The sequence below is a fragment of the Helianthus annuus genome, chromosome 9 (genome assembly GCF_002127325.2).
Source record: "Helianthus annuus cultivar XRQ/B chromosome 9, HanXRQr2.0-SUNRISE, whole genome shotgun sequence".
NCBI lineage: Eukaryota > Viridiplantae > Streptophyta > Magnoliopsida > Asterales > Asteraceae > Helianthus > Helianthus annuus.
The window spans coordinates 185953420-186012445 of NC_035441.2; the positions used below are offsets into that span (position 1 = coordinate 185953420).

Here is a 59026-nt window from a genome sequence, read left to right on the forward strand (position 1 = left end):
CAAAATGACTTATTCTTCTTGCACGACTTACTTAGCAGCGGGAGGGCCAACTTGGCGTACAAGTTGGCCGCATATCTCGCCGACTACGCTTTTAAGCGACCCTCTTCCCACATCAGCTGTGGGGCCTTCGTCACCCGTCTGGCGAAGGGTTACTTTCGCCTCCTGTCCCCGTAGGTGGCAAGTGATATGACCCTGATACGCCAGCTTGACAGGGTTGGGAGGGACACAGCCCTATCGATGGGTTTGGCTCGCGAGCTCGAGGGAGGGCAGCTGGTTTGGGCTTATGGTGTGGGTGAGGGACCCCGTGGAGAGGGTGGTGATGAGGGTGGTGATGAGGAGGGAGACGATGGAGAGGGAGGCGAGGGGGAGGGAGATGGAGGCGACGGAGAGGGAGGAGATGGAGGCGACGGAGAGGGAGGCGACGGAGAGGGGGTCGGTCATGCTGGCGATCGATCACAGGTAGCTGCGGAGGAGTTACGGGGTAATCGCCCGTACGTTCGACGCAACGTGAGACAGTGTGTGATGCCTCCACCAGGGGTGGAGGAAAGACTCGTTCAGGTCGAGTCGGATGTAGCTGCAGTGAGAGGGGATTTAGCTGCAGTCAGGGGGGATTTAGCTGCAGTGAGAGAGGATGTACGGTGGATGGTCGAGGCGATTGTGGCTATGCATTCTGCCACGCCCCTACCTCAACGAGCTGGCGCAGCACCACCACCACCGCCGCCGCCGTAGCTGCTTTTTGTATTATTAGTTTTTTTTTTGTTATTTTACGTTTGAAATTTTGTAAAGTTTTATCTTTTTTTTGTTTTTGATGTAAAACATTATAAATATTAATCTTATGTTTAGATGTTAACTTGTTTGTTTAATAATTGTTGTCGTAGTTTATCATAATCATATCACATATTTATCGTTTTACATACTGGAAACTTACTAAACATTATAAATACGTTTAACTATAAACTCGACTCGTAACATAATCCGATATATACAATACTATTTTAAAATTTACAAAACTTATTAAACGATTTCCCGATTGCAACAAAAAATTAACTATTCTATACATATTTATCGTTTTACAAAGTGGAAACCTATGAAACATAATAAATACGTTTAACTACAAACTCGTAACATAATGCGATATATAGAACACTATTTTAAAATTTTCAAATTTATTAAACGGTTTCCCGATTGCAACAAAAAATTAACTTTTCTATACATATTTATCGTTTTACAAAGAGGAAACTTATTAAACATAATAAATACGTTTAACTACAAACTCCTAACAAAATCCGATATATACAACAAACGGTTTCGCGATTTCAAAAAAAATTAACCTTTCTTGCTATACGAGCCGTATAACATTATACGGCCCGTATACAGATTTCAAAACTAAAAACCCTTGTCCAACCTTCGAAACAATATGCAAGCATGTATACGACCCGTATATAATATCCGGCCCGTATACATATAAAAACAAAAAAACATTCCACTCATTAAATTCTGTGCATGAACATTCTATACGGCCCGTATAATTATATACGGCCCGTATACAAATTGGGATGTGAAAATAAGATTATAGGGGTGTGGAAATAGAACAGCCCTAAAAAAATAAACCATATGTAATGTTATAGATGTAACTTTTATAACCTCTTCTTGTCATTACCTATCTATATTAAAATTTGAAGACAATATCAAGGGATTAACAAATGGTATCGGGTACTGTATTAGTACCAAATTTACCAAATCGGGTATATTTTCGGTACCGAATTGGTACCGACTTTTGACATTTTCGGTATCGGTTTGGTACCGGTATTCACCGGTTTTTATCCTCAAATACCAATACCGTACCAGTACCGACCGGTACCGAACCGTACCGTACCGTACCGTGCCAGGTATATTCGGTACCGTACCCACTTTTAGGGATTTTTGGTAACGGTATTTTCTGTACCGGTTGGTACCGAGCTCATCAAATCCTGTAACAACTTATGAACGCAAGTAATTGCACCGTTTAGATTACTTTTCATACACAACCCAATGAATAGTAACATCGTGAAGGGGATGAGCAAATGGTATCGGGTACAGGTGCTGGTATCAAATTTACCAAACCGGGTATATTTTCAGTACCGAATGGTACCAAATTTTGACATTTTCGGTATCGGTTCGGCATCGGTATTCACCGGTTTTTACCTTCAAATACCATACCGTATGGTACCGAGCATTTTCGGTACCGGTACCTAATTTAGATGATTTTCCGGATTGGTACTTTTGGTGCCGTTATCTGTACCGAGCTCACCATATTTTAACGTGTTAGTACCGTAATAAATAAATTGAAAACAACCGAATTTTCAACGTGTAGGACGTGTGGGTCCTATTATTATATATTAGATTATTTAAAATCGCTTTTTTATTTGTGTTTTGATATTCGGTATCTAATTGCTATTGCCGACACACATTTGACATACATCAGGTCCCCACGGCGACGCACGGACGGAAAATCAACTAGTTAAACTAAACTAAACAAATAAAAAATCTTTAACGGTAACACAACACACACAAAACGAATATAATATTCCAATAATTTTTCATCCAAAAATTCAAAACCCTCGTAGTATGAATCAATTCTCCCACGACCCACCCACCATCACCATCTAGGGTTTTGTTTTCTTTTTCATTCCAACAACCAGAGGATCAAACTATCAACCAAACAAAATGAGCTCAACCATTCACAGAACCCCCAAATCAACCGGCCGTCAATCCTTATTCTTCAACGATTTAGCCACCCCTGTTTCCAACCGTCGATCCGGATCCGCTAAGTTCACCACCCCTGGTCAAGCCGCCGCCGTTTCCGCCCTATGGCGCGAAAACTTCGCCACCTCAGACCTCCCTCCACCCCCCATGTTCACCCTCGAAGACCGCTCCGATTTCTCACCCGAATCCGGTATCCAAGACTACCCCCTCGGATCCCCTGTTGATCATAATAATTCAAACCCTAGAACTCCCGCCAAAACCCCATCAAGCAAGCTGTTTTCCACAAGCCCTGGTAATAATAATAAGTCCCCACATTCTAATTCGAACCCTAGCTCAAGTTCCTATGTGGGTTTCGGAAACCAGCAGTTGCAGAGTGTGCAGAGTCCGGTTGTGAGTTCGAGTTGGTGGTCTGCGGGTGGGTGTGAGGATAAGGGGAAGGGGTTGAATTCGGGTGGTTCGGGTTCGCCGGTCGATGGGGTTGTGCAGCGTCAGCAAGGGGGTTTGCTGACACTGCCTCCGCCTCGGGAGGTTGCGCGACCGGATGTGAAGCGGAATTCGGTGCCGGTGGGTGTGGTTGATGAGGAAGAATGGGTTACTGTTTATGGGTATTTTTCTCAACTTGTTTGTGTTGTTGGTTTCTATATCTATTGTCATTCGTGTTTAGGTTTTGTTTGATGGTTATAGATTAGGTGGTGAAGTTAGTTCTATAGTTATATTTGCTATGAACATGGTTTTGGGATTGATCTATCTATACTTGCATTGACAATATTTCATTTCGGTTAACACATGGTTAAACACATGTGTCGCTTGATGAATGGACGCTGATAATTCGTCTTTTTTCTCCTTACATCTACAATCTTATATCGTTTTCTATTTACTATGCATTTGCAGGTTTTCACCTGCGGATACAAATTTAGTTCTTCGGGAGTTTGAAAAATGTGGTGTAATTCTGAAGCATGTCTTGGGTCCAAGAGATTCTAACTGGATGCACATTCTTTATCAGGTTATTCTGCATTCTTTAGTAGCAAAGTTCAGCTTGTTGCTAGGCATTCTTGTTTCTAGTTCCAGTTTATTCATATTTATAAGCATTCTACATTTCTACCTCTTCTATTTGGCTAGCAAATGTGGTACTCTTGGTGAATTACTATATTTGTTGTTTGTGGGGTACATTGTTGACCCTTTTGGTGAATAATGTTGGATTGTTGGGTAAAGCTAAGCAACTTTAAACATTTTAGCAGTTTAGTTCAGTAACTTAATTTGATGTTGTTACATCCTATGCAGTTAATATCGGTGATATATCGGTTATATCGGTCATATCGGTTCCTTAGTAAAATATCAGTGTCAAATATCGGTGTCAAATATCGGTACTGATATTATCGGCGATATTGACCGATATTTGACCGATATAACCGATATATCACCGATATTTAACCGATATATCACCGATATTTGACCGATATAACCGATATATCACTGAATTATTGGTGTTAAATTGCTATATATATAAATTCTGCATTATATTTAAATTACCGATATCTCACCGAGATAACCTATATTTCAAATATCGGTCCTTGACCGATATCCGATATTTTATCGCATTAACTGCATAGGTTACATCTCTTAACTTCTTTTACCTGTTGAAATTGACAATTTGGATGCGTATGTTGAACGAGTTTGTATATCGGCTAAAGTTGGATAGAACAAACCAACTGTCATGTTTCATCCATAGTAGCTTATAGGTCGAAGGTCGCTACAGGGTATGTAGCGATAAATAGCGGGATTTCAGTTTCTTTTAAATATAAATGGCAATTAAATATTGCTATAAACTAGCTGGATTTAGGTTTTTGTTAAATATACATGTAAAATAGCGTATATACCAGGGTATTTTGATATAATATACGTATGAAATTCAAAAAAAAAAAAAAATCTAGTGTATCGCTATTCATAAAATAGTGCCTGCTATATATCGCTATTCGCTATGTAGCATATAGGTACCTTATTACTATTTGTCACTATTCGCCATTAACGACTATGGTTTCATCATACAAACAGGTTAATGTTAGATAGGACTGCCTACTTTGAAGTTTCTACATTTTAGTGGTTTAGTCCCTTAACTTTATTGTAGTAGTTTTGTTCTTACTTCTTATATAAGGTTAATGGACTAAACCACTAAATTGTTGAAACTTGATTTTATCCAACATTAACCCTCCATTATATGCCTGTGGGGATAGGTTGGAGTTTGGACATTAGGCTAACAAAAGCACACAAGTAAAAGTGAAAGTAGTGTAAACTTAACCTGGTTTCTTTTATATATCTATTGTAGTGTTTGCTAGGTTTAACTACTAGTCAAATATCTAAATTACTTGTTCATAGTAACGACGTGAAATAATCTTTTAAGCCGATATCTATTGTATGAACATTTAGTAATGATCTCGGTAGTGAACAATTGGAAAATTTTAGATTAGGGTTTCGGTGAGAAGCATTCAGGGTCCGCTGGAAATTCGTTGTACAAGATAGTTTCAGGATATTAAATTATCTACGGGGATCATATTAATGAAGACGCTATAATCAGCAAATGCAAAAACACCAGTAGATTTGTTGTGATTTAAGATATTAAATTATCTATGGGAATCAAGTTAACACTTTCCGAAACATTGATTCGTTAATTGTTGTTATTATCCTCATTCTACAGAGTCGATTCGATGCTCAGAAGGCTCTCAGCAAGAACGGGATGCAACTAAACGGAGCCTTAATAATCGGAGTGAAACCCGTTGATCCAATGCAACGTCAATCTCTTAGTGACAGGCTCCATAATCAAGGATTCATGCCCATACCACCATCCTCCACCACCAGAAAACCCGACCCAATTGCTTTCAACGCATCTACTTGGGCCCCCAATCAAAGCCCACATTCCGGTGGAACCATGGCCTCCCCCGCAAAATCAATGGTCTCCAAAATTGTAGATTTGATGTTCGGCTTGTAACCAATTGTCAGAGGCTTAGTGAAGCCGACAAGGCGAAAATTATAATGTTGTCCAATTAAATTTTGATATTATATGTGACGCGTTCGATGTTGTTTTTAATGTTGGAATTTGTCAAAGAGATTATTATTATAAAATGTGTATTGGATGTGAGATTGAATATGTCCTCCTGGGCACATGACAATGTTTTTGGGTAGGCAAAAAAACATTAGGTGTTAGGCAAGCACTAAGTATTAGGCATATGTGCCAAACTCAGGTTTCCTATGCTTTTGACCATGTTACTTTCATTACACATTTAGTTGACTCCACCGACATGTCGATTTTGACTTTTGAATGACTATGCTTGTATAAACTTTTGACTCAAGAACCCGATTTTATAAATGGAAAGGTGGTTTAATCTCGGGAGTTCTCGCGTCATTGTGTTTTCTAATTGCTTTTATATGTTCTTGTAATCTTGCGCTTTGCTAGTTTTTTGTTTATCATGAAAGTTTGTTGCCGTTGAAAAATATAAATAAATAGTTTTTATAATTAATTACATGGTTAGTATTAGTGGTTTATCTATGTTGTAGAATTAATTACACATTGTTACTATCTATAATGTACTAATGGTGAAATCATTTTGTAAAAGTTAGTACTAATGGTGTAATTGTCAAAAAATATGTATGAAAATCGTAAAATAGATAAATCATAAATGCTAAATATGTAATTAATCCTATTTTTTAATGTAATTTTTGCGGCCGTTGAAAAAAATAAATAAATGAAATATCTAATATGTTGACACACCTACTCTATAAGTTTTTTCAATGTATAATATATTAACAAATAAAAAATAATATTAATGAAAACAAACTATTGAGCAAATCAAGTTGTTTGATATACGTTTAATTTTTTACATACTACATAGGGCAATAAATATTTTTATTATTTTGAAATGATCTATACAATTTATAAAATCTATGCAATAATCTCTCCCAACAACTTCAACAAGATCATCTTTTCTTTCTGTTCATGATGTTGCTCTTCATCTTTCATGTACCCATTTAATCATGAAGTGATAATTTATTTTAGAGTAAATTACTTTTTGAGTCTCTATTTTTTAGTAATTTTAACTATTTGAATTCAAAATCAAAAAAGTTTAATGCCCTGAGTCCCTAATCGCTCATCTTTTAACGTTTTGAGTCTAATTTTTTAACGCTTGTACTTTGATTTTGGACTCAAGTGGTTAAAACCATTAAAACACATGGACTCAAAACTTTATAAAATGAGCAGTTAGAGACTCGGAGCATTAAACTTTTTATTTTGGACGCAAGTGGTAAAAGATGAGCGTTTATGGGATTATTCTTGCATTTCTTTACATAAATGTTATGTATCAAACATCCCATTTTGATATTTTTGGAGTGGCTTGTGATGATTATAACGGTCAATGGAAAATAATGGCATTCAAACGGGAAAGTATGGAACTTCAAGTACCCATTGCTTGTTGTATTGTGTTGAGAGAATAATATCACTAGTAGTAACATGGAAGACAAATAGCTATGGTTGAATGAGTGGATCTAATTTTTCTTTTTTTCTTTTTTTTTTATTTCTCTATTCACGTACCTCAATTATTGTACCATGTGCTTGTTCACATGCACGTATGCCCCCCCACCCCCACCACTCTCACTCCCTTGTCATGTGTACATACACTTTGTACTTTCAAGTACTTTAATTTATTATTTCTTAACAATAACAATTCTATTCCTCTCATGCTCAAACAAATCAGGGATTGAAAGTTTAAAACCTTCCATAGACCACACTTGTTATAAACCATGGTCTCAAAAGTTGTTGAGCGCTCTCTTTGAAAGTACTCAGTCTAGGCGGAGAGTACCCTGGGAGTACTCGCCCTAGAAGAAAAGTACACGGGCCTCGGAAGCCTACCTGGTAGCGAGTATTCGGAGAGTACTCGGCCTCCGAGACCTTGTTTTACAACCAAGATTATAACCGGTTTCAAAATTGTCACTGTGTACTCTTCAAGTTGATGATTGAACGCGAGCATTTGATGTTGTGACGAACAACTGTGTTAAATCGGTCCTAATGAGGATATGATAAGAAGTCGGATCAAAGAATTAAAAGAAAAATGAAACCTTTAAGTAAGACTTGAATTTCATCATTACACATTCGCTTAAAATCAAAGTATTAATTCATTTATTAATTGAAATACTTGTAGAATACTTATATAGGAACCTAACCGACACTTATTTAACGTGTGAAATCATAATCATGGAACTATATATTTTAATTATTTATACATCACTATATATTTTAGACGCGATTGACTACCTAGGGTGGAAGAGATCTTCAAACACATGAAGAGTGGTAAACTATTTACATAGTCAATCACTTAATGCCGTGTCAACTCCCTATTTTGCACTCAATCACTAGGGGTGCTTCATCCAAACAATTTTTTCTTTTAAAAAAATAAATAAATGTTTGATTTGTTGAAATGGAGTGGGCCCCACCATTAACCCTCTTTCTCTCCTCTCACTCAATTTGGTAACTACGCACCGGTCTCTCTTTTTTTGAGTTTACCGCATACATTCGGTGTCGGCGACAGTGTGCCCGCACGGCAACCCAACACCCCGCAACATTCCCACAATTAGCCATTTTACATATATACTTTATGTTCGTGGATTACTATAAATATTTTAAAATCTAGAAACACAATCCACCTTTTTTAATTTATATTTGGTATGTTTTTCAGGAAACTACGTTTTTTTCATGTGGCTACTTTATTTTCTTAAAAAGCGAGTTACGTGTCTACATTTGAATATATTTTGATAACACCCGAATATAAAATGAATATATGTGAAATATATATAATAGCTAGTAACATTTTGGTTTAGTTTCATCAAAATGTTTATTCTCACTAAAGTGGTACGGATTCAAACCACATAAAATAAAATAAGTATGATGTGCATTTTACGAGTAGATGTTTAGGTTACGTCTTGTACAATCAAGATGGACTTCAGAGACGCCTACATGGCCATTTAGAGGTTGCGGGAAACACCACGCCTCTCCCCGTGAAGGTGATGACGGGGAGACCCACGAGTGTAACACACAACCTAAGTGGTATGTGCTGCCTTAAAAATATGGATATAATAAATTAAAAAATTATATTGAATGCAACATAAATGTGTGTTGGATGAAGGGTAGTAATGTAATTTAGGTAAATTGCAAGCAAAGTCTTGGAAAATGAAATGATAACAGACAAGACTTTGATATAAAAGTTTGAGCGGTTGCATGTGCTATTGAGTGCAAAGTATGGACCATAGCGCTTACGTTAGTGCACCCATTTGCATTTTTCAACGCCATATTTTATTACCATCATGTTTATTAAACAATCATCTAATCATTTAACTAACCATACCTAATAAAATCAACAATTATATTTAACCTTTGTAGCTATTATGACAACTTGAATAAGGTACTTTTTAACAATTTCTGAATCGGTAAGTGTGTTAAGAGTCTATATAATATTTAACTATTTAGATAAATGTCTGATCAATTCAGAAAAAAAGTTTTCACGATTCAAACTCAATATAATCCTTAACCATTCAGAGGTAAATTTCTGAACCATTCAGACATTTGGTGGAGAAATAAACAGTCTGAATCATTAAGTGATTAACTAGTAAAATGTCTGAACCATTAAAAGTCCTTAAAAGCTGAAACAAACAGCCATAAGGATACGGATTCAAGTTATGTATTAGTAAGAAAAGTGTAATTTAGAAGTAGAGATGAAAAGTCTATGAATTAACGTTGAGAAACACAACAAAAAATAGATAAAACCGAACCAACAATTAGTGAATTTGATTACAAAGGTTACAAAATTCTACAATGAATTGATCATGTTATATGTTTTTTTTTTCTCTTTTGCGTTCTAAATGAAACAAATTTAATCCTCAGTAAAAACTAGTTTTATACCCGTCTGGACCAGAACGAGAGAATAAAGAAAAAGCTACTGAATTGACTCTTCTTGGAAGATTGATCAATGATCAACTAATCTCAAAGCTAAAATCATGACCCGATTAGATCATGTGAATGTAGTTCGGCCCGATTTGGCGATGGATCAAGTAATCATCGGTTCCATTACAACCGTCAAAACTCGAGCCATGATTAATTAACTGTTGCTGTTGGGTTCGGAGCTCCATTTGCCGTCGGAGTTCCATGACCTTCCGGTGCGAGTTAGAGTGTTTCGCGGGTACAAATGTCGGGCTAGCAGCGGGTCGGTACTCGGGCACTAACCGACCCGACTTGTAACGAACCCCACACGCGTTACATAACGTTTTCGGGCCCATTGGGCCTCTTCGCCACTGTGGAGTCTTATCCGACCCGCAATGCAAACATCTCCTAACCGAATTCTCTAACCCGTCTGACTTTCTACACGGCGTCGTTTTGGGATCGGTTGTTGAGGATGATGATTTGAGAAGGAGAAGACGTGACGACCAATCGCAGGGAGCAGCGCGTGAACGTTTGCTACGAACTTTTCCAGGGACTAACACGTCATTTTGAAAAATTGGTGAGCTAATTCTGTTACAACCTGCGTTTTTCTGTTGGAATACCGGTGTGGTGCCGGAAGATGACGTGTCGGTGGCCGGAACTTTATTTCCGGCGGAGATTAGCTGCAGATTATGTAAGTCATCGCTCGAGAATGATTCTTCAGTGATTCCCGATAGCCATTCTAGCTCAGCCAAATCATCATACTGCGTAATTCGACATCAAAACGATGATTAGCGATACTATAGGGATTAAAAGTGTAATATGATAGTGTATATTATGCGTTAAAAGAGGACAAAAATGTAATTTTACATAATTTTAATATAACGCTTAAAATATATGTTACAATATTTAATATATATTGTTGACTTTTAAACTGTTATAATTTTTTCACACGTTAATATTTTTTAAAGAAATTACACTAAAAACGAGAATTTTACTATTTTAAATTTAATTATGGTATTGCTACACTTATTTTTAATTTAAAAAAAAATGTTATGTGATTACACGTGTATATGTTTCCCGTCGTATCTGGCGGACACCCTTCTAGTATGTTAATATGTACATACCGGAACGCAAAGTTCACCGCCGGCAAGGCTGTAGGAGTTGATATTGCTGGATAACTGAACATCGCTGCCGGAAACTGAAGAGTTGGAACTGGAAAAATCATTAGAATTGGAATTGGAAGTGAACGTGTCGTAAAAAGCTTCATTCATGACGACATCTTCTTCGTTAGGGAAGTCAAGGAGCAAGTCGTCAACGGTGAACTGATTACCTCCGGTGATAAAATCGTTTTGTTGCTGTTCAAAGTAGCATTCTCCGGCGCCGAAGTAGCTTCCCATTGGTTTTTGTTTTGGTTTCTGATATTATTGTATTTGTTTGAGAGATGAAAAGTGGTGTAGGTGTGGGGAGGTATTTGAGGAGTGAGGGAGGAGGGGGTAAAGTGTAACATTTGAAAACCAAAAATAAAAAAATAATAATAAAAAAATAAAAAATAAATAAAACTAGATTCTAATGTCTCTAACTCACTTCCTACTTCTGTAAAGTTGCTTCCTATTCCTGTAATTTCTTCTTCCTTCACTTTGAAATACTATTAATGCTTTTTTCCTTTTCCTTTTTCTTTTTCTCTTTTTCTTTTATATTTCACATGGTTTTCCTTTCTTATTTTGTATTTTTATTTGTGTTTTACTTTAACTAACACCGCCATTTCCATTTGTTTATTATATTACCTAAATGCACAGAAATGGGCTGGTTAGTAGTTTCATATTTTAAGCAAAGTTGTCAAATTGGTGAAAATGGGTTAATTAGTAATAATAATAATAATAAAATAATAATATTTTTAAAATATGTTTAAGAATGAAAATAGGATGGGTGGTATAGGATAAAGAAAATGCCAAAAGCATCTCTCCACCAATGGTTCTGGTCCACCGGGTTAGCTGTAATTGCGCTAATTTTCTTCTCGTAACACCAATTTACATTCTCTATTGTCAACATTCTAACGCGTTACAACTTATAAATATCTTCATAAATAAATAAATAGAATTAATATTCTTTAGGTGTGTGATGAAAAACCGTCGGTAAGTATACCCCACATGAACATAGTCATGTACGTATAAAATGTCTAATCTGCACCAATTTGTTTGCTTTTACCTTTTTGAAGTGAGTGATTTTGAAAACTATAAGAAAGATTGATTAACAACTTGTAGAATGACAATATGGTTAACATTAAAACACTTATGTAGATATCATTGGCGTATATATACACTTCCAACTTCGAAGGGATGATCGATTAAACATACATGAGTAGGGATGTAAACAATGCACAGAGATTTGAGAACTACTCAGGATCAGATTGATAAAAAGCTCAAACGAGTTGAACTTAAGCAAGCCTGAGCCTGAGCTCAATCCTAAACTATGACCATTTTAGCATCAAGCTCGAGTTTTACATACAAAGATCGTTTAGGCTCTTTATGCTCGCGAGCCTAAGCGAGCCCAAACATAATTTTAAATTATTTATATATAAAAAATATAACTATTCTAACATTGGCGAGTTGAGCTCGAACCGAGCTTTGGCTCATTTAAGCTATATTGAATCGAACTTGATCCGAGCTCATAACTCATTTGAGATTGTTTTCAAATTTCCTCGAGCCAAGATAATCTTTGGGTTTTACTCGCGAGCTGAGACCGATCTCAAAATAATACATTTGAACCGAGCCGAATTCAAGCTTGAGCTTCAGAAAAACATGACCAGCGGAGCTCCAGTACTGGAAGGCTTGGGCTCGACGAGTCGGCTCGGCTCGGCTCATTTACACCCTAACATGAGTACATAGATTTATTAATACGTGACTAATATTCGCATAACATATGTTTATAAATTATATGTACTATCATCATATGCAAACGATAATACATCAGTAAAAGTTGATACGTAACTAATTGTTGTTAAATACAAAGTTATTCTAACACAATAATGTGTATAACGCCGTAAGTAATTATTTACCAATTTAACCTAAAGATAAAAGAAAAAGAATTTAAGGAAAAAAAATTAATAATTGGATCACTAGAAGTTTGTGTCTTGGGAATCGTGTGTTTGTTTAATGTGGGAAATGTCGACTCATTAAAAAAATAATTGTATTGTAATCGTGACCGTTTGGTTGAGTTGAGCTGTACGCGTCGTGGTGTAACGTGAACATGCATATTATAAATTATAAAAATCCGATGTTATTGAATACATATATATGGCGTATGTTGGAAGGATTCAAGTGACTTTGACCGTCTTGAACGTCAAAGCATTGTGATTAATTTGCTCTTTAACAAATTGGGTTAGCAAAAAAATGTTATTTCAATTTCCGTAAGCTACACGATCTCAAATGCAATCATACTTAGGTCAAATGTCTAGAATTTGTGAAGTGGATTATCAGTTATATTACTATAATTTATAGCACTTGAAGAAACACCAAACTATTCTGGTGATTAGTTTGTGATTTGTGCCTTGACAAATAAGGTTAATCTTCTTTGTCTTGTATAAGTTGTGGTGATGATCCTGCTAAACACTAAACACAATGTTAAGGTCGTAACGAGGAGGGGAATATGAGGTTTTCCTCGTAACCACCATTGGGCGTGAGAATAGGTATATGTTTTGAGGATAATAGTGTGTGATTAAAGTGAGAGAGCAAGAGAGCGATCCTTAAACTTGGAAGTGAAGTTCACTATTTATAGCCGAGGTTGTTTGATGAGGAGATGGGCTGATGGGCGGGCCTTGGGTCTGTATTCGACAACAAGGAATATCCATTCTATCTTCTCTGCCACGACCGTTGGTGCTTCTAGGCGAGATGATAGTTGGCGCACGCTGAATGGATCCATGTGTCCTGTCCGTTGTCCTTGTTGTCTGGTCTGTCATCAGCGGCTAAGTGGAGATCATGGAGCAGTTGTCGGCGCACGCTGATTGGTGTCACGTGTGCGTCCTTATGTACGTTTTTGTCTCCTGTACGATTGTTTATCGTGCAGCATGATTGGATACAGCATGTTGGACACTCATTGGTCCACTGATCTGCCACTTGTACCTTTGGTACTCGTCTTAGGTTATCCTGCGCTTCCTTCCTCTGCCCGACCCCCGGGAATATCCCGTGTAGCCGGCGCAAGGTCCAGGAAATGAGGGTTTCCATTCAAGGAGCTAAGTGTCAAATCTTGTCTTGTGTTAACCCTGACCTCGCGCGCGACCTAGGTTACACCTGATTATCCGGAGCGAGGTTGGGAAGGCTCCTAGATTACTAAATTAGTATAGTAAGAGTATGGTCTCGCGCGCGACTTGAATAGTCAGCGCAGAATTGGAGACCATACCCTTCAGCACTATATGGTAAAGCTATCTTAAAAAGTCTCTTACATCTAAGGGGGACACAAAAATACAATGGGCTAGGCGTTAGGTCGATGCCCAAGTGGTTAATGAGGACGATTGTAAATTCCGCAAAATATAACACATTGCCGAGGAAAAAATACACTACGAAGAAAAAAAAAACACACAATACCAAATAAAAAAACACAATGATCTAAACAAAAATTCTAAAATCCGCAAGCTAAAAATTTAAAAGCGAAAACCTAAAATCTAAGATCATAGAGTTTAACTAGAGGGTTCCAATATCGCTAAAAGGAGTTCAATTAGAGTTCATTTGATACTCTTTCAATAACTTCCTATTTTTAGGAGATTATGTATTTTAACTTTTTTCCAAACACTATATGTTATTAAGTTAGATTGTATTGCATGTAACTCTATTGAGGCTTTATATGAAAAAAAAGGTGTTGCCACGTGGGCGTCATGTAGACACATTTTTTTTAACTTTTCACACCCTTAACGTGTTTTGTGTAGGGCTTTATTGATGTTCAATATGAAATGTGAAATTGGGTTGAGATGACTCCAAATGATTAGTTTATATATTAATCAATACTATGAGAAGTTAAAAATACTTGCCCCATGCCCACGACTCTAGCTAAGCTCCCACCCTGTATCCTCTCTAGCTCCCCTTCATTGAGGTTTTCGCGCCCCACACTCTGCTGAGGTGGCATGATTGGCATCCCAACGACACCCACAACACAGAGCTTTACATGGGAAATCACACACTCTTTATTCAATAATGGTGCATGCCATTGTAAATATTATAAACCTAGTAAAAACCCGAACTAATGTCTCCATCTGATATTATCTCGTATCTAAAGTATAAACATAGTTTCATTTGAATGTAAATTTGTACAATAGTAATCAAGTTTCTTTACTGTTTTATTAAAGTCACTTGAGTATTTTAATCACTCTAAAGTCACTCACCTTATAGTATGTGTTCTAATCACATCTTTTTTTATAATTTTTGAAAAATAATAAAAATTAAGTGAAACAAGTACAAAAATATATGAATCTTGGCTACTATTAGTAATTTTTTTAGTTTTACTTAATTTTAACAATTATGAAACTTGATTATTATTAAATGTATTTATTTTTTCGTTATTACCTCTAACTTGATTATTATTTAGGTTGAGTTTATACTTTCGGTATGGTGTAATGGCAGAATGATCATGTGAAAATTGGCATTGGGTGTGGAGGGGAACATCACACCGCCCCCTCATCTAGCAAGATTGCTTGGTGAGTGGTGTCCTCGTTCGTCCCGTGCATCATGTATACTTTGCAAGGATGGAGGGCTAAAGGATGAATATGATACATAGCCTTACTAATCAAGATTCACATGTTTCATTTGCATAACTTAATTTAAAATTAATTAAACATTTATGAAAAAAAAGATAGGTAGAATTGGAACACCCATAGAATTGTCAGTAAATTTCGAAACCAAACAAGAGTAAGAAGAAAATGAGGAAGTAGTACGTCATGACTATGGGTGGAGGATAATGGAGGCCCTGGGAGCCCCGACCCCGCTAATTTTTCGCGCGTAGTTTTAGTTTTGCCGAAAAATTTTGAAAATTTGTATTTTGTAGTTTAAATATTAGATTTTTAAGAGTCTGATCGTCATCCATTTGAATTTTTAGAGTCCGACCCCTACTGAATTACTGTTCAAGCTTCGTCACTACTCACGACCGACCATGGTATGATTGGTGCGGTGAGGGAGGAGGTGGCAACGGCTACCACTCAAGAACATCATGTCAAAGAAACATTAATTAGCTTTGGTACAACGTAAAGTAACAAAATCTTAGAAAATTAGTATTTTATTATTAAAGTGCCATCAATGGAGTAAATATAATGACTTTATAAACCCCATAGGCCCAATTTGTCGACGCAACAAAGGAGCCCAACCCGTATATGTAGTTAACCTAATATAATGACTAACAATAATCTTAACTAATATCTCCATCTAGCATTTTCAAGATGTATGTTTTGTACCGATATAGAATTCTTCAAAGATCAAGTGTTGACTAAACTAAGTTATTAAAAATAAAAACATAAAGTTGACTTTATTTTATTTTCTTTTCTTTTAGTTGCATCTAGTGTATCAAGTTGCACCTACTACGAAGTAGTACGTACATATAATCCACCCTTTGACAGTGGTGTTTATTGTTTTCAATATTATATCTACTAATTACTTGAAAATAGTGATCATAACTTACTTGAAAATAGTGATCATAACTACTATATTATAGTATTAATTAATTTATTAATTTCCTTTGATCATCAAGTTATAAAAACTTAAAGCATCAATGCATTAGCGTTATTCATCCGATGATATGTTATGTCATCTGATACGCTTGGTATCAGACGGCAATCACGATTTTTCCTTAAAATTTACACTAAATTTCCTTTTTTTTTTTTCCGTCCTCACAAACAAGTGTAGGTCCTCAATGACAGTCTTATTCTGGCCCAATTTTAGCTAGACGCTGGCCAAATTTCGGCCAAACCTTATAAATTCCTTCCAAACTTAAAAAAACATTGATCAATGAGAGGTTAAAACATGTCTACTTAAAAAAAACTATATATAAAAATGTGTATGTATATATGTAACTAAAAAATTGCATATAAAAATCTCATTTCGATTAATTCAGATTAATCCATATTAATCCCGATTAATCACTGGTCGGTAATCCACCGCCCGACTAGCGCTAGCGATTCTTAGAACACTGGGTCCACTCCTAAATACACCAAAGGTTTTCTGTATTTTCTTATTACTTGAAATAAAATAAATAGTTTTTATCCAAACACTGAGGATGGGGAACAAGTTCAAAGTACGAGTGTATGACCATATCCATTGCATCTAAAGCTATTCTTGGAAGGACTTCATATGATTTTTTGGAAGGACTTCATATGATTTTATTATTGTTTTTATTTCATATTTTATATTTAATAAAGCTAAGAAATGTAACTACGGTAACTTTTTGTAATAATTGTATGTTACTTTCGATCGACTGGAGTATTATACTTAAACGGAATATTAATGTAACGATTAAGATGGCATATTAGAGATTATAATAAGATTAAGGCTATATCTTTTTTCTTTAAGATATAATAAACTAGTAAAAATAATGTAAATGATAATGGGATCCGACTAACCACGTGACAGGGGGTGAGGGGCTGTTGTCAGCCGTCATGTGAGATTGTTTGTTTGTATAATGTATTTTTTTCTCTCCATTATTGGACATTACTTAATATTGTATGTTTCTAGCCCTTTTATCCTTGTTAATAAATTCATGATGATTCGATTTATAAAATAATGCACACATATGGTTTCAGTTGAGCGTTTGTATCATAAATGCAAAATATCGTAAACCCTTGTAATATTAGATTTTTTTTAATTATAAACCCTTAGACTAGTGGGTATGGGGAGGCTCATCCCCATGAAGATGGGCCGTCACGTCAGCGTCACGTAGGAGGGGCTTGTAGAGGATGGACAGGGCCGTCTCCGAAAATCACAAAAAAATTTTGGCCCTGTTCGAGATAAAAAATTTGGCCCTATTCGCAAATCTTCATAACATAAACTCATCAATCATTCAATGATATATATATATAAATACTAAAAATTCATAATACTACGATAATTGTTATGAAATATATAAAACAAATTAACAAAAATAGTGTAGCAAAAATGATCAAAGTATCGAACTTACTTGCTAACCAAACAGTGTGGTTCTCCTAGCGTTTTTTGAAGCAAAGCTCTCGATCAACTCCTTGTAATCCATAGTATCTAACATTTCACTTTCAATAGATATTGTCGCCAACCCGTTTAGCCTTTCTTGTGACATTGTAGAACGTAAATAAGTCTTCAACAACTTCAACTTTGAGAAACTTCTTTCTGCCAATGGCCGGATAGGTGTTTGTATTTAGGAACGGGAGGCATAGTTTCTGCATATTAACGAATAACATCCATTGAATCATAATTCACACGAAGTCTAATACATTTAATAAAACATAAATAAATCAGTCTAAAATCTAAATAAACAACAGTAAGATACCTCGACTCGATCACTCGACGTTTGATTTCCTGCAGTCTATATCAGTCTAAACTGTAAAATCTAAAAAAAAAACCAATTCACAAATCACATCATTCATTCAATCATTCATAACACTATAACAGTCTAAATCGTTAAACTCGAAATACGACTCGAAATCAGGATATAACAACAATTCAACAATTCAACAAACAAAATACCTCGAGTCTCGACGATTGATTTCCTGAAATCCTGCACCTCAGCACCTGCAGGCTGCAGCGATTGATTTCCTGCACCTCTGCGACTCTGCGAGATTGCGAGAATGATTAATTGATTATGATGCTGACTATTATAGTATTATCAGATGCTGACATGCGATTCCGTGTTAATGCAATCTGGATTCTGGGCCTCTGGCTGGCTGGTTGTTCGATCAGATATCTGAAATCCCTAGTGCAGAACTAAAGATCAAGAACCGCGACGTTTGATTTCTCCAGCGGCAATTAGATATTTGACAAAGGTTGGGCCTGAAATCAGTTAAGGGATTGGGCCTTGTAATCAGTAAGAAATTTGGGCTATGTATATATAAAGAAAACTTAAAAATTTTTGGGCCCCTTAAATATTTGGGCCCTGTTCTCAAGACCCTCCTGCACTTGGCTATAACTAGGGGTGTAAACAAGCCTAGACGCTCGAGAGCTACTCGTGATCGGCTCGGTTAAAAGCTCGAACGAGCCGAGCCTTAACGAGCCTGAGCCCGAGCTCGAGCCTGAAATAGAGCTCGTTTTGTTATCGAGCCTGAGCTCGAGACTGAAATACAAAGCTTGTTTAGGCTCGCGAGCCTAAACGAGCCCATACAAAATTTTAATTTTTTTTATATATAATATATTAATAATGATGATAACATTGATGAGCCGAGCTAGAGCCGAGCTTTGGCTCGATTAAGCGATGTTGAAGTGAGCTCGAGCCGAGCTTTTAGCTCGTTTAAGGTTGTTCTAAAAATAGTTCGAGCCGAGCTTGAGCTTTCGGTTTTACTCGCGAGCAGAGCTCGAGCTCAAAAAAGTAGGCTCGAACCGAGCCGAGCTCGAGCTCAAGCTTCATAAAAACCTAACGAGCCGAGCTCGAGCCTGGTCGAGCTCGGGCTCGGCCCGGCTCGTTTACACCCCTAGCTATAACCGGGCCTGAGGATGGACCTAGGGGGGTGGAGGATGGGGCCCTACACTATTACAAAAACAGTTAAAAAATATAAATTATTTGTTATTTTAGAGAGAGAAAGAGAGAGACAGGACAGAGAAAGGAAAGAGAGAGAGAGAGATGGAGGCCCGTCTTCCCCGTCTTGCCCACACCAGTTTTAACATCACAAGCCAAGGGGGCGGTGTGGGGGACCGGCGCCGGCCTTCGCCGGGCCTAAACCGGCCCCCATACCCCTTGGTCTTATATAAAAAAAGTTCAAATAGTACAAAAACAAACTAAAGACTCGGTACAAATAGTACAAAAACAGATTAAAGACTCGGTACAAAATAAGTAAAATCGTACCATTCAACAAATAATTTATTAAGACGTACTTACGTTTATTATTAAATGTATGTTCTTACAATCGTCTAATCTTCGTCTTTAACGTCTGTTGTTCCATGTAGAAAACTATATATGATATTCATGAATATTGTGATGAGTAGAAAATGAATACCTATTAACATTTTTGAATCAAATGCATTGGCTATAAAGATACAAAGACAATACACTTAAAAGCGTAAATTTAGTTTAGTTGTAGCGAGACGTATTTAGTATTTTTTTGATTTTATAAAAGTATGTTAAATTTGTACCCATTTTAGCTCTATTACGAAAAAGAAATTAATAATGTGGTTTTAAACATGACCACTTTATGTGTATGTAAGTGAGATAACCACATAAGTTCTTGTATGTTATATTTAGAGACAATTATGCAATTATAATTTATATAACCGTCTTATTTATCACAACTAAAAGAGTAAACTTTCGTTTTGCTCCCTGTGGTTTGGTCACTTTAACGGTTTTGCTCCAAACCTTTAAAAATAGCCATTTTGCTCCCTGATGTTTTGGTTTTTTTGCCAGTTTGCTCCCCGCCTCTAACTCCATCCAAATTGTTTGTGTTTCCATTTTGCTCCCCGCAGGGAGCAAACTGGCAACAAAACCAAAACATCAGGGAGTAAAATGGCTATTTTTAAAGGTTTGGGGCAAAACCGTTAAAGTGACCAAACCACAGGGAGCAAAACGGAAGTTTACTCCAACTAAAATAACATAGTATGCATCAAGTTATACAAAGAAGAATTCACCTGGTGTTTGAACATTTTATTTTCTAGAGTTTATCATTGGGCCATGTGAATTTTGAAATATCAGGCTCGTATAACATAGATGGGCTGGATTGTTATGACTTATTGAGTAATTTTCAAATGGGTTTTAGCAATCAGGCCTGGTGTTATTAGTTGCTTGTGGATCCGTTTACTCTATTGACCGTTCGTACTAGAAGTAGAGGGGCACAAATCGGTTGTTTAGCGAAACTGGTTCGAACCGAACCGACAATTAATTTTCAAAAAAAAAAAAAAAAAAAAAAACAAACAAACAAACAAACCGGTTCGTTCTTTTTGAACAAATTTCTTTTAATTCCTGTCGTCTGTGGACTTGAATCAAAGACTCCCCTCCAAAACCCAGGTGTTTAAAAGTTTTGCTTTTGCCAATATAGCACCACCCCATTGGTTTTAACCGGTTCGGTTAATAATTGGTTTTTGATGGATAAAAACCCTAATGATATTAACCTATAAGTTAGAAAAAAACTGGTTAATTGTAGCATCAATGGTTTGCCAATATGTTTGAACCATTATGTCATTGGTTTAGAGAGTGGCATTGGCACAAGCTATATCTCACTTGAACAAGGGTCTGCTTGACTGCTTCAATTGGTGGACGATTCATTTTCCCGCTCGATTGATCTCGATAGAACCAACCCAGTGTTTTGTTTATTCGTTGTTATTTGTTACATTTGTAGGTCCCGAAATCGGATCTCGAACAAGGTGATTTCTTGTTTCGGATGGTGTAAACGAGTGTGGAATCCAAGTTACATCATAATCGAGTGAGAGAATGTAATCAATAACAAGATATCAACGTTTAACAGGTTTGTGTATTGATTTCGATAGATTTTCGTGTATTGATTTCGATAGTCCACTCTCACTTGAATTTCACTGTCACTTGAAATTCCAAGTGACAGTCCAAAATAGTTCCAAACGACAGTCATTCTTTTAACTTCCAAATGATGATTAAAGCCTAACTCGCATGGCCCATATTGTTTGGGCTTTCAACTTAATTGATAGCCCATGACAAAATGAACAATCTATATTGTTTGCTCTATGCTTGGACTATGTTTTCATCTTGGACATGCTCTTCGAGTCGAACGATGGAGGAACGTCATTCGACTTCAGTCGCGAACTGAACATCACTAGCGACATACACAAAAGTGTATCAACAACATTTATATTTGTTTCAGTCGCGAACTGAACATCACTAGCGACATACACAAAAGTGTATCAACAACATTTATATTTGTTATGTGTTAAATTTATACATGTGTTCTAATTGGGCGAAACATCAGGGATGAAAACTGCACTTTACTCTAAAAATAACACCCTCATCGTCACTTTCCTTTTTTGTTCTGCGACGCTCAATACTCGATCGACGTTTGCTCCATTGGCGCAGCTTTGAAGGGGCCGGAAGGGGCGCCCGACCCCCCGAACTTTTCGTTCAGTAGTGTTATATATGTAATTTTCGTACAGAAATTTTTGGGTATATATGTTTTCGCCCCCCGGTTCTATAGAATTTTTTTGGTATATACGTTTTCGACCCCCCCCCCCCGGTCGAAAACGTCAAGCTTCGCCACTGGTTTGCTCGAAAAATGCTCGGATCGAAAGACGCTCGTTCGACTTTGGCTCAGTTGAAAAAAAATGTTCGGTTCGGTTCCGCTCGTGAACAACCTTAGTTTCAACACATACTTTGATGGTAATTATGAATCAATAGATTAAAACACACAATACAAGAATTCATTAAATTTGAAACTTACAAGTTACAACACAACGACCAAAACTTATAGTAAAATAACCAACACCAGAAAAAACCCTACAACCAGGTCAAGTTACATATGTTGGTTAGATCTGTGGTCTCATACAAGCTTATAACTATATATAAAAACCCTTCAAGGGAGGGAGGAATGCAGCTATATTATGAAGGTTAATTATGGCTAATAATAGTTATATTAATTTGGTAGTTAGCTTAGTGAGTGTTGACATCATTGACTTCTTTAGTAATGGCAGGAATGCAGCTAGAACTCCTAGCAATGCCACCCTTCTTGGCGAGCCCATGGTCTCTAGGACTCAAAGAAGTAGCTCTTAGTCTAGTCTTCTTCAACATGTTTCTCATCGCCTCGGCTTGACACAAAACCGGGAAGGCTCGATCACGCTTGTTGAACCGAACACATGTGTTCATGTGACTACTAACCGCCTCTTCTTTATTCCCACCATTTTTCTCCATTTCTTCATTCACAGCTTCCGAACACAAACCACATATCCACTTGCCTAAAAACCGGTTGTGCACTTTTTCCATGTACTCGGGTGTGCACTCTTCGACCATACCACAACACTCGCACTTAGCGTCCACCACCTCGGCTATTGTAGTCAGTGAGTTGATATCAATCTTGTCTTTGGTAAACTCGAATGGCATTTCTGACACCGTGCGTTTGAGCCCATCCGACGATAGTCTTGGCGGCCTACTAAATGTGTAGGAGCTGACGATAGCGTCGCCATGGGGTGCCATGTTAACTTATGGTAAAAAAAAATTTGTGTAATGGGAATTATATGTGAAGATTTTGATATGATTGATAATAGTGTTGGCTTAGTGTAGAAGGGAAGCAAGGGGGTATTTATAATGGGGGTGGAGAGATGTAAAGTAGCATGGTGTGAACCATAGTGATTCATATGTCGTTGTTAAATAATTAAAGGTGGACATGAGTAATAATTGATGTTTCAAATGTCTACTTCTAGTTTGGTGTGGGAAAGCTTAATATTATTTAATGAAAAGAATGCATGGGCACTATAAATTAGTTAAGAGATTTTACCAACTGTTTTTTTCTTTATAGATGTATATTGGCATGTGTATGTAGCTTAAATTAGTAATAGCATGCAATGTTTAGGCATACTTAATCTCCAAGCAAATATCTACTCATAACAACAAAAAATAATATGGTTTTGTTAGACAACAAAACATTATATTATATTATATTTGCTACTTTTTTTAAAGATTATTTTTGTTTAAGGTAATATCTAAAGTACGTTTTCGTTAGCAGTCAACTGCGAAAATTTAATAGTCTGTTAAGGGTACAAGGGGCGTAAGTCCAATAGGGGTGGGCGGGTACTACGGGTATATGGCTACACTGCCGCATGGGTCTTGGGTAGGGGTGGAGGGCAGTACTCATCGATTCGAGTAAGATGAATATGTGTGTGTTTTATCTAGGGGAATTGGCCTGTAATAATCACACCTAGACCTTATTGGCCATTAATAATCTCACCTCAGAATATTCCCCCCACCAGTCCCACCTTTCACCTATTTTTCCTACAATGGTCCCTAGTTAAAAAACTTAACGGAGTTAAGCTTTTTTCCAAATTACAAACAGATTTTTTAGGGCTTTTGATCAGAACGAGGATACGAGTCCATTGATGTAAAACTTACTTCGAAATGTTGCTCCAAGTGACTTGATTTTGGTTAATTGGAAATTTAAACACCCGAATTGAAGCGCCGTTTTCATCGTTTGGAGCACCGTTTCGAGGCAAGTTTTACATCAATGGACTCGTATCGTCGTTCTAATCAAAAGCCCTAAAAAATCTGTTTGTAATTTAGAAAAAAGCTTAACTCCGTTAAGTTTTTTTAACGGGGGACCATTGTAGGAAAAATAGGTGAAAGATGGGACTGGTGGGGGGAATATTCCGAGGTGGGATTATTAATGGCCAATAAGGTCTAAGTGAGATTATTACAGGCCAATTTCCCTTTTAACTATTGAATGTTAATAGTGATTAGGGTAGTTAGGGTGTGATGTCACAAGTGATTAGGATAGTTTTAATAAACAGAGGTGGATGTGTGTAATTAGTTGAAACAATTAATGAGGATACTTGAGACAATGAGAAGAGTGTCCCTTCTATCCTAAGCAGGGGTTCATGTTATATTTGGTTCTATTACTCAGTCTAAAACCGTGATTTATGACTTCGAAGCCACATCTTGCTTATTATATATGCTTTACTTCGAAGCCAAAACCGTTATTATTGCTTTTTCAACTAATATGTCTGGTGTATTCCCTAATAAAAATTATAAATTTCAAAATATAAATCGTTAAAACCAACTTATTATATATGCTTTAGTTCGATGTGTTGGACCACAAAGAATTCAGGCTGTTCCTTTGTTCATCAAGCATGTTCATTCAAAGTTAATGTTATTCATGTTTTTAATGGAATTTGCTCGTAGGTTGCTTGATTTGTTTTGAAAAAAAAAAACATTATTTGCTTGAAATGCTAGTAGGGAAGTACGCGGGGGGGGGGGGGGGGGGGGGGGGGGATGCCGAAATGGCCCAGTTTAGGGTGTAAGGAGTAGTTAAACACTTTGAAGTGGCAAACAAAAAAACCGACCAATCAGAGCGCGCCATGTCAATCAGTCAAAAGTGTTTAAACTTTGCTGAAAATTGTTGGCAATGGTTTAAACACTTGCTGAGTGGCAAACTTTTTTTTTATTTTCTGTTTTTTTATATTTAAGATAAAATGAAAAAAACATAAACTTTTTAAAAATAAAAATAAAGCATTACATTTTAATTAAAAATAAAGCATTACATCTTAAATAAAAATAAAACATTACATTTTAAATAAAATCTAACTTAAAAAAAAACTAAAAATCACAAGGCCATCCATATTTTTTTGCGATCTCACGTTTTCTAGCGATTGTCATTTCCAACATCGCAGGGTGAACATTGTCGGTGCAAGGACTGGTTGGTCTGATCGGTGCAGGAAATGTCTGAGTTCTTGGTTAGGGGGCTTTGAGAAAGATTTGATGACTTCATGCTTCCAAGTGGATCGAGGAAATCTAATTGGTTCTCATGGCTTGCCATAGAAAATAAATATTTGTAGATGGAGAGTCTTAAATCGTCTTCCAACACGGATACATCAGGTTGCTAAAGGTATTAATCTCCGTCTTTAATTTGTGAAACTGTCAGTTCAGTTCGGAGATTCCCATCTGACCTAATAGATTGTCTTGAGAATTTGTCCTTTAATTGGCCAAGAAAGAGATCTTATGGGGGCAGTTTATATATGTAGCATAGTGGGCTTTTGGAAGCTTCGGAATAATGCAGTCTTCACGAAGAGTCGTCCAAAAAATGTAACGCTTTTTGATGTTAATTAATTTTCTTTTTACTGGTATTCATGTTGCAAAATAACTCGGTTAGAGTGGTTACAAAACCGCGTATTAATCATGTAGCTTTTTATGTTTTCGCCTGTCTAGCATCTTGCTAGTTGTTGCATAATATATACCGTCGTTTAAAAAAGCGAACGGTTATTTTAGAAATGAGAATTGACCTGTAATAATCTCACCTAGACCTTATTGGCCATTAATAATCCCACCTTAGAATATTCCCCCCACTAGTCCCACCTTTCATTTATTTTTCCTACAATGGTCCCCCGTTAAAAAAAACTTAATGGAGTTAAGCTTTTTTCCAAATTACAAATAGTTTTTTAGGGCTTTTGATCAGAACGACAATACGAGTCCATTGATGTAAAACTTGCCTCGAAATGATGCTTCAAGTGACTTGATTTTGGTTAATTGGAAATTTAAACACCCGAATTGAAGCGTCGTTTTCATCGTTTGGAGCACCGTTTCGAGGCAAGTTTTACATCAATGGACTCGTATTGTCGTTCTAATTAAAAGCCCTAAAAAATCTGTTTTTAATTTGGAAAAAAAGCTTAACTCCGTTAAGTTTTTTTAACGGGGACCATTGTAGGAAAAATATGTGAAAGGTGGGACTGGTGGGGGGAATATTTTGAGGTGGGATTATTAATGGCCAATAAGGTCTAGGTGGTATTATCACATGCCAATTTCCCTTTTAGAAAAATCAGGCTCTATTTTTTGAACAGATTGGTGTCCGGTTTCTGATTAGCAACCAAACCATATTAGTTCTTGACCCGCAAGAATAATCGGCCTTTATTGCTTATTAGTTGCGTTCTCATCGTTAATCTTTGGCCTAAATCAAGTATGGCTTGAATGCATGAACCTTTTTCCAATTTTCATTTGTTACACCTTAGAAAAATATTATATATCAAACCTTTTCATTATGGATAAAAGGATCCATCAAACGGCAACGAAAAGGTTCACGTGTTGATATACTCGAACCATATAAAACATTTCTTAACCAATCGAAAGGAAGCCTCTATAACTTTAGCTTCACGTGAGTCACAGAGATCATGGAACAAAAAGTTGATGGAACCATTCATGCGGATGGTTAGCTAGGGTTTATTCATGTAATCAATTAACCAAAGTTTAAGTGGTCCATCCATGCATGTGACTTAAAAATATCTATGAGCTGCACTCACCAATGTGATTGTGATTTGTGAATGTCCAACTGGGTTCACGAATACCGCGTCACAGCCTCTCAAACGATTCTGCCTATCTCATATACGAAAATAAAATCATCACCATTAATGAAAAAAAAAAAGATAGGAGAACTAGTTACAGATAGGCTATCTGTAACTAATTCTCCTATCTTTTTTTTTTCATTAATGGTGATGATTTTATTTTCGTATATGATCACTTTATTTTTATCCCAAGAAATACAATATGATTGTTTTGGTAAATATTTAAATGAAACTTTTAATTGCAAACTTATAAACTGTTACTGTTTTTTTTTTCTTAAAAATATTATTAATAACATAATGATATAAAATCAATAATAGCATGTATTAGTTGTTAAAATAGTTAAAGTCGAAAATCAAGAGTTAGAAATTATTTAAAGAAAATAACATTTAAGCCAAGTTCTTATCCTTATTAAAACTTCCCGATAAATGTCATATATTGCCGCTCATTTCTATATACAAGTTTATAAATTGTTCAAGTATTCATTTTTGTATCATCTCCCGAAAGATTTTTGTTGGAAACATATAATATAATAAAAATGACCTTGATTTTACCAAATTCATTTCAGGAAGATACCCAATAAATCTGGAAAAAAAAACCTTCTTGTAAGAATCGAACCCAATACTTAATGGACTCTAAACCTTATCTCACCTCTAAAATATCACTGAACTATAATGTCATGTGCTTAACCAAATTAAAATAATACGTATAATAGTTAGAATATAAAATGTGAATTTTACCCTTTTAAATCAAATATTAAGAGGGTGTTTGGGATTACGTTTTGAAGTGATTATTTGATTATTCCGTTTGTAAAACATAAATAATCTAAAAAAGTGTTTGGATGAAAAAGTGATTATCTGCGTTTTGGAGAAGTATGTACCTACATGTTTTTTAAAAACGCAGTTTTAAAAACGCAAAATCTATTTTGGAAACGCAACACTAAACACCCTTAAGTAAGTAGAAAGTAATTTGATTTTAGAGTAGTTGTGGTTTTAGATTAGGACTCACCAGTCATCATATTTTGCCATTTAACAATATCATAATCAAATAATGCCACTGATCTAAACTAACAATATACCCATGGGCCCAAGGATTCGGTTGGCCCATTTCAGAAAACATGGGTTGCTTGAATTTCGAAGCCCATCGTATGTAATTGGCCTATTTAATGTCGTTTCATAGTTTTTTGCTACTTTTGAAATTTGAATGATTTAGAGATGGGCATAAAAACCGGTTCCTACCCGCTTTCAGTGGACCTGATCCGGATCCGGTTCCGGTTCCTATCCGATGCTCAGAGGAACCGGTCCTAGGTTTAAAAAACCCGACGGGTATTACCCGGTTGTCATATTCTGTAAAAAAAACCAACCGTACCCGGTTCCTACCCGTACCCGGTTCCTGTCTGTACCTGGTGCTTATCTGAACCCGGTATATTACCGTTGTAACCGATTCCTTATGACCGTTGGAACCGAATCTAGAGTATCTCAACACATTAAATGCAAAATATGACCGTTGGAACCGGATCCTTCGCCCTTTTCTTCCTTTTTTGTCTTTGTCACCGGGCAATGTTTGTCGATATGCTTCTTGAGGGTGGAGTTGGCTGCCGCCTTCATGAACTTCCCACAATTCTTGCACTTAGCCATCTCATGGTTATCCGATATCAAACACAAATCAAAATATTTCCAAATTGCGGGGTTACGTTTGGTTTCTAAAACCAAAACAACTCCTTCTCCCGATGCCATATGTTCTTGTTCTTTGAATTTTGAATGTGTTTACAGAAGAAAGAAGATGGATGGAATGGATGCAATTTGAAATGAATGGACCGAAATAGATTTTTATATTTAAAAACCTATTCCTAACGGTACAAAAATTAAAAAAAAAACAGCTTTATCAGGGGAAACCGGTTCTGAACAGTGTGCAGCAGCTTTATTGAAAAACTCAGTGTAACCGGTTACAAATAGTACCCGTACCCGGTTCCACACAGTGCCCCTATCCGGTTCCATTGTACCCGAAACCGGTTACACCGGTTCTAAATATATTGACATGTACCAGGGTTGTATCCGGAACCGCTTCCACTGAGAACCCGGATCCACTCACTTGTATCCATACCCGGTTTCGGGTTGGAACCGGTTCCGGATTTTAAGAATACCCGATTATGCCCATCTCTAGAATGATTTCAAAACCATTGAATAAAGTTCTAGTTCATCTCCACATTAATTAAACAATGTATGTTTACAGCAACTCGAAGGGTATATAAACCGATTTTAAAGGGCTTGTCCAATGTTATTAAAGTGCTGCATTGTGGTAATGAATGTTCTGGTTTTATTAGAAACAAGTGTAAATTTTAGGAGAGTTTCCGTTCTATAAATAAAATATAAAATGGTATATAATGTTTTATTTTTATCTATAAAATTGATTTAGATTTATTTAATATTGACAAATTTTCTAAAGAAATGAAAAATCACAACACACATATTCAAAACTCATCGGAGCATACTAGTCGGATAGGAAACCGCTTACAAGACGTGTTTGATTGATTATTCTTAAAACGTCTTCATATGGGTTGGCAGGTTTGGATTGGACGGGTGAATCATATTTTTGGTTGTTTTTTTTTTCAAATAACAAAATTTATTTTGATTTTTTTTTCATTTTTAAAATTGATTGTTGATTCATCTACTACCACATTCTTCATATGTTGTTTATTTTAGATCCTATATTTTTGTTAACATTGCACATACACATAACATTTGTTGTTCGTGTAACATTCACAAAGCTATTACAGCATTCACATCCACTTCTCATTTTTACCCTATATTACACGAAAAAGCGCTATCTCTTCTCTCTCATTTTCAATTAAATAATATTTTAATATTTTTATCATTACATTTTCTCTCTCTTCCACTCACAACCACTTTCAAAATATATTAAAAAATTATAAGTTGTGAACAGTATCCCCTCAAATTTACAGATGAACAATAATACTATTTTCCAATCCAACTATCGTTTTTTATTAGGTTTATTGATGACTTTAGTCGTTTCACATAGATGTATCATTTATCACGCCGATAACAGATTGATGATTGCTTTCATCATTTTAAATTGTTATTTGAAACCTCTTTTTATAGCACCATAAAAAATCTATAGTGCAATGGTGCTCTTAAGCTTGTTGATGGCCAAATGGACAAATACCGATCTGCTTCTAGTATTCCCTACCGTATAACTTGTCCCTACATACCCCAACAAAATAAGGTTGTTGAGTGCTAAAGCCACCACCTCTATGAGATTGCACGAGCCTTACTCTTTCATGTCTATCTTCTACAATATTTCTAGCATGATGCTTATGCTACTGTTGCCTTCCTCATTAACCAATCACCTACACATGTTCTATATATCCTTCACCCCATGAGATTCTTTTTGGTTCTCAACCAAGTTATTCTCTCTTCTGTACCATTGGGTGTTTGTGTAATTAGTACCATGGTGAAATTCGTACGAATAAACTTTAACCCAATCTGTTCAATGCTTGTTTCTTGGTTATGCTTTAATCCATTGTTTCTTACCATGCCATTTTTACATGATAGTTTTTTATATTCCTACTACTATTACCACATCTTCTTCCTATGTTCCCTCTTCCTCATCTTCCTTTACCGTTATCCATCTGCCACCTCTTTTGCCACCCTTTCTCTCATCATCTCCTTCATCACCTCCTACCTAGTAATACCATCTACATCCTTTCTTTCCTCGCCACAACCTCTTCCACCTCATCCTTTCCATCTCATGATCACTCGCTCAAGTGAAATACTCGCCAGACTCGCTAGTAACCTGATCATGTTCTTTTCCATACTTTCCCTTTTCCAAATACTTAGTCTGTCATCTTTTCTTAGGATCATAAATGGGCCAATATGGTGGGATGTGATGCACATAGAGGTGCTGCTTTGCATCCCAAATGGTGTAGGTTTTGGGTTTCTTGACTAGTTGATGCCAACATTGTTGGCTGCAAGTGGGTTTACAAGATTAAGTGTAATTTTGATAATATTATTAGTCGATAAAATGCCGGCTTTTTGCCAATGGATTTCATAAGAGATACAAGATTGACTATAATTAGACATTTAGACACACGGTTAAACAGATTACTATTCGAATTGTTTCATCTATTAATTTCTCTAAATGATGGAATATCCAACAAGTGGATGCCAACAATGTCTTTCTTCATGGTGATTAAATGAGATTGTCTATGTGTCCTCCAAAGTTAGTTGACTCCTCCTGACCGCATCATGTATGTTTACTATGGAAGGCTCGTTATTACCTCAAACAGGCTCCTCACACCTCGCGCTTGGTTTTCTAAGCTGTCTGCTACACTTATTTCTTCTAGATTTTTCAGTGTATATCAAACACTTATTTATTGGCTTATAGCAGTGATTTAGCTGTAAATTATGTATTATTGCTTGTTGAGGATATCATCATCACTAGGAGTCCCTTACGGTTTATTAGAGTTTTGATTGGGAGCTTACACTCATAATTTTCACTCAAGGATTTGGCCCCCTTATCTTACTTGCTAGGAGTACATGCTACCCTATTAGATAATGTATTACATTTATCCCACAACGCCGTTAATGAAAATTATTACATCATACCAGACTTACTAACTATCTGCCTTTATTAACACCAATACCCTCTAGACATTTGTGTTCATAGTATTCGTGCATTCCTCTAGAGGATCCATTGGTATATCAGAATACAGTCGACGCTTTGAAGTACCTTGTCTTAACTCACCTTCAGATTGCTTACGCGGTTATTAAGATTCTTAGTTTCTATAGTATCTTACTAATCTTCACTGGGATGTAGTCAAGGGTACTATCTCCCAAGGTTTTAATATTCGATCCTCTGTTGGTCTTGAATTACATGCGTGTTCTGATGCTGACGAACTGGTTGATCCTACAGATTATGGTATTTTTTTAGACCCAACCTTACCAGTTAGAATTCCAAGAAACAACACACAGATGGTCGATCCAGCACAAAGGGCGAGTATCAAGCATTGGCACATAGTGTTGCTGAGATTCGTTGGATTATGTCCGTTCCACATGAGCTTCAGATTCTTATCTTGTGTCCACCTACTCTTTGATATGACAATCTTTGTGCCATAAATTAGAATTTAACCCGGGTTTCAACATCTTGTGATTTATCTGCCTTTTTTAGGTATGATTTGGCACATAATCAAGCTGTTAGATATGTTTCCAGCTCCACTACTTCACATCTGGCTCATGTATTGACCAAAGAGTTGTCATCCTCTCGTTTTAACACTCTTAGGTCCAGGTTTCACATTGCCCTGTCCCTTTTGCTTAAGGGGGCATATTAGACATGTATGCACCAGTATTATTATCATTACAGGGGTAGTTTTGTGATTATACAAAGTGGTTGTTACATTAAATTGTTATATAGGGTACCCTTCCTTTCTGTGGATTTTACATTACATCTTTCACAAATGTCTAATCCTAATATATATACATAAAATTTAAGAAGCCGATTAGGCTAATTGTTAAAGGATATAGATACTTTTAACAATTTAATACTTCATTTTTATGTAATTTAATTGTCTCGTGTTCTTTTTTGTTTACATGTGAGAGCTGCTTGCTATTGGGCCAAAGAAAGGCTGGATGGGCTGGTTAGAGATAGTTGGGCTTGTTAGAGAAAGCTGGGCCAGTGACTACTAGAAGACCGAAGACTGCAGACCAATATAAAAAAGATCATTATCTCAGTTAAAAGTTTAGTTGAGATATTGTTTTCAGTTGTTCATTCTCTTGTTTCTCTCAAAAGGTCACTTAGGGTTTCTGTACATTTAATCACTGATTCGTCTTGTATCAGTGATTTTAGTGTGAGATCTTGTGAGTATTGATGATTATCGTGTTGATAATCGTCTATTGTTGAGAGTTGAGAGTTAGTGTCGATCATATTCAGATCGGTTCTGTGTATTCGTGTAATCATCAAGTTGTTGAGTAATAAAGTTTTTGGTTGGATTCTTGTTGATTACAGTAAGATACCTGTATTTTTTACATGGTATCAGAGCCAGGTTGCTCTTGGGGTTTTTAATCGGTGATTGTTCTGTCTCCGATTCGTGTTCCGCTGCAGATTTGTGATTATTTCTGTTGAGTTCTTGGTGGATCTGGGTAGTGTTCTTGCTGCCGATTCCTTTTTTGAAGATCAGGTTGTCTCGGTGTTTGTGTCGTTCAAGATATAGAAACCCTAGATCTAGGGTTTGTTTTTTTTTCCTTCTTCTCTTGTCTGATCTGGAAGTTTCTTGGTAGACTGTTGGTTTACCGGCTTCCGATCTTGGGCTTCTTGATATTTGTTCTTGGCGTATACCGTTGGTGAAACCCTAATCTAGGGTTTGAGTTTGCTCGGAGCAGATTTGCGATTGAAGAACTGAGTTGGTCTTTGTAACCCTAGAAGGTTACAAGGCAAACCAACCGGTTTTTTTTTTTGTTGCTGTGTCTTCTTGTCAGTGTGGGTAGCCCTAAGTGAAGGCTATACCCTGACGTGCTTGGAGTTATACGCTTCCGGTGACTTCTTTCCTTGCTTTGTTTTTTTAATTTTCATTGCATTGTGCATTTGTGAGTCTAGGCATTATTGTTGCCGGGGTAGTTTGGACCGGTTTGATTGATTGGGACACAGGAAGGGTACATCCTGTTGCATTGTTTTTGTTGTCTATTTGATTTCTGGTTGTTGATTGCTTCTTGATTGGTTCTGTAGTTTTATCTTGTGTTACTTGTTGATATTCTATCTGTTTTGTGTAGTTGTTATCTTCATTAATTGTGTTGGCTCCCTTGACAAGGTTTGCAGTGGCACCTTGAGTGACGAACCACTGATCTGACCCTCTGTCTTGGCTTCGCCTTGTGTGTTTTTTCCTTTACTTGTGTGGTTTTGGGATTCTTGTGTTTACCTGCTTTAGGATTGTTTCAAAATGGTAGATGGTCCTGTTGTCACAAGTGGTGGTTCAGGTCCTAATGATCCACCACCTGAGACACTCGTGAGTAAACTCGATGCAAGTGACCCTTTATACTTGCATCCCTCTGATTCAAGTAACTTGACAATTGTGTCTATAAAGCTAAAAGGGTCTGAGAATTATACTGTTTGGGCTAACGCAATGCAACTTGCTTTACAAGTTAAAAACAAATGGGGTTTTATAGATAAAAGTTGTATCAAATCTGAAAATAATGACGTTCTTTCTAGACAATGGGACAGATGCAATTCGATAGTGTTAACTTGGATCTTGAATTCCATTAGTGAAGACTTGTATATGGGACAGGTTTTCTCTAAGCTTGCTTGTGATGTTTGGACAGATTTGAAAGAAACTTACAATAAAATTGACGGTTCTGTCGTGTTTGATCTATATCAGAAGATCAATTCTTTTAGTCAAAATGGGTCTAGTGTTTCTGAATATTATCATAAGTTGAATATAATGTGGAGACAATTAGATCAGATCTTGCAATTGCCTGCTTGTTCATGTGATGCTGCCAAGGAGTTTAATAACTTTAATCATATGATAAAATTGATGCAATTTTTAATGGGCTTGGACAGTATGTATCAAGGGGTTAGGACTAATCTTTTAATGAAAGAAACTTTACCTACAATTAAGGAAGCGTTTGCTATAGTTTCTAGAGAAGAATCTCATAGAAATTATAGCAGTGGTAATAAAAGGAATCAAAGTTTGGCTTTTGTAAGTAAAGTTAATCAACCTGTTGAATTCAAGAGAACTAACAAGGTTTCAAATCAGAATCTTAAATGTACTCATTGTAACAAGATAGGGCATTCAGTTGATAAGTGTTTTGAAATCATTGGATATCCTTCTTGGTTGAAACCAAGAGGCAGTCAAGGAAAACGGGCAATTGCAAGTAGCGATAACACTGTTAATAGTTGTGAGGCTACTGTGAATACCTTAACTAGTGATCAAATTTCCAGGTTATTAAGTTTGCTAAATGATAAGTCTAGTGAAGGTCGTCAAAGCTGCAATGTATCAGGTTATTGTCATACCGTGTTTTGTTTTGCTAATTGTTTGGATAACTGGGATAAGGTTGGTTGGATAGTGGACTCAGGAGCAAATCAACACATGGTTAAAGATGAATCTGGCTTAGTTGATAGTGTTAATGTTTCTGAATTTAACATTAAAATTAAACATCCTAATGGGACAAGTGCTTTAGTCACTAAAATTGGAAACTTAAAACTAGCTAATAATGTGTTTTTAAAAGACGTGTTTGTTGTTCCTGAGTACAACATTAACCTAATCTCGGTTCATAAGTTAGCTAAAGATAACAAGGTTCGTGTAGTTTTTGATGAGAATACTTGTTTTGTTCAGGATTTACTAACCAGGAAAGTCCTGGTGACTGGTAGACAAGTTGACGGGTTATATTTTTGTGGAAATCTATGTGTTTCTAACAAGGTGTGCTATAATAGTAATAGTGTGTCTAATCTTTGGCATGCAAGGTTTGGTCATCCTTCTGATAACGCTTTAAATGTTTTAAAAAACAAGTTAAATGTTAAAATTGATGGTACCAAACCTTGTGAAGTGTGTCAAAGGGCCAAGCAACACCGTGAGCCATTTCCTTTGAGTAATCATTCTACTACTGAACTGGGGGAACTTGTACATCTTGATGTATGGGGTCCTTACAAAGTTCGTAGTAAAGAAGGTTTTAGATACTTCTTGACTATAGTAGATGATTATTCACGGGCTGTGTGGGTAAGTCTCATGAAGTCTAAACAGGAAGTGTATGAAAATGTTTTTGAGTTTGTTAATATAATTAAAACTCAGTTCAAAAAAGATGTCAAGTGTTTAAGGAGTGATAATGGAACTGAGTTTGTAAATAATCAAATGAATAGTTTTTGCAAAGGCAAAGGTATCGTGCATCAGACTTCATGTACTTATACTCCACAGCAAAATGGGGTTGTTGAACGGAAACATAGGCATTTGTTAAATGTTGCTAGAGCCTTGTTATTTCAAAGTGGTTTACCTGTCAGTTTTTGGTCTGATTGTATATTAACTGCTGCTTATTTGATCAATAGGACTCCTTCTTCAGTGATAGGTGGTAGGACTCCGTATGAGCTTGTGTATAGGTTTGAACCTGTCTTAGATCATTTGAGAGTGTTTGGTTGTCTGGGTTTTTGTACTGTTTTAAATGAACATGATAAACTCAGTAGTAGGGCTGAGAAATCGGTTTTCATTGGATATTCAATTGAGAAAAAAGGTTATAAAATGTTTAGCCTAGACAGTAAAACTGAGTTTTTTTCAAGAGATGTAAAGTTTTTTGAATCAGTGATTCCATTCAAAGATAAAAATATTTTGAATTCTGTGAATAAAAACAGTAATTTTGATGTCACAAACTTAAATTTTTTTGACATGTATGATATCCCAGAAAATCAAACCGTAGAAGCTCCCTGTGATGAAATAAAAGATCAAAACTACAAAGTATCGGGGACACATGGGTCTCAGGAGTCTATGTTAGGAAGTACTAGTACTACCGGCGAGGTTCAACATGAGCAGCCGGGTACAAGTAGTACCAACATTGATCAGACTGAGCATGTGATGACTGATGATGCCGAGGGTCATAATTCTGAGGGATTGTATAGTGATCAATTAGAGGTTCAACCTACACCTAGGCGTTCTACTAGGAGTTCTACTTTGCCTAGAAACTTGAGTGACTATGTGGTAGAAGGAAAAGTTAAATATGGGTTAGAAAAAGTAGTTAACTATTCTAATCTTTCTGTTGAACATAAATGTTTCACATCTCTGTTAGACAAAAGTTGTGAACCAAGGAACTTTTACGAGGCATCCAAGGATCCGAATTGGGTATCGGCTATGAACGAAGAGATAGAGGCTCTTCATAGAAACGATACCTGGGATCTTGTTGAATTGCCTCCTGGTAGAAGTGTCATAGGATGTAAGTGGGTTTATAAGATAAAATATAAATCCACCGGGGAAATTGAAAGGTTTAAAGCCCGGCTGGTTGCCAAGGGTTTTAGTCAAAAACAAGGTATTGATTTTGACGAAACCTTTTCTCCGGTAGTAAAACTTGTGACTGTTAGGTGTATTATATCTATAGCAGTTGATAAGGGTTGGAGTTTGTATCAACTTGATGTTAATAACGCTTTCCTGTACGGTGAGTTGAATGAAGATGTCTATATGAGTCTTCCTGATGGTTATTTTCCACATGAAGAGCATAGGGTTTGTAAGTTAAAAAGATCTCTTTATGGACTTAAACAAGCCCCTAGAATGTGGAATGAGAGATTGGTAAATGTGTTGTTTGAACTGGGGTTTAAACAAAGCAAATGTGATTACTCTTTGTTCTATAAAATTAACAAAGATGTTATAATATATTTGCTTGTATACGTGGATGATATAGTTGTAACTGGTAATTGTCTAAGTGAAATAAATAAGGTTAAGAACAGTCTTAAGACTAAGTTCTTAATTAAAGATTTAGGTGAACTGAAGTATTTTCTTGGCATAGAAGTAATTAAAGAAAAAGATAACATTTGCTTATCACAAAGAAAATACTGCTTAGAGCTGCTTATCGAGTATGGCATGAGTGGGTGCAAACCGGTAAGTACTCCGATTGAGCAGAATTATTTAGTCAATGCTTTGTGTAAAGGAAATGGTGAATTACTTGATGATATTACTGGCTACCAACGGCTGGTAGGCAAGCTAATTTATCTTGCACATACCAGACCAGATATATCATACACTGTTCATTTTTTGAGTCAATATATGCATTCTCCGACGAATGGTCATCTGAAAGTGGCATTCAGGTTACTTAGATATCTGAAACAATCACCAGGAAGGGGTGTGTTATTTAGTAAAGGATCTCATTTTGATTTAATTGCTTATGCTGATTCAGATTGGGCCAAGTGCCTTGAGACCAGGAAATCAATAACTGGGTATTGTGTGTTTCTTGGAAATTCTATGGTTTCGTGGAGAAGTAAAAAACAGACGACTGTATCTCGGTCTTCTGCTGAGGCTGAGTACAGGTCGATGTGTGCAGTTGCATGCGAAGTTGTGTGGATTAAAAACATTCTGTCTGAGTTGGATATTAATGTTAATCTACCAGTAAAGTTGTTTTGTGATAATACTGCTGCATTGTCGATAGCAGCAAATCCTGTTTTTCATGACAGGACTAAACATTTCGAGATCGACTTGTTTTTCTTAAGAGATTTAATTTCCAAAGGTATTATAAAGACTCTTGGAATTGGTTCCAAACAACAGTTGGCGGATTTAATGACAAAAGGGTTGTTGGTTGGTCAACATGATGAGCTGTGTAAGAACATAAATATGCATGATTCGTTTAAGTATTAAATTGAGGGGGGGTGTTAAAGGATATAGATACTTTTAACAATTTAATACTTCATTTTTATGTAATTTAATTGTCTCGTGTTCTTTTTTGTTTACATGTGAGAGCTGCTTGCTATTGGGCCAAAGAAAGGCTGGATGGGCTGGTTAGAGATAGTTGGGCTTGTTAGAGAAAGCTGGGCCAGTGACTACTAGAAGACCGAAGACTGCAGACCAATATAAAAAAGATCATTATCTCAGTTAAAAGTTTAGTTGAGATATTGTTTTCAGTTGTTCATTCTCTTGTTTCTCTCAAAAGGTCACTTAGGGTTTCTGTACATTTAATCACTGATTCGTCTTGTATCAGTGATTTTAGTGTGAGATCTTGTGAGTATTGATGATTATCGTGTTGATAATCGTCTATTGTTGAGAGTTGAGAGTTAGTGTCGATCATATTCAGATCGGTTCTGTGTATTCGTGTAATCATCAAGTTGTTGAGTAATAAAGTTTTTGGTTGGATTCTTGTTGATTACAGTAAGATACCTGTATTTTTTACACTAATAGATTAAAAAAAGGATTAAATCACTGAACACGGTTCGATTATAAAACTTCCCTGCTATATCTTTTCTTATGGATAGACATTCTAGTGTTTTGCTTTTTAGTATGATTAAATATTAAGGTGATTGAGTGCATATTATATGTATAATATGGTGACTTTAACTTTCCCCTTTTTCAGAAAACTAATATTTATAAAACAATTATTTGGTTGTTTGTTTTCCTAGTGTAGGACGACCCCTTTATATGTGTGTGTATAAAGTACTAGCAACCATGCATACCCAAAATATAATAAATTTCCATCTAATATTATAACCGAACTTTATCCGAGTTGCTTCTCAAGTGGGTTATATTTATGTTGTTTTTCGTAATTTTTTTATATTAATCAAAATAGATCCTTAATTGATGACTACTCAGTATTCACTTTCAGTTAACATCTACATATATAGGGCAAGAAAGAGTGAGTCATTCAATCTTTCTAAGGTGTATAACCAATGAACATTAATCGATCCTTAACCATCTTAATAATTCTAGAAACTTTAATCCGCTGTGATTGAAACCCACACGTAAAACATACACGTATACATTTAATCATGTGTATATATATATAGTTGTGATTATTTTGTTCAAGGTCTTGTTAAGAAAACAGAAAAGCAAACATTGGAGACTCGTTTTCTTTTAAATAAAGTGAAAAAAGGTCCATCCAACTATACCCAAAGTGGTAACGAGGTACACGTGGCCATTTACTATTTAATAACTTAGTTAGAACATAATGGCTTTATATTATAATAAACATGTTAATTATTGGTTGTCACTTGTCAATAGCTAGCGAATCCAGTTAAGTTACATCAAAGGATATTCTATGACTCACTCATTCTTGCCCTATATATATCACCCTTCACCATTGTCATTTGCTCTCACAAATCTCACTCCATATTTCATACATATTACATCAACCTCTTTAAGAGACAAAACATAGTTACAAAAATGGAACAAAACATTCCAGTTTTTGCAAAGAAAGTATGGAGGTTGGTACGTGTGTTGTACTTCATGTTACGCAAAAACATATCCAAGAGTAAGTTGTTGTTGGACCTCAACAGGATGATGAAGCGTCGCAAGATCGCAGATAAATCCTCGCCTACCCTCTCCCCGCCGCAAGGTGAATACGAGTTCAGTTGCACCGACAGCCCTACAACTAATAACCATGCGTTTTCTCTATTTTCATTCCGTAAGAAACACACATCCGCCAACCAACACACGGAAGATCTAGACATGATGGCTGTTAATGCCGCCGTGTTGAGAGCCATGGAGATGATCAACAGCGAGGCAGCATCGCCCGCGCTCCCTGGGTTTGGGAGGAGTCCGGTGGTTAGGCAACTGAGGGTATCGGACTCTCCGTTTCCGTTGAGTAACGTGGACGAGGACAGCCACGTGGATGAGGCGGCAGAGCAGTTCATAAACCGGTTTTACAGCGACTTGCGAAGGCAGAATTGTACCAACGTGACATCCCTTGGTTCATCGTCGTGAGAGATATATAGCGAAATTAACTGTATATATGTAATTGAACATATATATGATCGTTGAATATAGCAAGAGAATCAAGTGTTGGAGTTAATTAACAGTCGATGTAACTAGTATTCTGGACGTTGATCGGTCTGATTCATGTGTATAGAGATTTTAGTTTTAATAAAAGGTTTCAATACATCACTTTAAACAAGTTATGCTGCCTTAATTTACAAATAAAGAAATAAATTAAACTATACCATGTAAAGAAACTGGACCTAATATCTCCATTAACTTGGGATGACTGATCACTTGTAGGAAAAATATTAACGTAAATACCTTTAAATATCGACGTAGATTAGTTAAAATTCTAAAGAATGAGTTTATAGTCAATGCCAAACAGACGTGGATTTCTTTTTGATAGTATAAACAAACTTTAGAAAGTGGTATCATTAGATATATAACATTTTCCTTTTGATGGATAGTATTTTTCTTTTAATTTATTTCAAGGAATATTGGATTTTAATAATCTCAACTATTCGTCGCTGGTCGCCAATAGTCCCAACTTTAAAAATAATCACCAGCATTCATAATTTTTAACATGTTGGCCTCTAATAGACCCTGACTAATAGAATCCTAACGTCATTAGTCTTCGATCGTCGGAAAAACGGTTTTTGGCCGGAAAACTCAACATTTTTGTCCTGAACCTCTTTGTAACCATATTATTGACCTTTGAGAACCTTTTTCTAGTAAAAACCTCCAATTATTAAAGTCGCTGGACAACTCATTTTTCGCCGGAAAACTTCTTTTCCGTCGAAAAACTCAACTTTTTGGCCGTAACACTCAACATTTTCGTCCAGACCTCTTTATAACCTTAGATCGGACCTTTAGAAACCTCGTCTGGACAGAAAACGGTTTTTTGGCAACTGGAGACTAACGACGTTAGGGTTCTGTTAGTCAGGGTCCAATGGTGGCCAATATGTCAATAGTTAGGACTGCTAGTGGTTATTTTTGAGGTTGGGACTGTTGGCGGCCAATGACGAATAGTTGGGATTATTAAAATCAAATATTCCTTATTTTATATACTATAAGAAACTAGTAATTAAGACCCGCGCGTTGCAGCAAGCCTTTATATCAATTAAAAAATTATGCGTAAAATGTTGAGTCATAAAATTTATATCAAAATGTAACATGAAAAAAAATTCCACGCGTTATAACAAAGACGTTGATGATACTTGAAATATTATTTAAAAAAGTTCAGTGCTTTGCGAGTGTTAACTCGCAAGTCTATCGAATTTGAATTTATAAAATACTACTACTAATAATAATTGTTAAATAAATTTATAAAGTATAGGGTTTATTAATTAAAACTAAAAGTAAACGCTAAGGGTTATATAGTACTTATATTAATACTCTAAAGGAAGGTTTTTAATTTTAGAAATAGTATAAGGGAAGAAAACATAAATGTTTATGTATAGATTAAAAAAAATGGAATTTTACAAAAATGGTCATTTACTAAATCACTTTCAAATTTCAAATTTGGCCACCTCACACGTCCTTGGAGTGGCGCATCAAGCACGTGATGTGTCTTGAAGTGTCTGGAAGGGCTTGCAGAAGCTGAAGTATCTCCGGAAAGTTTCAGACGTCTCCAGCGAGATTTCAGTTGTCTTCGACGAGATGAGGTTGTCTCCGGCGAGTTGCATACGCATCCCGCAAGTGGCAGACGTAACATGGGCAAAACAAGAAGATTTGACCGTAACAGGTTGTAGCCAAATCAGAAGAACAAGCCGGGTCCCCGTCTCCGACGATTCATGCGGCCTCAAGTTGCGTCCTTAACAATCGAAACAATCTGGTGATGTTTGAATGTTGTGAGTTCTGAAACATTGCCGACACATAGATAACGTCCCCGACGAGATTTCAGTTGTCTCCGGCATTCAAAGCATTATCTCCGGCTGTAACATCGGTCGTAACGGGAAACGAAGATGAAAGAGGAAAGAGAGATAAATGTTGTTTGGGATCACAATGCTAACTTCACCGGAAAGAGAGATTAATGGTTATTTGGGATGTGCGCATCTCTGATAAAGTGAAAAGTAGAACACCTGCACATCTCGATGCACCACATACAACTACCACCATGCGTCTGGGCCCACATTCCAATGCGTTTAGGCCTGCTTGGACCACCACGTGTCCATTTTTTATTGGGTGCTTCAGAAGTCTGCATATGGACGTATCCCGCGCGTGATGCGATGCTTCAAAGACGCGTGAGGTGGCCAAATTTGAAAGTGGTTTCGGTTAATGGTCATTTTTGTAATTTTCCCTAAAAAGTAAAATAGTGGATGCCAAATGGCATCCACCCATTGACCTACAAATTCCACCAAACTAATCAAAACGCTAAAAAATGAATAGTGAAACCTCCTCGTTTCGGTACCGGGTATTTTCGGTACCGGTACTCTTTTTGGGGATTTTCAGTATCGGTTGGAACCGAGCTCATCTCTAGTTGTAATCGCAACCATTTAAAGATGTGTTTTAAATGAAGTTAATCAAGACAGATTTAAAGTTACAAATAAAAACGATGTAATGACACATTTCAAGCTTTTAATTTTCAAGTGCCAAGAAGGATAAATGTATTAGGTAGTGCTTTTTTTTTCATTTACTTTGTATGAATATACAATAAAATTTTTTTTTTTTGATATTCACCCATAAACTTTTGTTCTAAATATGCCATTGTTAGTACGTATCTTCACCCACCAGTAGCCAACGAGAAAACAATGCCCTTCGTAGTTACATATACTACCACAAGTACAATTTTTTTTATAGAATTAAATGTTTGGTTGGTTCTTGTGGTTTGTGAAAATTGTAGAATTGGTTCTAATGGTTTACTAATTACAGTCTTGGTCCCAGTGGTTGCAATTTTTAAACTCGGGTGGTCCTTAACACTAACCTTTGTTAAATTTTTCAGTTAAGTGTCTATGAAATGACCAAAGTACCCTTAATTATTAAAAACACAAAAATAAAAATAGTTTATAACTAAAACAATATTTAAATCTTTATCGATTCATCCTATTTCTTCTTCACCCAAAGCTACCACTAGGGGTGTTCAAAAAAATCCGGATCCAAAATCGAATCCGAAATATCCGAAAATCCGTATCCGAAATATCCGAAATTTTGGATATCCGAAAATTTAGATATCCGAAAACCGGATAATCCGAATTTTCGGATTCGGATTCGGATTCGGATATAAAGTTTCAAAAATTTCGGATAATCCGATTATCCGATATCCGAAAACTAATTATTTTTTTTATAAATACATATAGTATATGAGCATTATATTTAGTTTGCAGTATTGTAAAAATTAGTAAAAAAGTAGTAAATAATTGTATTCGTGTGAATTTATGATTGTTTTTAATTTTAAATGTTGGAAATTTGGAAAATCGAATATAAGTTTAGTGTTAATCTATATACGAAACAAATTTTTTGATTTCTTTTTATAAATTTGGATATCCGTTTGTATATCCGAATCTGTATCCGAAATTTCGGATATCCGAAATTTCGGATACGGATTCGGATATCAATATTCACTATCCGAAATTTTCGGATATCCGGTTTTCGGATATCCGAAAACCGGATAATCCGATCTTGAACACCCCTAGCTACCACCATTATTACCACCTACAACCACTCAAACCTGATAATCAAAGACTTCAACCATTATTCCGGCAATGACGTCACAGATCAAAAATATCCGTAGTGTTGTATGATACAGAGTCATCGTCATCAACGACGACATCACCGTCACCGACAAGTAGAGGAATATCATCCTCGCCGGAGTAGAACACGCCGGAGGAAACTGACGAACCGGAATGAATCTTCGATTGACGGTCTTCTAGAGCATTATTGTTATTATTAGTCTCGAAACCACTGCGATTACAGTTATTATCTGCATCGACGTTAAGATCTATCATCTTAGATCCTTGAAGCATGAAAACAAGCTCGAGGTGTATGATTATTCAACCCGAACAAGCTCTGTAGCTCATTCCGATGAATCTAGAACCGGTTTTTAGGTTTCCAATCAAATCATGTGATTCTCGTGAAAGGATTAGCTCTGTGTGTGTGCGAGTGTATAAGAGAGAGGAGAGAGAGATGGAGGGATAAGAAGACTAGGGGTGCGCCATCTTTTTTTGGGTTTTTTTATTGTTTCATTCCTCAGGGACAATTTAATCATTTCACAGAGACTTAACCAAAAAATTTAATAAAGGTTAGTGTTAAGGACCACCGAGTTTAAAAATTGCAACCACTGGGACCAAGTGTGTAATTAGTAAACCATTAGGACTCGGATATCCGAAAATCGGATATCCGAAATTTCGGATACGGATTCGGATATCAATATTCACTATCCGAAATTTTCGGATATCCAGTTTTCGGATATCCGAAAATCGGATAATCCGATCGTGAACACCCCTAGCTACCACCATTATTACCACCTACAACCACTCAAACCTGATAATCAAAGACTTCAACCATTATTCCGGCAATGACGTGACAGATCAAAATTATCCGTAGTGTTGTATGATACAGAGTCATCATCATCAACGACGACATCACCGTCACCGACAAGTAGAGGAATATCATCCTCGCCGGAGTAGAACACGCCGGAGGAAACTGACGAACCGGAATGAATCTCCGATTGACGGTCTTCTAGAGCATTATTGTTATTATTAGTCTCGAAACCACTGCGATTACAGTTATTATCTGCATCGACGTTAAGATCTATCATCTTCGATCCTTGAAGCATGAAAACAAGCTCGAGGTGTATGATTATTCAACCCGAACAAGCTCTGTAGCTCATTCCGATGAATCTAGAACCGGTTTTTAGGTTTCCGATCAAATCATGTGATTCTCGTGAAAGGATTAGCTCTGTGAGTGTGCGAGTGTATAAGAGAGAGGAGAGACAGATGGAGGGATAAGAAGACTAGGGGTGCGCCATCTTTTTTGGGTTTTTTTATTGTTTTATTCCTCAGGGACAATTTAATCATTTCACAGAGACTTAACCAAAAAATTTAATAAAGGTTAGTGTTAAGGACCACCGAGTTTAAAAATTGCAACCACTGGGACCAAGTGTGTAATTAGTAAACCATTAGGACTCGGATATCCGAAATTTCGGATATCCGAAAATCGGATATCCGAAATTTCGGGTACGGATTCGGATATCAATATTCACTATCCGAAATTTTCGGATATCTGGTTTTCGGATATCGAAAATCGGATAATCCGATCTTGAACACCCCTAGCTACCACCATTATTACCACCTACAACCACTCAAACCTGATAATCAAAGACTTCAACCATTATTCCGGCAATGACGTCACAGATCAAAAATATCCGTAGTGTTGTATGATACAGAGTCATCGTCATCAATGACGACATCACCGTCACCGACAAGTAGAGGAATATCATCCTCGCCGGAGTAGAACACGCCGGAGGAAACTGACGAACCGGAATGAATCTCCGATTGACGGTCTTCTAGAGCATTATTGTTATTATTAGTCTCGAAACCACTGCGATTACAGTTATTATCTGCATCGACGCTAAGATCTATCATCTTCGATCCTTGAAGCATGAAAACAAGCTCGAGGTGTATGATTATTCAACCCGAACAAGCTCTGTAGCTCATTCCGATGAATCTAGAACCGGTTTTTAGGTTTCCGATCAAATCATGTGATTCTCGTGAAAGGATTAGCTCTGTGTGTGTGCGAGTGTATAAGAGAGAGGAGAGAGAGATGGAGGGATAAGAAGACTAGGGGTGCGCCATCTTTTTTTGGGTTTTTTTATTGTTTCATTCCTCAGGGACAATTTAATCATTTCACAGAGACTTAACCAAAAAATTTAATAAAGGTTAGTGTTAAGGACCACCGAGTTTAAAAATTGCAACCACTGGGACCAAGTGTGTAATTAGTAAACCATTAGGACTCGGATATCCGAAATTTCGGATATCCGAAAATCGGATATCCGAAATTTCGGATACGGATTCGGATATCAATATTCACTATCCGAAATTTTCGGATATCCAGTTTTCGGATATCCGAAAATCGGATAATCCGATCGTGAACACCCCTAGCTACCACCATTATTACCACCTACAACCACTCAAACCTGATAATCAAAGACTTCAACCATTATTCCGGCAATGACGTCACAGATCAAAAATATCCGTAGTGTTGTATGATACAGAGTCATCGTCATCAACGACGACATCACCGTCACCGACAAGTAGAGGAATATCATCCTCGCCGGAGTAGAACACGCCGGAGGAAACTGACGAACCGGAATGAATCTCCGATTGACGGTCTTCTAGAGCATTATTGTTATTATTAGTCTCGAAACCACTGCGATTACAGTTATTATCTGCATCGACGTTAAGATCTATCATCTTCGATCCTTGAAGCATGAAAACAAGCTCGAGGTGTATGATTATTCAACCCGAACAAGCTCTGTAGCTCATTCCGATGAATCTAGAACCGGTTTTTAGGTTTCCGATCAAATCATGTAATTCTCGTGAAAGGATTAGCTCTGTGTGTGTGCGACTGTATAAGAGAGAGGAGAGAGAGATGGAGAGGTAAGAAGACTAGGGGTGCGCCATCTTTTTTTGGGTTTTTTTATTGTTTCATTCCTCAGGGACAATTTAATCATTTCACAGAGAATTAACCAAAAAATTTAATAAAGGTTAGTGTTAAGGACCACCGAGTTTAAAAATTGCAACCACTGGGACCAAGTGTGTAATTAGTAAACCATTAGGACCAAGTCTGCAATTTTCGCAAACCACAAGGACCAACCAAGCATTTAACTCTTTTTTAAATGAAAATAGTTAGGATATAAAAGTTAGGAAAATATGCTGCAAAACCAATTTCCTTATCGATGCATGTGTCTTAAATGAGTCGTACTCCCGGTTGGTTATCGGGTTGAAATAAAAAAATTGATATGAACTCAAAAATGATGTTACTCATAAATCAAAACATAAAACGAGTTTTCAGGTTAACACAATAATATCATAATAATATCATGTTTAATCCGAAAAAATTGTTCTTATAATAACGCCATAGAATAATATGTTTAAAAAAATATATGGACATGCATATATAATGAATATAATAGGAAAATGATCAGGTTTGATTAGTTATTGGTTTGTGGTATAGACAAGGAACACAATGGTGCTTTAAAGTGAAAAGGCTATGTATTCTTCTTAAAGTTCATTAATATAAATATACATACCTTCAATTATTTTATTTTTTTCCCCTAAATAATTGCTCAAATTTATATAATACATTAATATTTCTAAGTTGGTTTTGCTCGCTTGGTGTACCGGTGGTACGACGCCCCCCTTTATCTGTGTATTTATATGTAGTAGTTGCCATGTACACTCAATGCCTATCTAAATATATATTTCTTCTCAGTATAATAATCATACTTTAAAAAAGAATAGTTCTCAATTGGATTGTAGTGGTTTTGTGTTTGTGATCGAGTGTGTTTGTTTTATGTTCACTATTATTATGTTCTTATGAGACAGTGTTTGCTTTTCCGAAACACTTTCATTTGTATGTGGTTATATTATATTAGGGATGGTTAAAATGAAAACTACTTTTATTGTGAAAACTCGAAAACTAACTAAAAAAAGCCTAAAAAACACACAAAAAAAAATTTTTTTTCCAATTTTTTTTTATAAAAATCGCTAGTTTTTATATATAAAAAAAACTTTTTTTCAAAAAAAAAAAATTTTGTGTAGTGCACATGTGTAATAATACACATGTGTAGTACACATACATATGTGCAGTATTACACATGTGCACTACACAAATTTTTTTTTTTTTTAAATTTTTTTTATATTAAAAAACCTGCGAAATTTTGATTGCAAAAAAAAAAATTAAAAAAAAAGTTTTTTTTGTATGTTTTTTTGGCTTTTTTTAATTAGTTTTCGAGTTTTCACAATAACTAGTGGTTTTCATTTGAACCTTCCCCTATCTATACTATATAATAAAAGAAACCTGTTTTGGGACACTTGTCATTCTCTTATTTAATTGATTAACATTATTAATAATACTAATAATAATAATATTTAATCTAAATTAATACAAATTTTTATTATTCACAGCCATTAAACCAACGTTCAGCGATACATAGGTCTATTTTTGCTAAATTATCGACTTTTGTGGTGTTATTTCAAATTCTTACGTGTTGTTGAGGGTAATTTTATTACAAAAATTTGTCATATATGATCAAGTTCGGTATTTTGTTTTCGTTTCTTAGTGATAAATGGTAGTCACGAACTTACCACTATATTTTCATGGAAATTTTCTTTTTCATACAAATATACAATAAACTATGATATAACCCCGTGTATTACATGGGTTGAATAAATGAATTTTATATTTTAAATAACAAAACAATGTATCTTTAAAAATCTCTTTTATTGCACTGGTTCAATAAATGATGTTAAATAATAAAAAGTTATATATATAAAAAGTTAACCGATTTATCATCATACAACCTCCCATCCATTCAATCATATGATTTTTCAATCTTATATTAACTAAATAAATAAAGATTAATATTCAATCTTATCCTACTTTAAATATAAAAAAATCCGTTAGTTCAGATTAATATTCAATCTTATCCTACTTTAAATATAAAAAAAATCCGTAAGTTTTTTTAAATATGTTTTTTTATTATTTGGTATATAAAATCATATTTACTCAACCCATGTAATACACGGGGGTTTTTAAAAATATAATTTTTTTATTATTTGGTAAACAATATTACATTTATTCAACCCATGTAATAAAATGGTTTTAAAGATATAATTTTTTTATTATTTGGTATATAATATTACATTTATTCAACCCGTACAATACATATGGTTCTTATAAATATAACTTATTTTATTATTTAATATATAAAATTACATTTTTTCAACCCATGCAATAAAAGAGGCTTTTAAAAAGATAATTTTTTATTATTTGGTATATAAAATTCATTTATTCAACCTGTGTAATACACGGGCTTATAACCTAGTTATATTATATTCTAACTTTAAAACAAATAACAAATATAATCCGTGAATAATCTATGCACTTTTGTCGTAGGTGTTAAATACAAGGCGTGGGATAAAGTAGTGAATAATCTAGTATCGTTAGTCTTGTTTAGCAAACTTATATTTTTTAATCATCTCACTTAATGGAAAACTTTATTGAATTAGTAAGATCGATCTATCGACTTTATTTTCAACAACATTTTTTTACACCTAAGTTTCATCTAAGGTTACACTTGCAAGGATTTGAAACAAGTTACTTTTTGTGGAGAGCAAATACCATATCATTACACTACAAGTCCGTAGGTATGTATGACTTCTACCACATATAATGAACATACCTAAATGCTAAATTTTGCCAATTTTTCTAAAATGTATTATGCCGAAATCAACCTTGCATCTATAAAAAATCAACGAAAACATAAACATCCAAAGTAAGAAAAAAAAAAGCAATTGTATAGAACAAACCATGTAACGGGCAAATCACTAAGTTTTATTCATGAGCAAAGGTCTCTATTCCTACGGCGGTTTTGTTAATGAACCCGTGGATAAGTAGGCCTTTCTTGCAGACCGATCTTTTGCCGAGTTCCTTCCTTCGTAGTAAAATCTGATGATACACTTTGGCAATGTTACCTGCCAAATAAAAGGCCTGCTAGGTGATCGAAAACGCTCAGGTCAACGAGGACTCACTCACCTACTCCTTATCTAATACTTTCTTCTATCTACTGAATTAAAAAGGAGACCCGCCGCGCCGGGCTATAAGATAAGATACAGTGTACTACTTGACTAGTAAGGAAGAGCTTCCGTAAGAACTAGAAGACTCTTGTATGTACGGTAACCCTATCTTCCGCTACTGGTGGACTGTTGCACATAAAGGCCGACAGAAGCAACCTTTCTGCTTTTCAGGCGCCTAGCTTAATGGTGTAGGTTATTTAACTCGTTCTAACATGTTTAAGTATGTAGATTTAAGTGTTTATTCATAGGAAAAATTACATGTTTTGTCCTTGATACCCTTTTGCAGGCGGTATCCTTTTCAACGAATGTTGACAGGTTTTGCCCTTTACAGGGAATTTTGTTGCACGTTTTGTCCTTTAACCCTAACCCAACTAGATTTTTTTATTAAGTCTAGTCATGTGCGCCTTGCACATGAGGGTAGTTTTATCAATATCCTTAATTTTTGTTTTTGTTTTTTTTAATAAAAATCAAAGTGCAGATCACATGTCACCAATCTCATTCCTCTCTCAACTCCATCCACAATATCACCACCACAACCACACCAAACTGCCACCAATGACAACCTAAGTTCCGCATATGTATGCCCCTTCAATCTCACATTCCTATGTGCAGTTCTAGCCAGTTTCGCAGCACTCGAAACCCTAGAAATCTAGAATTTTGTACGAAACCAGACTGCAACTTAAAACAAGAAGAAATTCTTCAATTTTCAAAGAGAAATTGACGTAAAAAACAGAAAATTAGTACACAAACAAACGAAAATGTTCGACTGGAGTGATTAAGCGAATGAAAGCCTGAATTTACAACATCGAGGCGTCGAGGTATTAGATCAAGCAAAACGAGTGATTGTTGTTAAATTCCAGAGAGAATTTGAAGCAGCAGATCTCAACCATAGACATAATATTCGAATTAGCGTGTTTGTTGCAGAAATTGTTTTGGGGAGAGAATGAGAGGGGAGGAAGAAGAAGAGTGAAAATTAGGGGTTTTGTTATTGGCAGTTGATCTTGATAGATTTGGTGTTGGGTTGTTGATGGGGGTGGGTAGGATGGAAGTTATTGACGGTAGCGGTGGCAGGTGGGCTGATTGTGTGTGAGAGCAAGGGTGGTGGAGAGAGAAAATTGTAGGGAGAGAGAGAGTGGTAGAGCGAGTGAGGGTGGTGGTGGGTTGATGACGGTGGCGGTGGCAGGTGGGTTGATGGTGGTGGTGGTCGGTTGATGGTGATGGGTTCTAAATGTGTATGAGATTGAGTGTGGTAGAGAGAGATAACTGTAAAGAAAAAGGGTGAGGGGTATACAGAGAGACTGAGATACTTTTTTAGAAAAGTTTTCTTTTATTTTTATATAATATTAAATAAAGGGGTAAAAAGACTAAAATACCTTTGGATAACCAGACTTAACAAAAAATCTAACTGGGTTAGGGTCAAAGGACAAAACACGTTAAAAAAGACACCGCCTGCAAAAGGATATCAAGATAAAGAACAAAACGTGTAATTTTTTCTTATTTATATAAAATTAGTTTACTTTATGATAGTTTGAATTGCAGGTACTATGAGCTTAAAGGACGCTTTTTGGACATAAATAAAAGTTAACAAGGATAAAAAAAACATGAAAGAAAAATAAGTTGGGACGTAAATTACACTCACAAGGGTGTAATTTAAGCCCCTGTCAGAAACAGGGGGCAAGGTGGACCATAAACCTGTGGACAAAGGAACAGGTTTTAACAGGGACGTAATTTATGTCCTATGGTGGTTTAGTGTCGCAAAGTTAGGGTTGCTCCACCTATCTAAACCTAACCTCAAGGTACAAATTTCATCATTCTCCATCAGTTTTTAGGCATCCCAAAGGTAATTTTGAGGCATTCCAACATCTTCCAATCATATGAGTCAATGCAATCATAATTCTAACAACCGATTATTGAATATCCAAGCATGTCGATGAGCGACTAAACTACCCGTGATGTTTTGCAGGTGTACGGTTTGTGTTTGTGTTGGATACTTTTAACTCTTATTTAACCTCGGTTTTTGGGATTGACTTTCTTTAACCTAATACGTTTTGATCGGATTTGGGGAAGAAGAAGGGGTGGGTGGGACTAACCAGGTATTTAACTTTTTTTATAATGGGCTGGACTGAAATGACAAAATTACCCTCATGTGTAGGGCTGAGCAGTATACGGTTCAGAACCGCTAGAACCGGGGAACCGAACCGGAACCGCTAGATCCAAATCGTATTTTTGGATATAGGGTCCGGTTCCGGTTCTTAAATTTAGGTAAAAACGGTTCCCGGTTCGGTTCCGGTTAAAGAACCGCTAGAACCAGTTGGGATTATAAATATTTAAAACCCTATTTTATTAATGGGCTTTTCAACATCATACGACCATCCTAATTTTTATTCCCTTTTCTTATATTCATTCCACCGTCTCATTTTTCATCTTCTAATTCTTCTCCATCTCTCAACTCTAACCCTGATTGCTATCATACAAGTTCATCTCCATCAACACCCTGCAAATATAGGTACGCTATTCTACATGACCTTTTTTTATGATTGCATATATTTTCTTTCTAGATGTTTGCTTTCTGATACATACAGTTTTCTGTATGTGAAAATAAAAATTGAACAAAAATAATCAAATCAATGTTGATCGAATTGTAAATGTGTATATATATAAATAGTGTATCGCTTGTTTTAATTGTCAACACAATGGTTGTAATAGTTTTATTTAGAGATTGTTTATGACTTGAAATTTTTTATTGTTGCTTTGCTACTTTTATTTTGGTTGGTTTGAACTTTGAATGTTGCAACTCTTAGTTAATGTTTTAAATGGTTTGATTCGTTCTATTGAATTGTTAATTTTAGGATTTAATTGTCAACCGGTTCCCGCGAGAACCGTTTACACGAGAACCGTTTAACCGGTTCGGAACCGAACCGGAACCATTATAATACGGTTCGGTTCCGGTTCTTAAATTTAGCAATTAACGGTTCCGGTTCGGTTCTGGTTCGGTTCGGTTCGGTCTGGTTCTGAACCGTTGCACAGCCCTACTCATGTGCCAAGCACATGGGGTGTTTTAACAGAGATATTTAACTGATGTTAGGGCTGGGGACCAAGCGAGTTCATTTTTGAGAAGTTTTGGTACCACGCGTGTAATTAGTAAACCATTAGGATCAAGTCTGCAATTTTTGCAAACCACATGGACCAACCAAGCATTTAACTCTATATGTTCATATCCTTATGGGCACGTCACGATTTGCGAAACTAAACCTAATACCAAAGTAAATATAACCTTTTTTTGTTATACATACATGTTTCACGTTGCATCGTGTTGACGAATTTCCACTAGTTTTTATACCCTACTCATTTTTCAAAGGTTTATAACGAATGAATATTAGCTCTTCAACTTCATTATAGTTCATGAAGATTTTTAATCGAGTGTGATTGAAACCCACACGTAAAAATATACTTACACATTTCGATCATGTCAAATTGTCAATGTAGCTCTGGTCGTTTTGTTCATGGTTTTGTTAGGAAAATAAAGCAAACATTAAAGGAGCTACTGGTTTTCTTTTTGTAAAAGCGAAAAAGAACCATTGTATCCGACCAAACCCAAGTTGGGAAGGAGGTACACATGGTTTTTTGTTGTTTAATTACTTAATTAGATAAATAGACATACCTTAGTCACTTTATAAACATGTTAATTATTGGTTGTCAACAGCTAGCAAATCGAGTTAACTTACATCAAAGGATATTTTATGTCCCACACTTCATTTCTTGCCCTATAAATACACCCCTACACACTTGCCATTTGCTTAAACAATTCACAATTCTCACTTCATATTTCATATAATATTCACATCTCTCTCAATCTCACTTACAAAAATGGAACACAACAACATTCCAGTTTTTGCAAAGAAAGTATGGAGGCTGGTACGTGTGTTGTACTTCATGTTACGCAAAAACATATCCAAGAGTAAGTTGTTGTTGGATCTCAACAGGATGATGAAGCGTCACAAGATCGCCGGTAGATCCATGCATAGCCTCTCACCGCCGCCCGGTGAGTATGAGTTCAGTTGCAGCAACAGCCCATCAACTAATAACCACCACCACTTCTCTCTCTTTTCATTCCATAAGAAGCACCATCAGGCAGACAAACACACGGAGGATCTTGACATGATAGTTGTTAATGCGGCTGTTTTGAAAGCCATGGAGATGATTAATCACAGCGAGGCTGCATCGCCTGCGCTGCCAGGGTTTGGGAGGAGTCCGGTGGTTAGGCAATTGAGGGTGACTGACTCTCCGTTTCCGTTGAGTAGCGTGGACGAGGATAACCACGTGGATGAGGCGGCCGAGCAGTTCATAAGCCGGTTTTATAACGACTTGCGGCGGGAGAATACTCCACGAATTAATTCTCGAAATTCAGCCGAGAATTAAGTTCTCCATTAAGCCAACAAGAGTCATATACACCCGGTTAAATCTCACTTATAGCAAAGCGATAGAGGGTCTGACTATCCAAAGAAGTGTGATGCAGGCAAACGATACCTCTGTCTCAAGGGACAGAGAAACTGTTTCCATGAAAACCCTATGCTCCAAACCAGAAATTTGGAAATTTAAGTATACATGTGTAACTGATGATATATGCAAGGGTGTTCCAAAATACAATCTGCTATATATGATTGAATAAATGAATATAGCAAGAGAAAGTGTTGGAGTTTAGCGTCTATGTAACCAGTTTTCTGACATGGATCGGTCTGATTAATGTATGTAGAATTTAATTCAAATCTTTATAAAAGGTTATAAATTTCGATACATTTTAACTTTTAAACAAGTTATGCCTGTTAAAAACTTTATTTTTCTTCAAATAAAGAAATTAAACTAAAACTATACCATGTTAGGAAAATTGGACCTAAAATATATCATTAACTTAGGATCATATGAGTGACATCTAGGAAAAGTTTTTAACATAAATAACCACTAGTTTTTTTACCTGCCGCGCGTTGCGGCGGCGCCATACCCGACATGATAAATTATAGACTACAATCAATCAGACTCGTATCTGGACTAAATTTACGTTGAAACATAGAGTAATCTGAATTCATGTCGTTGAATGAAAATATATTATATTTGACCCGACTTGTTTCCAAACAAAATTTACGTCGAAACGTAGACCAATCCAAAACGTACATAAAATAAATACTTGTAGCGGCATCGTACGCGACTTGATAAAGTATAGACTAAAATCGACCCAACTCGTTTCTGAACTAAACTTACGTCAAAACATATAGTAACTCAAATTTATCTCGTCGAATGAAACATAATATATTTGACCCGATTTTGTTTTCAAACAAAATTTACATCAAAACGTACATAAAAGTAAAACATTTTGTAATTGACCCGACTCATTTTTTTTAAATCACGTTAAAGCGTAGACGAACTCAAATTTATACGGACACGTACATCAAAAAAACAACGTAAACAATTAGTTTTAGGATAAATTCGAAACTTTTGAATCTTTAGAGGTAAAAGTGACATGTATAAAATTAGAGGGTTTGTTTTGTCATTATACCAAAGTTTATGGGGTAGAAGGGGTTTGAATTTTTAGAGGTAAAAGTGACATGTATAAAATTAGAGGGTTTGTTTTGTCATTATACCAAAGTTTATGGGGTAGAAGGGTTTGGTGGATTTCTCCACCGACCTTCTTCTTTAATATATATATAACTAGGTTATAACCCCGTGTATTACATGGGGTTAAATAAATAAATTTTATATACTAAATAATAAAACAATATATCTTTAAAAACATCATTTATTGTATGGGCCGAATAAATATAATTTTATATATTAAATAATAAAAAGTTATCATATTGTACGGGTTGAATAAATGTAATTTTATATACCAAATAAAAAAGTTATATATTTAAAAGCACGTGTATTACACGAGTTGAATAAATGTAATATTGTTTACCAAATAATAAAATAATACATCTTTTAAAAATCTCATTTATTACACGGGTTGAATAAATGTAATTTTATATACCAAATAATAAAAAATTACATCTTTAAAAATATGCGCATTACACTGTTTGAATAAATGTAATTTCCTATACTAAATAATAAAAAATATATATCCTTAAAAAACCTCTTGTATTGTACGAATTGAATAAATCTAATTTTATATATCAAATAATAAAAAGTTATATCTTAAAAAACCTCATGTATTACATGGGTTGAGTAAATGTATTTTTGTATAGAGAAAATAAAAATATTTAATATTTAATATATTAATACAAAGTAAAATTTGTTAACGAAGTCTCAACAAATTTAACTCTTTATTTAAAACTCCGTAAATGTATAATGATAAATAATATTAGTTAATTTATTTTAAGTTTCGTAAGATCTATTTGATACCAAACTAAGCTAAACAAAACATTCAAATATAATTAACTCAAATAAATAATATTATAAATGAGAAGTAGATTAAACTAAATAATAATTATCCATAAGATATTAAACTAATAATATTTAGTAGGAGGGTTATCTATAATATAAAAACTAAAGGGCTTGTCTAAATGCACCCCTATTTTTACTTTTTACACCTCCTTTCTAAAATAAATAGCTTTGAAGTTGTCAAACTCTACCCCTATAAAAAATCTTATTTTTAATTCTATACATAAATAATTAAATAGCTGATAAGCATTTATTCCGAACCAAACTTTGGATAAAATTGGTTATATAATTTAATAACTTTATTTGAAATGTTAAAAAAATTTTATACGACCTGATTACATAAGCTTATTATTCTTTTTAAATGGTAAAACTCACGTAGCTATATTTTTAAAATTTTAGTTATATTAATCTATCTCCCCCTCCAACAATTTATTTTTCCCGATTCCATTTTAATTTTAATTTTAAGATTATTGCAGCGTGAATTCGATAGATATTGGTTTGGTTCATTATGGTTTTAGTATCTAAAAATAAACTCGTGATATGCTCAAAAGGATATAAACACGTGTTTTACATCGATCGAACAACATAGAAATAGATAAATTGTATTTGACCCGTTCGGTTAATGCAAAAGATTAAATATAAGCATGCTGCAACGATACACTAAAAATCAGAATGTTATAAAAGGTTATACTTTAATTGTTTTTGCTCGGTTACTTGTACAACTTTGTTCTTATCTTGATTTGAATAAAATTTATCTCAAGGAATACATAAATATAAGTATGCCGCAATAATATACTTGAAATCAAAATATACGTGATAAAAGATTATTCTTCAACAATTATAAAAGAAAACAAAAAATATATTTGAAAATAGCTATAATTACAACAGTTAAAAAAGAAAACCAAAATGAGGTTACTTAGTTAGATTAAAAACATAGATTTGAGTAAAAAAATTATATATGTATTGTTGATTATGCTCCAATAAAAATCAAAATGAAGCTAGGCATACGTCGTTAATCGTTTATAAGCAATTAAAAAATAAAATAAAAATAATAAATAAATACTCTTTCATCATCTAAAAATAGTCGATACATAAATAATTGATATAGTTTTATTTTGGAGAAGTTTCGATTCTATAATTTAATTTGATTTTTAGTTTTAGTTGTTTTAAAAAAATAAGTGTTATCTATAATTAATTAGAAGATATTAAACTAAAATAATAATTATCTATAAGAGATGGCCTAATATGATGACAAGTGTTCCTAAAGTGGTTTCTTTTATTATATAGTATAGATTAGTACATAACCAACCTTTTGGTGGTGTTAATTTTATTTTTTTTATGTTTTCTTATAATACAAAGCACCAAATAAGAAAATTACCTCACTACTAAATAATCACACCATCAAAAAATAGATTACACAGCACTATTAAATTTCAGCACCATCAAAAAATAGATTTAATAGTGTTGTTTTTGAACAGCACTAACAAATTTCCCATTAATTGATTCTATATCTGTTAGACCATGCGTAGTGGTAAGGGTGAATAATGCCTCCACCATTGGGCATTTTCCGTCATGTGACAGTCCAGTCAGCAAGAGACATTATTGGGCGTTTTCTAAAATGGGTGTAGTGGGAATGTGGGTATTATGTTAAAAAGGAGTGTAAAGAATTAAATAAAAAAAAACTAATCAAAAGAAGGGGGGTTGACCAAGAAAAAGATGGATGCATGTGATTGGCCAACAGTTTTCCATTTTGGCGTGATTTAAAACACGCTTCGGAGATATTTTTTTTTCGAAAATAACGCCCAAGAGGGTGAGGATTGGGCATGATTGGACGTGTTTGGAGGCTTAAAAAAAAAAAAAAAAAAAACTACACATGTGATGTTAGTGTTATTTCAAAAACCATAAATCTCAGCACCAAAAAAATGATTTTATATTGCCTTAGTTTGTTATATTTCAAGTAATGAATGTATGTAGGTATAGGCTTAGTCAAAACCAAACAAATGTGCATTTCTTTTGATATTATAAGCAAACTTTAAAAAGTGGGGTTTCCAATATGTGTTCGAGTGAGTTCTATATAACTAATACGCTTTTATATTGTTGGATCTTATTTTTCTTAAGTTTTCTTTTTCTAAACATTTCAATTCTTGGTTAGCTTGGTTTTGAAAATAGCATTGATTAAAAATTTAAATTATTAGAGCAGTAAAAGACTTTTTTACCCTTAATGAACCACGTCCACGTAATAAAATTGATGTTATTTACGAAAACGACACCATGTCATTCTAATTCATAGATTGTTTTGATCCAACGGATGAGGGGCGTTCTCACCGTTTTCACACTTTTAGGCGTTTTCCCTATATGCTACCCATATATAGGAGAAGGATTCGTTAGGTAACCACCCTTTGTTGCAAGAATCGCGAGAACCAGTGTGAACACAACCAAAAATACCTAAAAAATCTAAAAAACACACCATTTTCTTTAATATTTTTCTTATAAAAATTGCTACTTTTCGTTAATAAAAAAAAATTTTTGGATACTAAAAGTAGTGATTTTTATAAAAAAAAGTATTAAATTTTT

The 59026-nt window shown here is 35.5% G+C and overlaps 5 protein-coding genes and 1 long non-coding RNA gene across 6 annotated transcripts; 3 read left to right on the top strand and 3 right to left on the bottom strand.

Annotated features, from left to right (window-relative positions):
* Nucleotides 1-2582: 2582 nt before the first annotated feature.
* On the top strand, nucleotides 2583-5887 carry LOC110880170 (nuclear pore complex protein NUP35). The gene is made up of 3 exons (XM_022128750.2): nucleotides 2583-3350; nucleotides 3637-3748; nucleotides 5438-5887. Exons 1-3 carry the CDS (start codon nucleotides 2707-2709, stop codon nucleotides 5726-5728), a joined length of 1047 nt encoding a protein of 348 aa, XP_021984442.1. The 5' UTR covers nucleotides 2583-2706; the 3' UTR covers nucleotides 5729-5887.
* A 3666-nt stretch (nucleotides 5888-9553) lies between these two features.
* On the bottom strand, nucleotides 9554-11178 carry LOC110880169 (GATA transcription factor 12). The gene is made up of 2 exons (XM_022128749.2): nucleotides 10828-11178; nucleotides 9554-10464 (listed from the first exon to the last, which is right to left on the bottom strand). The coding sequence occupies exons 1-2, from the start codon at nucleotides 11098-11100 to the stop codon at nucleotides 9790-9792; spliced, it is 948 nt and encodes a 315-aa protein (XP_021984441.1). The 5' UTR covers nucleotides 11101-11178; the 3' UTR covers nucleotides 9554-9789.
* A 6609-nt stretch (nucleotides 11179-17787) lies between these two features.
* On the bottom strand, nucleotides 17788-18826 carry LOC110875125. Its single transcript, XR_002556534.2, has 3 exons — nucleotides 18394-18826; nucleotides 18197-18256; nucleotides 17788-18086 (listed from the first exon to the last, which is right to left on the bottom strand). It is a non-coding gene; the product is annotated as an uncharacterized LOC110875125 (long non-coding RNA).
* Nucleotides 18827-22208: 3382 nt separating this feature from the next.
* LOC110880168 lies at nucleotides 22209-23088 on the bottom strand. Its single transcript, XM_022128748.2, has one exon. The coding sequence runs from the start codon at nucleotides 22997-22999 to the stop codon at nucleotides 22460-22462; it is 540 nt and encodes a 179-aa protein (XP_021984440.1). The 5' UTR covers nucleotides 23000-23088; the 3' UTR covers nucleotides 22209-22459.
* A 16549-nt stretch (nucleotides 23089-39637) lies between these two features.
* LOC110880167 lies at nucleotides 39638-40419 on the top strand. The gene has a single exon (XM_022128747.2). The coding sequence runs from the start codon at nucleotides 39690-39692 to the stop codon at nucleotides 40227-40229; it is 540 nt and encodes a 179-aa protein (XP_021984439.1). The 5' UTR covers nucleotides 39638-39689; the 3' UTR covers nucleotides 40230-40419.
* Nucleotides 40420-53830: 13411 nt separating this feature from the next.
* On the top strand, nucleotides 53831-54814 carry LOC110880166. The gene has a single exon (XM_022128746.2). It carries the CDS (start codon nucleotides 53888-53890, stop codon nucleotides 54437-54439), a length of 552 nt encoding a protein of 183 aa, XP_021984438.1. The 5' UTR covers nucleotides 53831-53887; the 3' UTR covers nucleotides 54440-54814.
* The last annotated feature ends 4212 nt before the right edge of the window (nucleotides 54815-59026 follow it).

Coding starts and splice junctions, on each gene's coding strand:
- LOC110880170 (XM_022128750.2), top strand. CDS start 2,707: ATGAGCTCAACCATTCACAGAACCCCCAAATCAACCGGCCGTCAATCC. Junction 3,351..3,636: donor GAATGGGTTACTGTTTATGG/GTATTTTTCTCA, acceptor ATGCATTTGCAG/GTTTTCACCTGCGGATACAA. Junction 3,749..5,437: donor GGATGCACATTCTTTATCAG/GTTATTCTGCAT, acceptor CTCATTCTACAG/AGTCGATTCGATGCTCAGAA.
- LOC110880169 (XM_022128749.2), bottom strand. CDS start 11,100: ATGGGAAGCTACTTCGGCGCCGGAGAATGCTACTTTGAACAGCAACAA. Junction 10,465..10,827: donor GCGGTGAACTTTGCGTTCCG/GTATGTACATAT, acceptor CGAATTACGCAG/TATGATGATTTGGCTGAGCT.
- LOC110880168 (XM_022128748.2), bottom strand. CDS start 22,999: ATGGCACCCCATGGCGACGCTATCGTCAGCTCCTACACATTTAGTAGG.
- LOC110880167 (XM_022128747.2), top strand. CDS start 39,690: ATGGAACAAAACATTCCAGTTTTTGCAAAGAAAGTATGGAGGTTGGTA.
- LOC110880166 (XM_022128746.2), top strand. CDS start 53,888: ATGGAACACAACAACATTCCAGTTTTTGCAAAGAAAGTATGGAGGCTG.